This window comes from Podarcis raffonei, chromosome 6, assembly GCF_027172205.1.
Source record: "Podarcis raffonei isolate rPodRaf1 chromosome 6, rPodRaf1.pri, whole genome shotgun sequence".
In the NCBI taxonomy this organism is placed as follows: Eukaryota; Metazoa; Chordata; class Lepidosauria; order Squamata; family Lacertidae; genus Podarcis; species Podarcis raffonei.
The window spans coordinates 56,494,385-56,549,229 of record NC_070607.1 but is presented as its reverse complement, the minus strand read 5'-3'; the positions used below and the strand labels follow the sequence as shown (position 1 = coordinate 56,549,229).

General features: G+C 42.1%; 4 protein-coding genes across 4 annotated transcripts; all 4 read left to right on the top strand.

The window, feature by feature from the left end:
* The first annotated feature begins 344 nt into the window (after nt 1–344).
* On the top strand, nt 345–10,189 carry LOC128416053 (gastricsin-like). Its single transcript, XM_053393121.1, has 9 exons — nt 345–492; nt 2,961–3,111; nt 3,526–3,643; nt 4,188–4,306; nt 5,448–5,647; nt 7,125–7,244; nt 7,875–8,022; nt 8,703–8,801; nt 9,803–10,189. The coding sequence occupies exons 1-9, from the start codon at nt 434–436 to the stop codon at nt 9,956–9,958; spliced, it is 1,170 nt and encodes a 389-aa protein (XP_053249096.1). The 5' UTR covers nt 345–433; the 3' UTR covers nt 9,959–10,189.
* Nucleotides 10,190–16,270: 6,081 nt separating this feature from the next.
* LOC128416055 (pepsin B-like) lies at nt 16,271–24,996 on the top strand. Its single transcript, XM_053393123.1, has 9 exons — nt 16,271–16,369; nt 16,981–17,134; nt 18,537–18,654; nt 18,971–19,089; nt 19,705–19,904; nt 20,697–20,819; nt 22,285–22,429; nt 22,979–23,077; nt 24,297–24,996. Exons 1-9 carry the CDS (start codon nt 16,314–16,316, stop codon nt 24,447–24,449), a joined length of 1,167 nt encoding a protein of 388 aa, XP_053249098.1. The 5' UTR covers nt 16,271–16,313; the 3' UTR covers nt 24,450–24,996.
* Nucleotides 24,997–29,932: 4,936 nt separating this feature from the next.
* LOC128416057 (pepsin B-like) lies at nt 29,933–36,163 on the top strand. Its single transcript, XM_053393125.1, has 9 exons — nt 29,933–30,038; nt 30,357–30,510; nt 31,249–31,366; nt 32,556–32,674; nt 33,062–33,258; nt 33,695–33,817; nt 34,537–34,681; nt 34,893–34,991; nt 35,818–36,163. The coding sequence occupies exons 1-9, from the start codon at nt 29,983–29,985 to the stop codon at nt 35,968–35,970; spliced, it is 1,164 nt and encodes a 387-aa protein (XP_053249100.1). The 5' UTR covers nt 29,933–29,982; the 3' UTR covers nt 35,971–36,163.
* Nucleotides 36,164–43,001: 6,838 nt separating this feature from the next.
* On the top strand, nt 43,002–49,672 carry LOC128416054 (gastricsin-like). The gene is made up of 9 exons (XM_053393122.1): nt 43,002–43,129; nt 43,600–43,750; nt 44,573–44,690; nt 45,270–45,388; nt 46,088–46,287; nt 46,986–47,108; nt 48,598–48,745; nt 48,967–49,065; nt 49,266–49,672. The coding sequence occupies exons 1-9, from the start codon at nt 43,074–43,076 to the stop codon at nt 49,416–49,418; spliced, it is 1,167 nt and encodes a 388-aa protein (XP_053249097.1). The 5' UTR covers nt 43,002–43,073; the 3' UTR covers nt 49,419–49,672.
* The last annotated feature ends 5,173 nt before the right edge of the window (nt 49,673–54,845 follow it).

Below are 54,845 nucleotides of genomic sequence, written 5' to 3'. Positions count from 1 at the left end.
ATGCTAACACCCCCTTATGAAAACACACACTATAACTATCATATCTCATACAAGTAAAAGATAAAACAAGTGCTTGCTGGAGATGCAGTTTGCAAGGACCTTGTGTGTGTGTTTTAAAGAGAACTGAATATATGATGATAAGAACCAATGTCAACCTCTACTTCCAAAATATGAGCTTAGCACAAAACATCATTTGCTTTTCCGATCAAATAATAGCGATTGAGATAAAAGTTCTGCAATGCCTTTGAAAAATTGTTTGACCCATTGTTAAGATTCTGATATGTGACTTGGCTGCATGTTGGCGGTGAAAGCAGCACTGTTCAGGGTATATAAGAAGGGACCCTGCTGTGCCAACACTTACCCAGTGTCTTAAGACCAAGGTGCAGCAGTGAAAGAATACACTTTAGAAACTGCTCAGAAGAAAGAAGGCATCATGAAGTGGCTGATCCTTGCCCTGGTGTGCCTTCACCTCTGTGAGGGTGCTGTTGTCAAGTGAGTATGGAACAATGGCATGGTGCAGCCTCTCCAGGTGATTCTTGGCTTCAGTTGTGCTTGGTAGCCGGAAAAAAAGAGCAGCAATGAAGTATGAATGTTTAGCACGATGTGCCTGTAAAGTAATAATGTGCTGTTCATTACTTACTCCTATCTGGGAGTAAGCAATAAGCATTCGGGGCGAGCCTTAATCCCAGATAAACATGCCTAGGACTGCTGCCTAGGATCTTTAAAAACCTATGGACCAAGTTAGTCATAATGACTAGCCTGAGATCCATTGTTTTCTACTGGATTTCAGTAGCAAGCCTATGTCTACAGAACTATGTCCTGAATTCAGTCGTTCTGAGTATAGTAATGATTGTGACAGTTAGCTCATAAAATTTAGATAATGGGTGCCCTCCAGATGTTGTTGGACTTCAACTCCCATCAGTCCTAGCCAGCATGACCAATGGTCATAGATGATGGGACTTGTAGTCCAACAAAATATGGAAAGCACAATGTTGGCTATTCTTGATTTAGATAATAGCACCGATGCTCTTTTATCAAGTTGTTAAGTGAGAAATATAGCTGTAAAGTGCAACACAGAGCATTTTATCATTGAAACTTTATTTTTATAAAAGCCTTTAAAACCACAATATTCTATCCAAAGGCAGAGATTCTCAGTAAGCAACAGAGACCCAGTTTTTTTTTAAACTGAAACCCTTTTTGTTTTGAAATTTTCAAGACATTGGAATCAAATTGACATGACATTTCCTGCAAAGATGCATAGCATTTCCCAATAACTTCTGTGAGAACAAAATGTATATTAAAAAAAAAAAATACTCCTGTAAAACACTTACCTGAAAGTACCGTAAATGCTGCTGAACTCAGTGGGCCGAACTTCTCAGGAGATGTTCACAGGAAGGATTATACTGTTAATGTTCTTTCTTTCATTCATTTGTATTTCACTGCATTATTAGAACTGCATTTATGATGCAAAAAATGGAAGGAAATTAAAGGAAATTTAGAAAATTGGAGTAAATTGAAGCTGTCATTATGGGGCAGAATATCAATGATTAAAATGACAGTATTTACTTTGCAATAAAAATTAAATTAAAAAAGGGGGAAAAAGAATTGCATGTATGATGAATGTATGTTTCCTATGCAGGCCTTTTTCAGTCTCTATTCAATTCACTCCCTACATCAATTGTTTTAATGTATGAGACAAATTATTCATTTAGCTCAGCATTTTTTCTCAAAAGTAGCCAGGCAGATGTCCTTGGTAAGCTCAGGGGAGGCGTGATGGTGACAGCCATCATTTTTCTGTCCTCCTCAGCAAATCAGAGTTATGCTGTAAACACTGAAAAACAACAGAGGAGTTTTGTGGGATCTTAAACACTTTTCATTGTTTTTGCTGCAAGAAGCTAACACAACTACGGTACCTCTCTGGAAATTGTGAATATGGAGATTCCAATCTCAGTGATGCTAGTTAATAGCCATGGAATCTTACTACTCATAGTATGTACAGTATATGGGTAAAAAACTTATTTTCCTTAGAGCTAGGAAGGTCTGATGTATGTGTCTCCACAAGCAATTATTTGGTCCCGCAAGATCACTCTAATTCTGGTAGTGGTAGGAGAAATGTTTTTTAATTATTTAAGTACAGTATATACCGTAGGTATTGGGGTGAGCAGAGAGAGCCAACTAGAGCCTTAATTGCCATGTTAATTGATCCTTCCTTGATTGTCAGGTGTAACATTAATTGATGAACAGCTAGTGGGCAATAACACACACACACACACACACACACACACACACACACACACACACACTGCTCAGATGCTCAGCTGAAGAGGGAGCTGTGTGCTTCTGTGTGTATGTATGTGAGACTGTGAGATGGGCACACCCACTTTTGGCAGCACCCACTGCTGGCACGCAGTCCTAGAACGATGGCTAAGGATGAATGTGGCCTTTGAGCCCAAAACGTTCTGCCATCCCTGCAGTAGATATCATTACCTAAACAGACAAAGCTCAGGAAGGCAAGGGAATCACTGAGAAGGGCAAAGACAGGGTCCAAAATAGTTTAGCTAATACCTTTTTATTGAATCAGCAGCTGTAGGTATTGGTTAAATAACAAGTAAGATGAAAGATAGACAGAGCACTTTTGGGCAGGGAGGGAAGGAGAAATGTGCAATATCGCAGAAGAGAAGTCCAGTGGAAGAACCTGTACAAGTGTCCCTCTTGGCTTTCCATTCCTTGTTAACAACACAGTGCATGAGTTAGTGTGGCCTTTTAAGGTTAGGATGGTGGCAGGTTAGCTTGAACCCTGATGGAATTAGATGGAAGTTAGTGTGCTTGCCTTAGGTATTATATGGTTCAGACCAGAGAATTCCATCAATGGTCTGAAGATATTCCATTGAGCATACTTAATATGCAAAGAGTTTACAGCTGTCTTTTTGACTCTGCATCTAACTCTTCATCCCATACAGAGTTCCCCTGAAAAAGTTCAAGTCCATGCGGGAGGTGATGAAGGAGAAGGGTGTCCTTGAAAAGTTCCTGAAGGACAATCATTATGACCCTGCCAGCAAGTACTTCAACAACTATGCCAGTGGTTATGAACCCCTTGCTAACTACATGGACGTGAGTATACGGTTGGCTAAGAGAAGCTACCAAAATCATAGAAAGAGCAAAACTAGGAAAGAGTAAAGGCTAGGATTTCAACATGTGCTGGATGGAATAAGAAGTCCAGATTTAGCTGAATATCAGTGTTTGAGTCCTAATATGTGACTATTAAAAATCATGGGCATTTAAAGTTTTGTGTATGGAATTGTGGTTCTCTTTGTGCATCACTCTAAATTAAAATATATGGGAGAGCATGAAAAATCAAAAGAAGAAAAATATATAAGAGGAATGTTTTCGGATAGTTATAGTAACGGGTAGTTTTTGCTTCCTTTTGGGGCGGTTGTGCAAAATGTTCTATTGAATGTGCTGGGAATTTATGCAGATATCGATGTGGGGAGGCTATTGTTGATGGCAATGTACTCCTTTCTCTAGATGTCCTATTATGGAGAGATCAGCATTGGAACTCCACCCCAGAACTTCTTGGTTCTCTTTGACACTGGGTCATCCAACCTCTGGGTGCCATCAGTCTATTGCCAGAGTCAGGCTTGCAGTGAGTATCCAATGGTGGCCAAACTTGGCCCTCCAGCCGTTTGGGACTACAACCAGTGGTGGAGCTTCATGTTCTGGCACCGGGGGGGGCGGGGAGAGCAGGCGGGGGCGGGGCTGGCGTGCGTCCTGGAGGCGTGGCACACCGCCTGCAGGGGTGTGGCACCCAGTGGGGGGGCAGCTGCGATGGCACCCCACCAGGATTGCGCTGCTGGGGGCCATGCACTCCCCCCGCACTCCTCTTCCTCAGCCAGTGACGACAACTCCCATAATCCCTAGCTAACAGGACCAGTGGTCAGGGATGATGGGAATTGTAGTCCCAAAACAGCTGGAGGGCCAAAGTTGGCCACCACTGCTCTAAGCAAAACAAAGGTGAAGAATGATTTTTGGGTTTATATTTTGGTGCTGGAACTTTTCTCTCTCGCAGCTGCAGATTCAGGTTTAATGGTGGATGAGAAGAGAGAGTGACACACATGGTATTAAAACCTGGGTTTTGTTGTGATCCTAAAAGTGACACAAGTCTGTTTTTCTTCAATTTCTACCACTAGCAAACCACCCATTGTTCAACCCCAGCCAGTCTTCTACTTATTCCACCAACGACCAGACCTTCTCTTTGCAGTATGGAACTGGGAGCCTCACTGGGCTCTTTGGCTATGATACCGTAACGGTAAGCAGCAGTGCACCCTAAACTGGTTTCAATAGTAGCAACAACAACAACAACAACAACAACAACAACAACATCTGTATGCCACCCATCTGATTGTGTTGCCCCAGCCACTCTGGGTAGTTCCCAACAGAATATTAAAAACTGCTTCTTGCAACAGAAGCAGATAGATAATTTAGTAGCCAGGAAGGAATCCATTCTAACATTCCTAATGCAATGCACTTAGATCACACAGGTAACAAAGTATAGAGACCTTGAGCACAGCCAAAGCTGCAGATGCAGTGGAGGGTGGGTAGAGACCCTCTTGTACAAATATACTTGGAGATCTATTACAGCCAACCTCAACAATCGGTTCTTCAATAGCACTCTGTGAACTTAATGAAAGAGTGTCATTATCAAGAAAGCTGATCCACTGTGGCATCTGACCTATGCAAGGCAAGCCAGTTCAGGAATATGTGCATCCATTTCAGTACTGTTATGAAGTTGCTACTATGCACCAGGCAAGAGGATTTGTGCATAGCCACAGTGACCAGAAAGCAGTTATTCTCAAACCTGTTGTCACTTGTCCTCCCCATGTCCCCTTTCCCCCCAGTTGCATGGCACATAACAGCTTTGTGTGATGCCATTCTGCTATATTTCTTGATGGCACTTGTCCACTTTATAGTGGTGCCACTTTCTCTGTCACGCTGGTATGAGAACTGTTATTTCTACTTTGGAACAAGGAAGCTGGTAATGACATTGCACTAGCGCAGTAACTGCTATTATACTCCATGCATAATACTCATTAGCTCAAGGGATTTACTAGATTAGTCTACTATATTTGTGAAGGTGGTAAAAGAAGAGAGCTAACTGCATTTCTAGGTATTGTTATGAAGTCCCAATGAGCAGAAAATCAAGAGAGGAACGCTTGAAAGTTCAACCATCTCCTCATCTTGATAATGAGGTTTCATTTTCCCAGATATTTTGAGTGACCCAAGTCCATTTAGATCATTTGTTTCTCTGGATAAAAAGTGATTAGTGAATTGTCCTGTAATATCCCCATTGCATATGCTGTGCTTTTCTGGCAGGTTTATTTTTCTCCCATTTGTAATGTGCTTTTTCTGCTTTGTTGTGATGATGACTCTTTCCTACAATTCCCTTCTAGATCCAAGGCATTTCCATCACCAACCAGGAATTTGGCCTGAGCGAGACTGAGCCTGGCACAAACTTCGTCTATGCCCAGTTTGATGGCATCTTGGGCTTGGCTTACCCTGCCATTTCTTCTGGTGGTGCCACCACAGTCATGCAGGGGATGCTCCAGCAGAACCTTCTTGATGCTCCTGTGTTCGGCTTCTACCTGAGCGGGTATGGATGCAAAAAATTCTTTTCTTTTGCATTTGCCTCTATCCCTCTTCTAAGTTTCTCAGGGCACCTTTCAGTAGGGAAGGATGGCTTGGTCTTTTTCCAGTCCATATCACTTTCTTGCTTTGTTCATTCATAAGTACAAATTTTAAAAATCTGCATGAAGATTCATATTTCAATACTTCATATTTAAATACTTATTTTTGAATATATTTTTCCCAACATGCTTTTCTGCATATATTTTCTCACAAAATATGCACATTTGTTTTTTACAATGTGCACTTTAAAAAGCATTCTGATTTGCTTTTTTGTGTCAAAAACATTTATTTGCAAACTTCAGAGAAAGGTGAAATCTGAAGGATATCTTCATTCTGATCCACAGGCCAGTCTGGGAAGGGCAGATCATGTCAGGTCATATTGGAATTCACAACGCAAATTCCTCAGACATCCTTATCTTTCAGGAAAAGTCAATATAAACCAGAAGCTACTCTCCTATTTTGTTGCCATTGCTTTAACCTTGAAGTGTACCTTCCCCCATCAGTGATGGGCAAACTAGACAAAGGAAGAGAAACTCATGGGGAATTATTGACTCACTTCTATCATAAGTTCATTCATTCCTGTTCAACACTATCCAATGACAATCTCCCCTCAGTTGCCATGGTTGGTTCTCTTTGACTACAGCTTTCAGATTCAACAGACAGTTTACTGAGAACTAGTATGGTGTAGTGGCTTGAGTGTTAGACTTGTACCTGGGAAACCAGGGTTCAAATCCCCACTCAGCCATGACACTTACTAGATCACCTTGGGCCAGTCACTGCCTCTCAGCCTGACCTACCTTGTGGGGTTCTTGTGGGAGTTAAATGATGAAGGGGAGAACCATAAATGCCACTTTGAGCTCCTTGGAGAAAAAGGTAGAGTATAAATAAAAATAAATAACCATTTACAACAGTAATGGGATTTTTGAGGCATGTCAAATACAAAATAGTCCTTTGCTATTTTGTACAAATGCTAGGGCTGAGCAACTAGCTTGAGGGAGAATTACTAGCCCAAGGTCCAACACTCTCACTAATATATGCCATTGCCTCTGATGATGGACCTTGGTTGCAAGGTTATAAAGCCACATATCTATAATAGCATTCAATTCAAAGTAACTTAAACATAAAACAAAGGAGATGTTTGCTGCTCTGTGTAAAGCACCTTCCATTTTAGAGTCTCTCCAGGTTGGATCCAGGCTTACAGTTCAGTCCTGGCCATGCCTACTCAGAAGTCCTATTTAATTCTGTGGGGTTTACTCCCTTATAAGTGGGGTTATGACTGCAGCTTTAATCATGCTTAGAGTAGACCCACTTTAGTCTTGTCCCATAAATGGCGAAAGGTCTACTCTTAATTATGACTGATTCCAGATCCAGCTTCCTGTCTTTTTCAGTGAATGTATGTAAATAATGAAGTGTTTTACCTTCTTGTGCATTTGTCCTTCTAGGCAAGAGGGCAACCAGGGTGGTGAACTTGCTTTGGGAGGAGTTGATTCCAGCCTCTACTCTGGTCAGATTGTCTGGACTCCAGTCACCCAAGAAGCTTACTGGCAAATTGCAATCGAAAGGTGAGGCTATTCTCATAGATAATGTCTACTGGGAGCCTGATCAGGCTTCAGTGGAGGCTTGTGGTTGAAAACCTGAACAGTCCTTTGATTTGAGTTTTTGGGCTCTTTAAATCTATTTCCCTTGGACCAGCTGAGTAATTTCCCCCCCATCTTATTTTGCATACCATGAAACATGATCCAAAGAGTAATAATAATAATAATAATAATAATAATAATAATAATAATAATAATTTATTATTTATACCCCGCCCATCTGGCTGGATTTCCCCAGCCACTCTGGGCGGCTTCCAACAGAACACTAAAATACAAATATCCTTTGCTTATGCTGAAAATTATAGTTCAACAATCTGCAAGCATATCTTATTCCATTTATTTCTGGCTCTGGCTCTCTGCAACTTCCAGGACATGGAAAGAAGAGCTGTGATTATTATAGCCCAATTATAAAAACCTAAGACTGCAATCCTGCTTTTGGTTATTATGAAAAGCTCAAAACCATGGCAGCTTTGATGATGCCATGGAAACATCAAAAGGAAGCAAGGAAGCATGACATCCTATGGTCTTGCAGCTCCTCAATGCATCATCTTAATAGGAATATAACTGCTGACAACTTTTTAAACTCTTCCCCTCTAGCTTCTATATTGGCAACCAGATCAGCAACTGGTGCAGCCAGGGATGCCAGGCGATTGTGGATACTGGAACGTCCCTCCTCACTGCTCCACAGCAGGTCTTTGGAGAGCTGATGCAATACATTGGAGCCGAGCAGGACAGCAATGGCGAGGTAGGGGGGGACGCAGCTGTGGATTGGGGGCACGACCACTTAGCACCAGTAAAGATGCTCAGTATCAGCACCCATGAAACTTAGCATGTTCTTGTTTGACCCCACACAGTGGTTACAGTTCAAAGGATCATGCAAGGAGTGTAGACTCAGGGAAATATACTTCTCTTATTTGGCTGGTGGGGTGGGAGTGGGGACAGCGGCAGAGAAAGCCACTCAGGGCGAGGGCGAAGCGAGCTGCCCATAGGGACAGGGAGCACCACAGGGCCTCTGGAGTCTGCCTGCCTCCTCCTACTCAGCCGCCCTGGTGGACTGTTTGGGCAGCGCAGAGCCTGTGCATGCCCAAGCCACCGCATCTTTCCCAGGAGAGACGCATGGCTCGGGTGCGCTACAGGCCCCACAGTGAGTGACACCCGGGGCAGCCCACACCCACCACACCCCACTTCCTCCGCCCATGAGTGGGGAGTGTTACCAGCTGTCAGAAAACTCCTCCATCATCTTCCTGCCACAAACTCCCGCCTTGACTTTGAAGAAACCATTGAAGACCTGCATTTCAGTTTTAACCACCAGGGAAAGGGCGCCTAAGGATCCTCATTTTTTTAGTCAGTGGTGGTAATGTTTGAAGTGCAATAGTGATTGAAATATGCTGCTGCATAGCTCTTACCATACTTCTTCTCCCACAGTATGTGGTCAGCTGCAGCAACGTCCAGAGCATGCCCACCATTACTTTTGTCATCGGTGGAAGCAGTTTCCCTCTGAGCCCCTCAGCCTACGTCCTTCAGGTATGTGAAACCACTGAAAAGCTATTCCCCGTTAGTTAGTTATTTGTTTGTTTGCTTATTTAATAATCCACACCTTCACAAAAAATGTGTTATTTGTTTATTTATTTAATATTCCTAATCCACACCTTCACAAACAAATATCAAGGTGATATACAACATGTAAGAATAAAATCAGCGAAAAGCATTAATGGAAACATAATTAAAGACATCAGTTAATACTGATTGATGGCACCAGGCACTGGAAAAGGTTTCATCCCTTTGCTGGGGGTGTTTCAGTACTTAGGGCTGGTTGTCTCATCCGAAGACTTGCTTCTGGCTAAACTTCCTATGTTGTTTTTCATCTACCTAGGGGAATATGTGATGTAAAGCAGTCTTTAAAAATAACCACTAGGAAACGTGGTTAGTGTCTATGCCAATGTAGTAGGATGCAGGTGTAAAGTGCTTGTACCCTAGAGATGGAGAACATACCTGGACCATTCATTACTGGGATGCTGTTTGTACCCTTCTGACTGCAGAGCAGTGCTCTTGCACCTCTGTGTAGGGTCAGTGTGCAACAGTACTTTACACAGCTGCTAATGCAAGTTTGCACTCTTACAGATACCTTTTTTTAAAAAAAATTTTTTTTTATTAATTTTCCAATAAAAACAGCCAATTAACATATCCATCAAATCATAATCATAATCCGATTATAATCCAATTAAAAACAATAAACTAAAATAAAAAACAACCAAATTACAATCCAAATCATTAATCATTAATTTGTTCTGGGCTTCCCATAGTCTGGACGTCTGAAGTATATCTCCAATCTTACAGGTACCTTTTTAATAAAAGCCAAACATTGTCCAAGAAAATGGCAAAAATCTTGAAATTCAACACTGAGGTGCAAAGTTTGTGTGCTGAAATGTAGTGTTCTCTCATTACTCTGCAGTTTCTTATTTATGCCATGAAGTTGATGACAACTCCTAAGCCAAATAGATTTAACTGTGATTTTTCTTTCACAGAACAACAGCGGCTATTGCAGCATTGGCATCATGCCCACTTACCTGCCATCCCAGAATGGACAGCCTCTGTGGATCCTTGGTGATGTCTTCCTTAGGTCCTACTATTCCGTGTACGATCTGGGCAACAACCAGGTTGGATTTGCGCCAGCAGCATAAACACTCCCAGAAGTCTTTTGTGCTGCTCCAGGCCTTGTCCTGCTTCATTCCACTTGCTTATTCCTTCTGACACATGCTGTAATCCACCAGCCTTCCTTTCTAAGGACTTGGAGGTGTTTCCTCTGCAAAAATTTGAAACCTCTGCTGTGAAAATCCGCAACATGACTGTTGGGCTTCTCTCCAAAGTAATTGCAAGCAAATAAAAATATAATCTAATCATACAAATAACAATTTGAGTTGTATGAGTTCTTGCCTGACTTGCTTGGGGGGAAATGTTATTATTATTATTAAATATTTGAGTGTGTGTGTGTGTGTGTGTGTGTATGTGTGTGTGTGTGTGAGAGAGAGAGAGAGAGAGAGAGAGAGAGAGATTCACAGACACATCATAAACATAAGTAAGATACTTTTAAAAGGAGTAAAACAGTTGAAAATAGGTTTTAAAAATTGTACTGTATTAAACATAATACAAAATTAACACCAAAGGCAGAAACCTTTTCATCCATCTGGAAAAGTCTGGAAAAGCAAAAATGTCTTTAATTATTTCTGGAAAGTATAGCTAGTAGGTACCTATCATTTCTCAGTGGGAATGTTGTTCCAGAGAACAGGGGCAGCCACACTGAAAGCCCTGTTCCTTGTTGCTGGAGAGTGGCAGCATCAGATTTAGGGCAGTGTGGAAAGTCCCCCACATAGGGTGCTAAGCCGAGGGGGTGCAAAATGGAGAAGATCCAAAATTGAGAAGGTCTGTTTGGGGGCCCCCAAATTATTGCCTCACACAGGGCACCATATTACAAATGATTACCAAAGTCCGCCCCTGAGAGTGGGTTTCTGAAACTGCTGACGAAGCATGATGGGGAAAAATGTGACATCTCAATGTTTTCCCTAAAGCTGCAGAATTTTGCATTCCCCTAGGCCCTGAGGAGGGTTACCAAAAATCCTTTATATTTGCATATGTAAACTGCTTTGAGAGGTTGGGTTTTTTTTGGGTGGGGAGGGGGTTTAAATCAAATTTTATGAAATAAATAAATAATTTCACCATCACACTACCCCAGAATTATCCCTCCACTAGGGTCTCCCAGGACACAGAGACCAGCAAAACTGGTAGTGTAACAACAAACTGAGGAGCACTTTTGAAAAGTCCATTGTTAAAGTCAGAATGGAACTTCAGATACTTCCTTTAAAGTCGGTGGGAATAAAACCTTACCCATGTATGATTTTCCCCCCAATGAGCAGATCTGTAACCTGCAGGTAACCTCCTGAGCTAAGCAGAAGCACATCACACAAACCCTCCAAGTGCCCCTATTTTCTAGGGACAGTCCCGGATTTACAGAAGCCGTCCCAGTTTCTAATTTGAACTTGGAATGTCCTGCTTTTCCTTAGGACGTCCCTATTTTCATCGGATAACTGTTGGGGGGGGTATGGAGTTCTGTGACCCGCCAAGCCAAGGAGATAAGTAACTATACATCCTTTAGAAGACATTTCAAGGCAGCCCTGTAGAGGGAAGCTTTTTAATGTTTATTGTTTTGTTATGTTTTTTATATATGTTGGAAGCTGCCTAGAGTGGCTGGGGCAACCCAGTCAGATGGGTGAGGTATAAATAATAAAATTATTATTATTATAGAATAGGACGTTCTTACTTTCATCAAAGAAATGTTGGTGGGTATGCATCACAGGGAGAGTTAATGAGCTCTTCTGGCAAATGTATGGTTCTCCATATTATACTGTTTTGCTGATGACCCAATCTCTGAGCAGTGAAACATGTCAGGGATGCCAACCTTGGATTTGGTTTCCTTGAAATAAAAGTCATTGGAGATTTCGGAGATTTCTATGATATAAGATTTTCACCTAAGTACTGGCTGAGCCTAATAGGGAAGGTTTACAGCAGTAACACTCCAACAGATCCTGCTTGACATCACATTTATAGGGGTCCACTAAGTCTTTCTGCCTCTCTCAGCCCCATTTCCAATACTTCCTAGCTATTCCTACATCCTTTCTGGAATGCTTCTGGGTTTGGGGGCCACCAGGCGGTGCGTTGGAAGATGGCCGACAATAACATCTCTCTGACCCATACGAGGTAATTCAGGGGCTGCTATGGGAAGTAGACAGCCTTCCCTTCCCCACAGGAGGTGGGGGGACCCTGTCTTGCCAGCGGTGTTCACAATGCACCCCCTGATCCGAGAGATGGGGGTGCCGAACACTTGGCACGAGCCCTCGGTGAAGTCAGCTCTTCCTGACACCAATTCCAATCAGCGCGTGCTGGTTGCTTCAGCTCGGAATTATAATTGGAAACATATGATTGGAAATGAAGCTGAAGCACATATATCAAGTAAAGCTCGACGATAAGGCTGCTGAGTAATGGATCTCTGTGACCGGGAGCGATGGATGGATAAGTAAATCTTTTGATGTGTCACCACTAAGAGACTGTATGTTTGGAAGAAAGGGGTGGTGGTGGAGGAAAAACCCTTTCCCCCCCTTATATGATGTGATAAAATAACCCTCCACCCCAGAAAGAAACAAGATCATTGCGTTTTTTAAGAATCATAAGCAGGATTTTAAGAACTGTGTGGGGATGGATTACAACAGGAGAGAAGATTTGAACGGTGAGAAAGTGGAAATTTTTTATGACGCAGTTAAAAAATGGCGTCTCGCCAAGACAGGCTTGCCGGAGAAAGAAGGACGGGGGAGGAGAATCAGGAATGTTGGAAAGAGAAGGAGTGTCGGAATTGAAAGTTTGACCTGACAGAGCCCTCTGACCTATTTGATTTATTTGGCTAGCCTGGAAAAATAAAGGACAGACCGAAGATTAATCTTGTTTATGGAAGCGTTAAACAGAGGCTGTCCTGGACTGATTTAGCTTTTGAAGAGTACAAAACCCACACAGAGACGCCAGCTTTCAGTCTGCTTGTGAGAATCATCAGAGATTGCAAAGAAAGGAATATATGACTACAACAAGATGAGAAAGAAAGCAATAAAGGACTATCCAGATTGAACTGGATAGAACTGATTAATTAATGCAGTAAAATGAGTGATGTCTGGACTTATCCAGAATTTTGGACTCGTGTGGAGCTTGATATATGGGTACCCTCAAAAATTTAAAATTTGGCTGTATAATTCGGAACCAATGTGATTTGAATAATGTGATGTGATTGGCCTGTTAATAAAAATTATTTTTTTTAAAAAAGAGGAATGCTTCTGGGTTCAAAATCACAGTAACAGAAGCTCAGCTAGAAAGCTTATGCAGATTTGGGAAAGTACCACCAGGGCCAAGAGGATACCAACATGGTTAATGGACAGAGTCAATGAAGCTGTTAGAGACAGAAAGGCTTCTTGAGAAAAATGATAGTCTTGTAAGGGGAACAAAATGGAAGACAAACCTTGGCAAAAGAAATAGGAAGCCTATAAGAGATGGGAAAAAAGAGAGGAGCACATTGCTGAAAACATAAAGACCAACAACAAGCATTCTTTAAACACATTAGGAACAAGAAATACAATTAAGGAAATGTCAGACCTTTGGATGAGAAGGGAAAGAAAAGTGTGCTAAAGGAGGAAAATGACACTGCAGAAAGGCCAAATGAATTATTTGCATGTGTCTCCACAGGGAAGTTGTAGGGCAGATAGCCATGCCTGAACTTAGGAAGGGAGGAACTGAGGTAAATAGTGGTGACAACAGATGAAATCCTAGGCCTAATAGATAAATTAATAACTGCCAAGTCTGGATGGTATCCACTCAAGAGTTCCCAAAGAACTCAAGGCAAAATTTCTGAACTCCTTAACTTTTCCCTGACAGCAGTCTCATAGTTGAAGACAACAAAGCAGCCAAAATAACACCAAAAGTGCAAACCAAACCAGGTTCCAAAGCTCTTACTCCAGTAGTTCCCTCCATAGTCTTCCATGTGTATGAGGTAGTTGTCTCCTATATTCTTCTCTGTGCATATATGAAATAAATAGTTGCCAACCTGCATAAAAGGATAAAGGCATAAAGCAGCACATATTTGACAGGTCAGTTTTCCCACTAGGACAAGTGTCCAACTCAGGTATATCAAGAGTAAAGGATAAGTCCATCATCTGAGTGCCAGCACCTGCCAGTCTCCAAAGAGATCAACAGCTCTTCACAACACAGAGTTGTTGGTTAGAATCATTTATTGTCCCTAACAATGCTAGCAAAGGGGGCACTGTATATTAATTGTATATTAATTCTATTTCTGCAAAGACTCCAATACCCCAAGGTGTGCACGATATCACATTGCCACCATAAGTGCAGAAAAGTTAAATTCAACACAAACTGAATGGAACCTCTCTCCTATCCTAATAGAATCATAGAATTGTAGAGTTGGAAGGAACCCCAACTCTAGTCATCTAGTCCAACCCCCTGCAATGCAGGAATCTCAGCTAAAGCACCAATGACAGGTGGCCATTCAACCTCTGCTTAAAAAACTCCAATGGTTTGGATCTTTCTTACAAAATGACACTGCATGCAGGGATGTGCCCTCAATCCCATAAATCCTAGTAGCAAGAATGCAAGCATTTTTGTACTTAGTACAGTGGATATTGGGCTCAGGGAAAAAGTGTGTGTGGTTTGCATGGTGTGTATGTGTTGTGTGTGTGTGTGTGTGTGTGTGTGTGTGTGTGTGCAGCCAGTGAAACCCATATGAACCAGTCTATACTCTATGGTCAGAACAATTGGAGGGTATCTCCTACAGAATATCATGAACTAGATGGTTTCGGGTGTCTTCTATTGGCTGATTGAAAATGATGCGGAAGTAGAGTTTACTTCCTGCCTTTCCCATATGAAATTACCCTTAGGAAAATGTTTTAACTGCTGGAGATGATGACATGGGGCTTCAGGTGTGTAGTGCCTACTGCCTAGCTTCTTTAAATGGGAGCTGCCATAATGACCTGTTGCTGTCTGAAGGACAAGCTGCAGATGCATTCAAAACATGAGGCATCAAGGAGCTTCCCTGTATTAGCTGTTCTACGCTGTGGGTGGCCAGATGCCCTATTTTTAAAAGTTTATAATATTTTTTTTAAAAAATAAAACAAATAAATAGCTGAATCAAGGCAGTGTGCAACCCCCAGAGAACTTCATAAGTTGTTGTTGTTGTTTTAGAAAGAGTGTTTCCACATGGATTTGTAAGGATTTTCCATTTAAAATCCACCTGGAAATGGAATGAGATAGAATTAGCCCCACTCCCTAAGAAACTCGGATGGACCAGATTTTGATGGGCCCATCTATTCTTACCTGCTTCCCCCAAAAATTGAATCTTTTGGAGTTAAGAAAGTGATGGGAAACTGAAGTGGAAAGTGTGGGATATGGATAGCTTGGCACACTGTCCCATAGCCACCCCCCCCCCCAAAAAAATCAGAAAGTGTGTTCAATAAACAGCCAACATTGCCCACTTTTGCAAACAAATTAGCATGAATGCTCAATAAGCGGGTGATCTGTAATTGACGCTAATCTGGAATAGTTTCTCATACTATTCAAGCCATTCTTAAATTTTATCTGTGGGTGAAGAGTTCCCTGAATTCCCTGAATGTGCTGACAATCCCCCTTCAGACCTTCCCACTCAGTGTGGTGGAGAGGGTGGGACTGGCATGCACAGATCTTCCATAGAACAATTTAAAAATGCCTGAATTGAACCACATAAATACGCAAGGTGTGAAAATGTGTTCATGCAACAGAAAACAGCTATTTCAAAACCTCATTAAGTTCTATTAGGGAACTCGAGCTGTTGACAATTACGGTATTATCTTTGACATACTAATCAACTGAAAAACCTAGATATTAAATGTGAACTGATCACAGCTTAGACCCAAACATGACATTAAATATAATGTTAGCAAGCACAGCTTGTCAAAGGCATGGCTCAACATGGCCCAATACCTTAGTGAAGATAACCTGGAGTTACAATATTTGTTTGACTCAGTGTATAAAAACGAAACATATCTAGCCACACTTAAATACCCATCACAGCAGCTTTGATTATCAAATTGTCCTTTATTGTTTCTGAAAAGGGTAGGAACAGATTATAAGGAATTTGGCTTATTAATATCTTATCACTGATTTGTTTTCCGTATTAGCGAAAGTTCGTAGATAATCACTCAATTTTTATTTTTTTTTACAAAAAATGAAGGGCACAAGCTGCATTTAAAACCACTCTAACAAAGGACTTTCTATCACTCGTAAGCAATGGAAAGTGTAGATATTGGGAATGCATGGTACTGGAGGACATCAAGAGTAAACAGATAAGCCAGCAGAGGAGAGTAGCCCTGGGTATAAAAGTAGGGACACAACAGCTGTAACTGCGGAAGGGATTTCTAGATTCTCTAGAATATCACACTGGCCAAGACACAAAACATCATGAAGTGGCTGATCCTGGTACTGGTCTGTCTCCACCTGTCGGAGGGGCTGGAGAGGTGAGTGTCTCAATTAGGGTCTCATTCAGACTTTCTGTTGCACAGGTATGCACTTTAAAGATCCAGGCCTGAGCAGCTTTTTGTCCCTGTGCTTTCCTTATGTTTTATCATTGAAGTGAAGCAAATGGATATACATAGAGACCCAATTGCCATTTGCTCCAATTCAGCTGCAAAACTTGGGTTTCCCCAGAGAAAGTGCAGGGACCCAAAAGCTTGGAGACAGAGCTTTAAATCCCAGACCTGTGACACAAAAGGCAGTCTGGATGAGCCCTGTAGTAATGATCTACATGGAAATATTACTGGAAGCTAAAACAGATCACACATTTTCAGCCAATGACTACCCATGTTCTTATCTTTCCATAGAAAAGTTAAACCCTAGTTTTTCGGGCTTCAGGACTTATTCTTTCTGCCTTGTGCACTCCCTTGCTTTTATTTATTTAATAAAATTTAATACGTTGAATAAAATAAACGATAAAGTAGCACGATGGACTGTTAGCAGTTCCCAGTACCAAAATAGAGGAGGAAGCTGATGAAGAAAGAGGGCATTGGAGAGGTACAGAAGGACCAGCACTGTTGCTTTTGGCTTCCTGAGATCTTTGTGTCCTCTGCAGAGTCATTCTGAAGAAAGGGAAATCCATTCGGGAGAACATGAAGGAGAAAGGAGTGCTGGAGGAATTTCTGAAGAAAAATTACGTTGATCCTGCAGCAAAATACCACTTGAATGAATACAACATTGCTTACGAACCAATAACCAACTACTTGAATGTGAGTATTAAAATAATAAAATATGCATCTTTCTCTCTTCTTCTGCCCATCTTGCCCTTTCACTTTTCAGTCTGTCAAAGGTTATATGGCCTCATAATAGCAGCATAATTGCTCCTGTCAAGACCATTTTCACACCACTGTCTCTGTTCATGATGAATTTGGGGTTGAATAGTGAAAGTGCTTCTCCACTTTTGGAATGATGGAATAAGTGAGCTTGCCCACTTTGTCACCTAGCTGGAGGGTTAGAGGTAACGGAGTATACAACAAAAGCGTAATTCTAATCATGTCACTTGCTAGGGTAGTGTAATGGTTAGAGAGTTCGACTAGGACTCGGGAGACCAGGGTTCAAATCCCCACTCAGTCATGAAGCTTACTGTATGACATTGGGACAATTGCTTTATTTTTATTATGGTGAATGAAGTATGCTGCCTGAAACCCTCTGTCCACTTACCTGAGAATAAGTTGCATCAATCTCTTTCCTTAAAACCACCAGTGTGGTGTAGCGGTTCAGAGCAGTGGACTCGTAATCTGGTGAACTGGGTTCAATTCCCTGCTCCTCCACATGCAGCTGCTGGGTGACCTTGGGCAAGTCACACTTCTCTGAAGTCTCTCAGCCTCACTCACCTCACAGTGTGTTTGTTGTGGGGGAGGAAGGGAAAAGAGATTGTTAGCCGCTTTGAGACTCCTTAGGGTAGTGATAAAGTGGGATATCAAATCCAAACTCTTCTTCTTCTTCTTAACTGAACAGGAAAACAAGCTGCAGAGTGCTTATCTTTCTATGACAACCATTCGGTAGCTGGTGGTTTTCCTTTTTACTATTTTACAAGCTTGAGAGAGAGCCACTGAACAAAAATCTAAGCCTGCATACACCACTGATGAGATTTAACTTAGGTGCGGTTCCAAAATCAGCCCTATGCAGTGAGCAAGCATAGAACTAAAAGCTCCAAGGCACCCCACCAGGTCTAGGTTTCACCAGCCTCTACTGTCTACAAGATACACTAAGGGGGAATTACTGGGGTGAAAACAGCAATGGCTGTGTGTGTGTATCCCTTACTTGAATCTGACAATGTTGTGGTGGTTGGCATCTGTCTGTCTCAAGACGCAATGGGGTGTGCCAATAGGTGTGAAGTCTAACCAGCAATGGGCCTTGTAATTACAGAAGATGATTAAATGATGACATTTTGATTTTGTGTTCTTGCACTCAGCTTGCCACCAACGCACTGTATGATCTCGGACAGTACTATTGCTTACCTCCCATTGTGGGCTAGGATGCATTTTGAAAATGACCTGAGCTGCCATTTCTGCGTGGGAACAATAGTAGAAATGAAGGGGAAATGTTGAAGCTCAGTATTTAAAAATGTGACAAAATCTTTCTTCTTACCAAAATTTTCTCCTTGGACAGTCCTTCTACTTTGGACAGATCAGCATTGGGACTCCACCACAGGACTTCCTTGTTGTGATGGATACTGGCTCCTCCAATCTCTGGGTACCATCTGTGTACTGTAGTACAGCAGCCTGTGGTGAGTACTAACATCCAGCTGCAGAGAAATTTGTTTCTATGAACTTATTAGCCAATTTGGCTTGTTTTCTTTTTTTAAAAAGCCAAACTTATCTCTTGTACTATTTTTAATGGGAATGGAAAAACTGTATATTATAGTGATATTTTAGAGATGGCTGATCCTTCTTTTTCCTCCTTTAGTTCAAAATCTTTATAACTTTCAGCACTGACATTCTGACATAAAATAACAATAGAATGTGCCAATGTATTAAAGAACATGACTCAGTTAGGAAGTGTTCATGATATTGTGCTTTTGGTTTTGTTTTGCTTTACTCTAGAAAACCACAATAGATTTAATCCCAGTGCATCTTCTACATACTACAACAATGGACAGACCTATACTCTCTACTATGGGAGTGGTGACTTGACCGTCATGCTAGGCTATGATACTGTGCAGGTAAGTGACCATTGCATCACACATTCACCCACCTTAAACTTTGTGGCATTCTAGGAATCATCAAACATTGGTCAATCAAAGAAAAAGCGGTCTGTTCGGAACCCAGCATTGCAACCAGAATTTACTTCACAAGCTAAGAAAGAAGGGGACCAAGCAAAGCTTAAGATGGAAGCTTGTGGCCCAGATATTGCTGGCTGTGTGCCACTACTGCAATAGGCAGAAATGAGGGTTTGCTTGGTTGTTTTGCACACCACTTTCTACATAATGGGTACTTTGCTGTGGTGGACAAGTAGTTTGAACCTGATGACTGCCGAAGCTGTTTTAACATCTGTGGCAGAAAACTCAAAAGGTCATTTTATGATCCCACCCTTTTTATTCATTCCTTTACAAATTAACCAGGTCTAGTGTAAGGAGAACTTCATAAGCTTTCCCAGTGAGGCATTGCAAATTATGTTTGTTTAGCTCACAGTCTCATTGCCTCTTTGTTTTGCATTATTCCTAAAAATGGCATGTGTTACCTATTCTTACTATTGATAATTTGATTTATTCAAGCTCAAAATCATTGCTGTGCCTCCGATTGCGGATGAAACCCATTTTTCCTTCTGTTCCTCCCAGGTCCAGAATATTGTCATTCAAAACCAGGAGTTTGGCCTGAGTGAGAATGAACCTGCCACTCCCTTCTACTATGCCAATTTTGATGGGATTTTGGGCATGGCTTATCCTGCCTTAGCTGTAGGGGGGTCATACACAGCCATGCAGTCAATGATGAGGCAGGGGCAGCTCTCTGAACCCATCTTCAGCTTCTATTTCTCACGGTGAGATACAAAAATCTGTAAGTTTGTCAGGAGGCATTCAGAAGATCGATCTCATAGATGTTAATCTGGAATAACTAAATTACAACTCCCTGTAGTTTTCTTACTGCTCCTTAAAACCATGAATATCATTCAGAGTTGAGATGGATATCCCAGCCATTTAAAAATATTTCATTTGGGGAGGGTTGCAACACATGCTAAGGTTTAATTTCCTCACAAAGGAACATAGGAAGCTGTCTTAGTATAAGAGTCTGGCCTTTACTCCACCTGACGGTAGCTAGCCGGGATTTCAGACAGGGAGTCTTTCACAGCCCTACCTGAAGATGCTGGCTATTGAACTTGTGACCTTCTGTCCACAAAGCAGATGCTCTGGTAGTGAGTTATGGCCCTTCGCCATTAGCAGATCCTTCCTCAAAGACCCCTAGAAAGACAGATGCTCTACCAATAAGATGTAGCCTTTCTGCCTACAGTAAGAGTTTATGCATACGATCCCCAAATGACTATCAAGTCCCCTATTTGCCCTAACACACTTTAGCCATCCTTTTGGCTTAGAAAATGGAGCGGTGAAAGGATGGGTTTTCTCCCTCCTTTGAATGTATGCTTATCAATCAAGAGAGAATCTGATCTTGGGAGGGGTGAGAGGAACCCTGTGGTCATTCAGGATTTGTCAAACTGAAGTAGTGTGTGCCCAATTGTTTGTTCCCATGTTCCCTGCTTTTATGTATGCAAATATAGACCTTGAAGACATTCATAAAGCTAGCCTTGACTTGTTTTGTCCATTTCCCCACTCAACAGCCAACCAACTGTTCAGTATGGAGGTGAATTGATCTTAGGAGGTGTTGACACTCAACTGTACTCAGGAGAAATTGCCTGGGCACCCGTCACTCGTGAGCTTTACTGGCAGATTGGTATTGAGGAGTAAGTGATATTCATAATTCTCATTTCATCTATAGCTAATCATGGTTTTTTGCTTTGATTTCCCATTGCCATGTCTCTATCCAGATGATAACAAAAGGTCTCCAGCCTCTTTGAATGTGCAGCATTTCTACAAAGGGGAATAGTCTTATTCTTGTTTGCTACTTTAAAATGTGTGTGTGTGTGTGTGTCTGCATGCTAGTATGTCAAGAGGTGGGTGTGTTTGTGTGCTCCAGCACTGGAAATGAACCTTCAAAAACCAGGAGGATAGCGATCCATTCAAAGTTAGGCACTTTAAAGTTCTATTAATTTCAATGGGAGAGTTATGCAAAACAAAGAAAATAATTCTAAGAAGGAGCAATAGATAACAAAATGGTGTTCATTGCTGCAAGCATGAGGATATCCTTGCTGAAGTGTAGTAGTTTGTTTTTTTAGCAAACAAATGCTGCCTGAAAGCTGCTGACAGGTGTGCTTGAGAAGCTCTCTGTTTCTAAAAGACTGCCAAATGAAGGCAGCATGGGAAAATGAGATGAGTCACTCATCACTTGTCACCAGGGAATAGTGAGATTCGCACCACAATATTTTGTGCAGCACTTTCAGTCATAATGGATGGACCAGCTAATAAAAGGAAACAAGGTGCTCTTCCCAGCACCTTGAATGCTGCAAAAATACAGGATTCCAGCAACTTAGGTTGGCAAGCCTATGATGCTGCTTTACACTACGGCAGCTTCTTTGGTCCATTTTGTCTAGCGTTGCCTAAATCTGCCTTTGCCAGCCTGATGCTCTCCAGACGCTTTTGGTCTACAACTTCCATCAGCCACAGTGGCTGGGGCAAATAAGACTCATAGCCCAATACATCTGAAGAGCACCAGGTTGGCAAAGGCTGTTCTGCATGGATTAGTAGCAGCTCTCCAGCATCTCAGAGGTCTTTCCCATCACCTTTTTAACAGGACGTGTGTGGCAAATCCCTGGGTATTACCATTTTGTCTGCACCCCCCATATTACAAGTTTTTCCAACAGAAGCTTCTTCTTTTACTCAAAGCATAGTAGATTCCCAAATTTTGGGATGTCTCAGATTTGGTTTTCACATTTGAAAGTGGGAAACAGCATGGCGTTGAAAACTGCATTTTACTTTCCAGGAAAGATTGATCTGGAGTAAGTAAACCTCTTTGGGTTATAGTTTATGTGGCTATGTATGTGTTTCCATGGCCATAATAGCTGTCTTTGGGTTGTATCCAACTAAACTCTACTCAGAGAAAATCCATTTAAATTAATGGACCTACATTGGTCATGCTATTTTCAATAGGTCTGCTCTGAGTAGGACTAGCATTGGCCACAACCCTTTCTAGCTATAGATGAAGACTCCTCCATCTTAAATATGAGAAGGTCTTTGTGTTTCTCCTATTGCCTGCTTTGTTCTTTGTTGCTAACGTTGTCCTTGCAACATTCTTTGCTTTTATCTCTATAGGTTTGCCATCGGTGATGAGGCTACCGGCTGGTGCAGTGAAGGCTGCCAAGGAATTGTAGACACTGGCACTTGCCAGCTAACTATCCCTCAGCAGTACATTGGGACATTCCTGCAGGCTATAGGAGCTGAACAATACAATGGAGAGGTAGGTGGAGCAGGAAAATTCCTGCAGCTCACTCTTCATCACAGGGGAACAGGCTCCATCTGAAATCTTGCACCTAGGATGCTACAGCCAGGTTAAGTACAAGAGATGTGTGCTCCTAGATGAGAGATGTGTGCTCCTAGATGAACACAGAGGCATTGTCCTCACTGCTATGGTAAAGAGAATGCTGGATTAGAAGACGGGTCTCAGCCTGATCCAGCAGGATAATTCTGATGTTGCTTGTTTATTATGTATTTGGTATTTCCATTTGTATTTTATTTATGTTAGAATTTGTTGCCATACTGTTCTTGCTTAAAACAAAAACCCAAAAACCCTCACGGCAGCTTACATAAAAATAGTCAAGTTCAGATAAATTTTTTCAAAAAAGGCTTAAAAACAAGGGGACTCTAAAAGGTGTCTGTTCTCTGTATGTGACTGGAATAAATCAAGTTTATGTCATCTGTCAGTCTATTTTCTAGTGCGGATTGAGTCTGACCAATCTATGGCCTGGTGTGCTCACTGAGTAAACCTTCTGTTTGTCTTCTTTCACAGTATGTGGTGAACTGCAACAATGTCCAGAACATGCCCACCATCACCTTTGTCATTAACGGAGTCCAGTTCCCACTGCCTCCCTCTGCCTATATCTCTGAAGTAAGTGTACAACATTGCTTAATGGCACATACCGCATTTTTCACTCTATAGGACGCACCGGACCCTAGGAGGGGGAGAACGGGGGGGGGGGAATCTCCCCCTTTCTGAGCAGCGCCCCTTCAGTGAAGCGGTAGGAGAAACGGAGCCCCTTCCATTTCTCCTCCCGCTTCGCTGAAGGGGCACTGTGCAGAGAGGGAAAACTGCACAGCGCCTCTCCAGCGAAGCAAAGCCTGGAGAGCAAGAGTGATCGGTGTGCACCGACCCCTCTCGCTCTCCAGGCTTCAGACGGCTATCTGCAAGCCTTCGAAGCACGGCAGGAACTCCTGCTGCGCTCCGAAGGCTTGCAGATAGCTGCCTGAAGCCCCCGGAGCACAGTGGGAGTTCCCTGCACTCTGGGGGCTTCAGGCGGCTTCAGTGAAAGCAACACGAAGCCTCCGGAGCGCTGGGGGAGCTCTCCCTCTGCACTTCAGAGGCCTCGCGTTGCTATCGTTGAAGCCAAGGAGCCTGCATTCACCTCATAGGACGCATACACGTTTCCCCTTCATTTTTGGAGGGGGAAAAGTGCATCCTATAGAGCAAAAAATACGGTATTTTACACTAAGGCACTTAAGCGTTAGAGAGTATCTAGATATTGTACCAATGCTCTTGATAACACAGCCTTTGCTTTATGAAAAGATAGCATTGGTGGCATTTCACATCATTTTTTCTGATCCTTATTTTGGGGACCTTGCATGGGTCTCTCTTTGCCATCTTATTTGTTTCCCTACATTTGTAAATGCAAAGATCTTTTCATAGACTAGTCTGCTCTGGATTTTATCTCTAGAAGCAAGACTTGTTGTACCTACAAATGAGTGGTGGGGAATCCTTTAATTTTGTCACTTCTGCCAGAGTACGGATGGTGCTTGCTGCTTTGGCATCCCTATTGATCATGTGTGTATTACAGTCAGTTCTAAGCTTGCACATGTGGGTGGTCAGAGACTCAGAATTAGAGCACATGTATTATGGATCTAACTCTCATAGCTACCATATGAGCTATGCACTTGCAAACAATCTCTAGGAAGTATATTCACAACTATATAGTTATAGCAAGTGGATGAGCAGCCACATTTCTAACTTGCAATCTAATCTGGACATGATTTCGTACACCTTTTTCAAAGGCTTTATCACATTTTCTTCCAGCAGAGATGGAACTTATAACACATTTTCTTTTATTTCACAGAGCAATGGATACTGCATAGCTGGAATTGAGACCACATACTTGGCTTCCTCAAATGGGCAGCCCCTATGGATCCTCGGTGATGTCTTCCTTAAGGAATATTATTCTGTCTTTGACATGGCTAATAACAGGGTGGGCTTTGCACCATCGGCTTAGACAGCACAAAGGCCATTCCCTTTTTAGCCTACTGCTACTGTTCTCTTGGACTCAAAAGAAGCATATTAAATTATGTTTGAAGGAACATTGCGGTTTCTGGATTTTCTGTAGGCTGCCTGTCCCGGTTTGTATGTCATCAGTTCTCTTGGGAGCCATTGAAATGGGGAGATAAGCTCCAATTTGCCAGATTGTAGCCTCCTCCTCCCCAACACAACTGCACTCTGCCCTGGAAGAAGCATACAGTAGTAGCCCTCTGGCAGGCTGGAAGGAGCCAGGTTTGAATAGGGACGACCCTCCCTGTGCACTTTCCTTGCTATTGCAAGCACTGAGTGCTTGTGAGAAACTGAATTAGATCACCTAAGCAATCTTAAGCAAAAAGATACATTTTAAATACTTGATTGAATGTCAGAACGAAGGGGCCAAGCTGGAATGTTAACTGCAAGAGAGTTCCACTATTCCACCCCAAAGGCCCTGTCTTGTGTGCTCATCAACCTATCTGGTTTTCACAGGCAAGCACACAAACAGCAGATCTTATATTATGGGTTGGGACATAACTAACCAGACTCAAAACTATTTAGGCACTTTGAATTGGGCCAAGAAACATACTGGCAGCCAGTGTAATTGGCACATAATCAATGTCACATATTCACACCTTCAGGCTCCTGCTAGCATGCTGGAGGCCGAGAGGTTTTTTTAAAGGTAAAGGTAAAGGTACCCCTGCCCGTATGGGCCAGTCGTGTCCGACTCTAGGGTTGTGCGCCCATCTCACTCTATAGGCCGGGGGCCAGCGCTGTCCGGAGACACTTCCGGGTCACGTGGCCAGCGTGACATCGCTGTTCTGGTGAGCCAGAGCCGCACACGGAAACGCCGTTTACCTTCCCGCCAGTAAGCGGTCCCTATTTATCTACTTGCACCCGGGGGTGCTTTCGAACTGCTAGGTTGGCAGGCGCTGGGACCGAGCAACGGGAGCGCACCCCGCCGCGGGGATTCGAACCGCTGACCTTTCGATCGGCAAGCCCTAGGCGCTGAGGCTTTTACCCACAGCGCCACCCGCGTCTTTTTTACCAGCTGAAATTTCCGAACTGTCTCCAGAAGCAGCCCCATGTAAATAGCATAGTAGTAACCCAGCCTGAACTAACACATGGTGACCAAGGCCAGGTCATGTATCTCCAGAGTGGGCTGCAGCTGGTGTTCAAGACCGAAATGACAGAATGCACTGCAGAGAACTGCCACTACCGATGCCTCTACTGACAGTGGCAAGTCCAGGAGCACTCTCAAGCTGCAAACTCAAAACTTCAGAGGTGGTGGAATCCAGATCAGTGGGAAGAGAAAAAAGCCTCTGATCTGAATTGTCAGCTATTTGTGAAAGAAAAATACTAGGCTTAAGGACAAATGATGGGATCAACATTTAGCTTGGCCCTCAGATGGCTTTAAAAACGATTTGTTGTTGTTGTTGTTTAGTCGTTTAGTCGTGTCCGACTCTTTGTGACCCCATGGACCAGAGCACGCCAGGCACTTCTGTCTTCCACTGCCTCCCGCAGTTTGGTCAGACTCATGTTTGTAGCTTCGAAGACACTATCCAACCATCTCGTCCTCTGTCGTCCCCATCTCCTTGTGCCCTCCATCTTTCCCAACATCAGGCTCTTTTCCAGGGAGTCTTCTCTTCTCATGAGGTGGCCAAAGTATTGGAGTCTCAGCTTCAGGATCTGTCCTTCCAGTGAGCACTCAGGGCTGATTTCCTTTTAAAAACGATTAGTCAATCTCAATTATCAGTTTCACCACATATGATAATCTGACCCAGAACACTGAATATGTCTCCAATAAAGTTAGTTTATATATGTGGGTGACATTTTAAAGATGATGAATACCACCCATAAACGATTTAGATTGAATGTTTCCTCACCTTCCATGAAATTATCTTCAGCGTTTCCTCTTTCCAGACATTCCATTCTCTGAATGATATAAGGCATCTGCCTGATTTCCCCATGCTATTTCCTTCAGTTGAACCGCAAGAGATGTGGCTAAATGTTCTAAGTCTGTGCATACCATATTCTGTCCAGGGCTGGTCCAAGGCATTTTGCTGCCTGAGCTGAAGCAGGAAATTGTGCCCTCTGACTTAAGGTGCAGACTAGTCCCCAAAGCTGGTCAAGTAATTTCGGTACTTGAAGCAGAAAAGCCCACAAGCATCTTTCTACCTTCTTGGGAGGAAAAATGCAGCAATAATAAATTAAGTAGCTAATCACTTGCAGCCCTTTCATGGCACCCCAAAATTAACTGCCTGGGGCAACTGCTTCATTCTGCTTATTGGTAGGGCCAGTCCTGATTCCGTCCACTCTTCAAAACACTTGTATTATTGTGCATCAGTGAAAAGATGTCCTGTGAAGAGTACAAACTGAAACATTGGAGGAGCCCATTTTTCAATCCAAGATTTCCATCCAAGGAAAGCTGTCAATAACAACAGAAATGCTTTCTATGGTCAGTTCTGCTGTCCATCTGGAAGCTTCACTGAAGTCCAGAACTGAAAGATTTTGTCATGTGATATGTTCACAAGCTGTGTTGACTGAAAGCCATCACCTTGTGTCTTTCTTTTGTCGGTGTGTACATATGTATATGTGTATGTACATGTATATGTGAAAAATGTTAACAATAAAAATATAATTCGAATGACTGAACCAATTATAGATAGTCTATCAATAGCTAAAATGGTTATGAGACATAATACCAGATACTTGGGGCAAACAATAGATGGTTCTCTTCATTGTACCCTAGTTATGAGCTAATCAGGGGCACCTGATAGATGGCAAAATGGTGGCCTACATGGATCTTTGGTCTGATCCAAGAAGACCGTTCATATGCATCTGTTAATAATAACAATAAAAAGAAACCTGTTAAGCAAATTGCAGACCACTGCATTTTTTAAAGGACAAGCAGCATTTATGCCCTTTGATTTTTTCCAGCTATGTAGTCTAGCTGAGGTCACTGAGAAACACGAGTGATAAAGCATTATCAATCCATCATTCCTGACAGGTGACCATCCGGCCTCTGCTTACAAACCTCTAATGAAGAAGAATCCGCCATATTGCAAGGCAGCCTTTGAACAGTTTGCATCATTAGGAAGCTCTTCCTAATGTTTCGTGTAAATAATTGTTCTTGCAGTATGAACTCATTGGTCCAGATTCTATCCTTGTTGGCAACAGAAAGTAAATGTATTTGCTCCATCCTCTATGGAAGAACACAGAAAGTATTGGAAGATGACTGCCACAATACCTCTTAATCATCTCTTTTTAGGGCTAAACACACCAATTCCATCAACCTTTCATCACAGGACAAGATTTCCAGGACCCTAACCACTTTTGTTGTGCTCCTATGGACATGTTTCAGTCAGCAGTGTGATGTGGCAGCTGAAAAGGCAAATGTAATTCTAGGTTGCATTTTAGATGGTTTAGCCTAGACTAACAACATTCGACTTTTTAGCTGCTGCTTTGTATTGCTGGCTCATATTTAGCTTGTGATCTCCTAAAACTCTATCATGCTCTTTGGCTGTCACATTCAGCAGAGAGGCAGACTTAGAGAGAGTGGCAGTATCACCTGGAGCACCATCACCTCTTCCTTACAGACCACTCAGGCCATATGATGGGGCTTCAACAGAGTCCTCCAGCCTGGGGAACACCTGTCCAATTCATACCACTGCACAGCCATGCTGTAGGAGTCAGTGATTACAGATCAGTCCAAGCAAGCAAAGATTGTTATGAGCTCTCCAGGGTGCTGACAAGCTGCCTTTTGACCCTGCCTTGCCCCCTGCTACCCTGATTGGGATCTGGCAGTACCTACCATAATTGACTGGACTACCAGACCTGCCTTGCCAGGACCCTGCTCTTTGAGATGTGCCCTTAGTCCTATCGACCTGGCCTCCTCTAGAACATTAAGCCAGAAGCAGGCAGGACAGATCCTTAGATCCTTCCAATTCCCATTCATGTCTCTTTTAAACGTGTTCGCCAGAAAGCTCCCCATGCAGCCACCCTAGTTTGTTTAGTGGTCTCCAGTTTCCTTGCTCACCATTGAGTGGGTTGCAATTGTGCCTTAAATATCTCATGAAGGGGCTTGCATTGCAACTGCTGCTAAAATGGTTTCAGCGCAAATCCTGTCTTAAAAGATGTTTGAGGACAAACACCTTCTTGATCCTGGAGCAAATCTCTCTGGAGGTGCATTGTGAACACGTCTTCAAAGAGGCTCATTACCTGAAATCCTTGTGACAACAGATGAGTGATGCCACCCTCCTGCAAAATATGACATACAAGGGGTAAGGCAGAAACAGATCTTGCCTGCTGAGGGGGAATATGCTCCTCAGTCCTGGTACAGAGCCACCAAAAACCATGGATTACACTCCCCAAACACTCCCTTACTGCCCCCCCCTTATGTATTAGTGGTTACCCACTCTGGCTTAACTCACACTCCTGTTACCTGTACATGATTTTATACCATTTTCTAGCATTTAATTGCTCTGCTGTGCAGGATTCAGTTTAAAGTCCTCCTGATCAGTTTTGTGTGACTCCTGCCAAGCATATCCTTTAAAAAAAGAAAAGGAAAGCTACCGTACATACATTATACACCAAACTGCACATGGGATGAAGCAAGATCATTATGATCATTTGGCAAAATGTGCATCAATATTTGTGACGATACCAATGTACATATATTGTCAAAAGAATGGATCTTATATATGAACTTAGCAGCACAAACTGTAATTGCAACTCAGTGGGAAACAGTCCAAAATCTTACACTGGGCACTTGGTACCACTCACCCTGGAATAAGAGCTATAATGGAGGAAATCATGTTGTAATTGTTACCTCCATTTTATATGCATTATAAAATGAAATAATAAAAAACTTTACAAAAAATGATATGCATGCAACTTCTAGCTGGTGGGAGCTAAATACTATGTGATCAGAGTTTTGATTCAAAAACCTCATTGATAGTAGTGGTAGTATAACTTTATATGGTCGAGCATGGGCCAATACCTTAGTGAAGAGAAACCTGGAGTTACTCTTGATATTGGTTGGCATCAATTAAATCAATATTGAGCCTATCCAGCATTATGTAAGCACTTGTCAGAATAACTGTGATTATTAACTTGGCCTTTATAATTTCTGAAAAGAATATGACTAACTTTTAAAGGAAACTGATTATATTTCTTTAGATATCTTGTAGATATCTTATCACCATTTTTTTTTATTTGTCCCAATAGCACAGCTTTGCTCCAGATCCAGTTCTTATAACTAAATCTTTTTACAATCAAAAGCACAAATTGCTTTTTAAAACCTTTTAAACAAAAGAATTTGATTCCCTATCATTCATAAGAAAACAGAAAGTGTAGATATTGAGTGTACATAATGATATTGGAAATCTAGAGTAAACAGATAAGCCAGTAGAGGACAGTTGCTCTGAGTATAAAAGTAGGGACAAAGCAGCTGTAATTGTGGAAAGGATTTGTGGATTCTCTAGAAGATTGCATTGGTCAAGACACTGAGCACCATGAAGTGGCTGATCCTGGTATTGGCTTTTCTCCACCTGTCAGAGGGCCTGGAGAGGTGAGTGTCTCAACAATAGCAACAAATGAGCTGAATATATGACTGGAAATTAAATCAAGTCATACATTTTCAGCCAGTGTTCTTATGATGTTCCATAGCAAAATTAAACCTTCGCTTCTCAGGCTTTGAGAGTTTATGTCTCTCACACTCCCTTGCTTTTATTGAATGAATGGATGAATAATAAAGAAGCACAATGGGCTATTGGTAGCTCCCAATAACAAAGAATAGGAAAGCAGGTGAAGAAAGAGTGCATAGCAGAAGGACAGAAAGGCCACCCATGTTGCTTCTGGTCTCTTGAGATCTTTGTGTTTTATGCAGAGTCATTCTGAAGAAAGGGAAATCCATTCGGGAGAACATGAAGGAGAAAGGAGTGCTGGAGGAATTTCTGAAGAAACACCATGCTGATCCTGCATTGAAATACCACTGGAATGAATACAACATTGCTTATGAACCAATAACCAACAACTTGAATGTGAGTATTGGATCAATATGAATCTGTACCTTTCCCCTCCTCCCTCTCAGAGTGGTAGAGAAAATACATGAACTTGCACATTGAGCTCAGCAGTTGATAATGCTATCAAACAACCCATTCCCCCTACAATAAGAATGAACTGAACACTCAACCGTATGTGCTCAGAGGTATGAATTGGGCTCTCTGTTTTATGACAGCAAGACACAGATGTTTGTCCAGTAAATTATTTCAGCTTCTACTTTTAATTTTGGGGGTTATGGCTTCATGGTATCTTCTGTGCTTGCTGACTTGTCTGCTGAGCATTCCATGAGATACACTAAGGATTATGAGCCTGGGTAACAGATCCCAAAAGGACTTGAAGGTGGATGTTTTCACTACATAACTTTCCTCTACTGAAGATACAAAACATGAAAATGCAACTGCCTTTGTTGGGATGAACATGGCAAGCAAAGATGCATATATCTCTTCTCTGGATGTTGGTAGTTAGAGAAGAGGATTAGGGATTATAATTCTAGCATCTTGCATAACCCTCCTGTTTGCTTTGCTGTATGCTCCTGGAGTGTAGTGTAGTTTACCTTCTTTGTGGGATGCATTGCTAAACTGAAGTCTTCATGATCTAAATAGTCCCTTTGAGATCATTGGTAGCAAAGTACTAGCAAGGCGTTGAAATGATAAAAGCATTAAAAGGTGTGGTGAAATGTCTTTATTCCACCTTACTCAAGTTTTCTCCCTTGGCAGTCTTTCTACTTTGGAGAGATCAGTATTGGAACTCCACCCCAGAACTTCCTGGTTCTCATGGACACAGGTTCTTCCAATCTCTGGGTACCTTCTGTGTATTGTAATACTGCAGCCTGTGGTGAGTACTCTACACAGTTGCTGAAAGTGGCTGTTTGTCTTCAAGAAAGCACTTCATTTTGTTTAGAAATAATCTTACTGCAAACCTTATTTGCAGCTTTCAAACTTGGAATATCATAATAATATATTGACTGACAACCCTAAGATTCTCCTCCCTCCCCTGATTCTGGGCACAAACCCGTCTTTCTCTGAGTACAAATTCTTTATTTTTTCTCAACATATCATGAGATATAATACTAGAGCATTGTGTGTGCACGGTATGGGTTAGAAACAGCAAATGGTGTTGTGATGGCCAGATACTATGGTGCTACTCAGCTAAGAAGTGCAGGAGGAATAGTCAATGCAAGCAGATCTTATGAAAGCAATAGCATATTGCATTAATCAAGATGGACAAATCTGTCAGTTTCAGCTTTTCATTTTGTCCAGTCTTATGTTCAATTTGTCATATTACTGCATTGGTTTGCAAATCTTCTTTTAAAAAGTCCTCACAGAAATGCACATATATTTTAGTCACATTTCTCCCAATATACACATTTTTGTATGCCATTTTGTCTAATATACACATTTTCTGCAAGCAATTTCCCCTAATGTATACTAGCCACAACAGTTATTTTCTACCTTCTCTGTCAGAGTCAGCATGACTCAGAATAGTGGCTGCTGGGAATCACAGGTGAGAAGAGAAAACTGTTTGCACTCAGATCCTGCTTACTGGCTTCCAATAGGCATCTGATTGATCATCATGACAACAGAATTCTGACTTAGATGGGCCATTACCATGATCCAGCAGCTCTTCTTATGTTCTTATATAATGCATTTTAGTATATTATTTTCACTCATATCATACATTTTTATGTACAAATGTTCTTACGATGAAGATACATTATGAAGCTGTCCTCAAACCATGTTAAAATGGTGCAGGCCCTTCTTTTGACCAACAATGGGGACCTTCTGAGGTAAATGCAGTCACAATGCTTGTATATTTTTGTGAGAAGTGCCCCTTTCCTGTTGCCTCCTTTTTAGCCTCTTCACTATGTGTGCATATAAGAGTTCGTAGGTGGCAGGCTGGGTCTGTAGCAAAGTCAGACCTGTTGTAAACTGAATCTTGAGGAGAATGAACACTGCATGCTAATGGGCAGCTTTCACTGCCTCATAGAGATAGATTTGTACTCTGTGTTTCTTTTTTATTCTAGGGAACCACCATAGGTTCAACCCCAGTGCATCTTCCACTTACTCCAACAATGGACAGACATATACCCTATCCTATGGGAGTGGTAGCTTAACTGTCATGCTAGGCTATGATACAGTGCAGGTAAGTGAACTTTGCACTGTGAGTCACTCATCCTTAAGTGTGCCACATTCTGGGAATATTCAAACTAAGGTAAAGCTAATAATTCTGGGAATCCAGTTAACAATGCCAGGAGTCCTTTGCAGTTTAAGAAAGCATCCTGTTCTGAGCTCAGCATCGAAATCTGGATTTAACAAGTGCAAAAAACTAAGTTCCTAAGCCACAGCAGTGACTGGTGGTACTCACTGAGATCCAGTTTTGCTGAGACTGACACCAGACCACATTCTGAAGAATCCACTCCACTGGGTCTCATTGTCTCTCTGTGTAGAATTATTCCTAAACTGATGAGTATTGCCTGTCAGTTACCACGATTTACGTTGCAAGTGAACCCCATTGATTCCTTCTCCCCAGGTCCAGAATATTGTCGTTCAAAACCAGGAGTTTGGCTTGAGTCAAAATGAGCCTTCCAGTCCTTTCTACTATGCCAGTTTTGATGGGATTTTAGGCATGGGTTATCCCGGCTTAGCGGTAGCAGGTCCCACCATTATGCAGCAGATGCTAAGACAAGGGCAGCTTTCTGAACCCATCTTCAGCTTCTATTTCTCCCGGTAAGATCCAAAAGCTGATATTTTTGTCAGGGGCATGTGCAAGACCGGCAATCTAGGATAAATAAAGTACTCCTAAATGGTTCCATCCTTACAGTAACAAAAGACAGTTGAGAATGAGTGTACGAGCAATTGATGCAAATTAAGCTTTCTGTTAACTCTGTGACCCTTCTTAATCAACCTTCCCTTTTATTACCATCACTGGAGTGATGAAAGGATGGATTTTCACCAGTGGAGTAAGATTCTGATCCTTAATGTGGGACAATCTGTGCCCGATGTGTTCTTTCCCCCTTTGACCTGCCAACTGTTTATTACTCTCCATTTATGCTTTCTCTAATCTTCTCTAGGCTTATTTACCTGTGGACTTATAGAGCACCATCAAATTTATAGGTAGTTAGAACTAATCCTTGTCTGTTTTAAACCATTTTTGTTTTATCAGCCAACCAACTGCTCAGTATGGAGGGGAAATGGTTTTGGGAGGTGTAGACAATCGGTTGTACTCTGGACAAATTACCTGGACGCCTGTCACCCGTGAATATTACTGGCAGATTGGTATTCAGGAGTAAGTGGCACACATAATTTCCATTTTATCTATACCTAGCTGTGCTTTCCTGCTTTAAACATGTTCCTTTTCCAGATGACAAAAAAGGCTTTGCCTGCTCTATGGAGTGGCCGCCTTTCTGCAGAGTGGGGTACTTTTATTCCTCCTGCTTACTGCTTTAGAATATGTGTCTTGTGGGCTCGGGACTGGAATGAAACGATTGCATCAATGGATATTCCAGCTGGGTATAGCATTTACCTAAAAATAAAAATCCAAAAAAGTAACAATATTTTGCAGTATGACTACTGAGAAAATATAGATTTTCTGGAACTAAAATGTTGTTTTGAGGAAGACATATAATGTCTGCATCTTTATTGCGTGCACATACTTGAATGCGTGTAAAATCCAGAAAGGGCATTAACAACTCTGTCGTAGCCAACGATCACTCTTTTGTGCCAGCCTCAAGAGAAGCAATAGGGTTAATATCTTAGCATGAAAATGGATTGGATGGATCAGTGCATAATCTACTCCAATTAATATATGACAAGATGAATCCTATGGGGAAACTCTGTGAACGGGAGGAAGTGTAGGTGGGGAGAACTGAATCTCAACCAGTGAATTTTCTGTATAATATATGTGGAAGGAGGTGGCGCGTTTTGTCTCAATGTACAATGCATAGCTACAGAGGTGAGTCTCTGAGAACCCATTTGGGGCCTTAATATCATTTCTTTCCTCTGCAGGTTTGCTATTGGCAGCCAGGCTACTGGCTGGTGCAGCCAAGGCTGCCAGGCAATCGTGGACACTGGAACATTTCTACTTGCTGTCCCCCAACAGTACATGGGGAATTTCTTGCAAGCTGTAGGTGGTCAAGAATACAATGGTGAGGTGAGTAGATGAGGTAATTACAGAAAGACACACCTCAGGAGACAGTGAGCTGCTTGCAGGAAACACAATGTGCTCATATAACTTTGCTATATGCACCAAAAAGAAAGGAAAACATTTTGCTTGTTTTAGCCTGTTTTCTACAGGGGACATGACTCAACCAACCTAGCCTACTCAAATAGTTAACCTTCCCTCTTTATTTGTTCATTTTCAGTTTGTGGTGAACTGCAACTATGTCCAGAACATGCCCACCATCACCTTTATCATCAACGGATCCCAGTTTCCACTGCCTCCATCTGCCTATGTCACCAATGTACGTATATACCATATTGCTAAAAATAATTCCCCAGAACAGTATGCATTTTGAACCATGCTATGTTTATAATACCTGTCTCCTTGATCCTTGCCCACCCTGGCTTATTAAAGGGAGCTGGGAAGGGCTGGGCAATGGGCTCTGTGGGGTGGTGAATGCTTCCCTCTGTGAGGGAGCTTTCCCAGACCTGCTGAAAGAGGCAATTATAAATAATAAAATTATTATTATTATTATTATTATTACATCATTATCGTATTCTGTCATTAAACCTTATAATTACCTGATTTCTGTTTTAAAAACAGATTACGAGTCTGGTTTTTTATACTAAGGGGTGGCATTTTATTTACTCAGGAAAACTGTTGTAATGGTGCCTTATATTTTTTTCTCCTAACCCTTTTTGTGGGGTCATTTTAATTTTATTTTTTGAGATAATGGACCTGACATGGATCTATCATTGATGTTAGAATTCTTTTCTAGATTTATAGTTGCAGATTGTTCCTAAAGATATGTTTGCTCGGACTGTAATTGCCAAAAGCAAGAGTATGAGCAGTACTAGCACCTATAAAATAGTGAAAAAGAATCCCTCCATTTTGTCACTTCTCCCAGAGTGGAGATGATGCTCACTGGGCTGGCCTCACTATTGGCCCTGTCTGCATTGTGGCCAGCCCTGAATCTGGACATGTAGATGGTCAGAGACATACTGGAGCATATAAAATGTGGATCTCTAGTGTGTCTTTGCAAACAAGTCCTTATTCCAGACTTCCTTGAAATGCCGTCTTATTTATTTCCCCAGCACAGGGTTAACTTGTTTTCTTTTGTTCCACAGAATAATGGATATTGTACAATTGAGATTGAGGCTACGTACTTGCCTTCTCCAACTGGGGAGCCACTGTGGATCTTGGGTGATGTCTTCCTTAAGGAGTATTATTCTGTCTTTGATATGGCCAACAACAGGGTGGGCTTTGCACCTTCAGCCTAGATAAAGAAAAAAAAGCCCAATTCTTTTCTGGATCAATAGTGCTACTCTTTGGGAATTCAACAGAATCATTCTACATTGTTTGTAAAGGAAATTGCAGTATTCTTACCTTTCCACAATTCATCTGCTACTGCTTTTATACTATCAATTCTCTTGAGATCCATTGCTATGGAGAAATAAATACCAATATGCCAAATTTCTAGCTGTCTGTTTCAATACTGTATGTGTGGGTATCTGAGGTTCATTTTAGGAAACAATCTAGGTTGTTCCTTTTTTCTATGTCTTGTCTCTTCAGTAACTCCTCAGGTCTTAAAATCATGAGTTCTGAATCATGAACTAGGAGTCTATAATGAAATTTGAGGAACTCAAATTTGTACCCTCTATGGCATTGATTCCAGTTTTGGAAAACTGGATGGGATCAATTTCTCCCAAGGTGTAAAACCAACTTCAGCAATAAAATATCAGCTTTAAAATTTTGCAGGTTACCAAGAGAAACATAAAAAACAAGTACAACATGTGTCATAAATCTACATAAACACATTGATAGTCCAAAATTTCATTACTTTGGCAGTCATGATGTTTCATCTTTTTAGGACTGCCAGCGTCGATAATGGTAATCATCTAATAAATTTAGCCTAGAAAAATAAAAGCCTAAAAGAAGGCATGATATAATGAGCAGTGTCAAGAGAGTTACTAATTATTATCTCAAAATACCAGAAATTGATATAATTCAATGAAATTGATTGGCAGTAAGTTGAGGACAGCCAAACAGAAGCACTTCTGCACACAATGTGCAATTGACTTTTAGAATTCAGTATCACAAAAGTGTTGATAGCCGTTAGCCCTAGATGGATTTTAAAGAGGAACAGACATATTAATGAAGGATAATCTGCCAATGGTTATTAGCAATGATAGCTTAAATGGAGCTTCTCTTTTCAGAAACATTATTTCACTGATTGCCAGATTTGGGGGACAAACAGGAGATGAATATCTTCATCATGCCCCCACTCATGGCCCCGTTACAGATGATAGTATGCTATACTAGACGTACCTTTGGTCTGACCCAAGAAGACATGTATTTATCTACCTATTAAAAAAGAAGAAACCTGTTAAGGAAATTCTATTTCATATTAGGCTATTATTTTCTGACACAATGCAGAAAAGAATCATTAATAAAGATGACATACTCCGAGACCTAAGTCCATGGTGTGTTTTTGTTAGGATATTTTTGATGCACTGATACTTCTCCCAATGGATTGTCATGAGGCTTTCTTGGTTTCTACTTACCTCCCAGCTACCATCCGGTCCCCTTTTGTGTAGAAGTAATTGAGAGGGCATGCATATACTAAACCACTGCTATCTGTGCTTCCAATTGCACAAGTTCCAATGCTGAGCATTGGAAGTAATCAGCTAATACTTGAAAGCACTACTCAGCTCATGTGTGGGTGTGGAAATATGCAAGCATGGTGATGGTGATAACACCTGAAGCTGTACAGTGGAACCTCGGGTTACATACGCTTCAGGTTATACACTCCGCTAACCCAGAAATAGTGCTTCAGGTTAAGAACTTTGCTTCAGGATAGGAACAGAAATCGGGCTCCGGTAGTGCAGCGACAGCAGGAGGCCCTATTAGCTAAAGTGGTGCTTCAGGTTAAGAACAGTTTCAGGTTAAGAACGGACCTCCAGAACGAATTAAGTACTTAACCTGAGGTACCACTGTATATGCTTTAGTACTGAGGAGTATATGTACAGCTATCATATGCCAAGCATCAGAAAAAACAGGGGAATAAATAAATTATTGCAATCAATTAATACACAAGAGCTCAGTCATAAGGCTCACAGTGGCAAAAAGGTTTTCAAGAAATTGAGAGAATGGAGTAAGTTAGAGCCCTTTAAGACAAACAAGGTAAAGAACAAGGCTTTTGAAACTAAACAAGGTGGGTGGAAGGCAAGTAAGCTTTTGGCCAGCAAATTTGCTCAGAAAACTGGTATCGGAACATGAGAATACAGGAAACACATATATCACAGAAACTGGGATGCCTGTGACTGCCAGTTTATATTTGGAGTTATAGACCTCAGAAAGCCCAGCACCTGATAAAGTATGTGCACTTGTGAACTTGTATGTATATATATGTGAGGTCTTAATGGGGGAACATGCGCAATTCATTGAAAAGGAAATTACCTGCTCAGAGGTACTAGATTCAATTAATGTGCTGAGGAATTACAAGTCTGCAGTTTTCTGTGAAGCCTTTAAATATAGTTTGGTCTGGCAAAGTTTATTTTAAATCCTGCAGCCAAACCAGAGGGTTCAAACTCCTGCAGCATCATGGTATTAAAAGAGGTGGATCTGCCACAAATAGGAGGTCATCGGCAATTAATCCTATCTTGCTCGGCTCTTGTCCAATGGTGATTCCTTCCACATTGTCATTTTGTCTAATTAAGTTTTCAAAAATGTGGAATACCTGCAGAAATTATTTCCCTTTAAATGGGTCACCTCCTCACTGAAATACTTAGGATTAAATATTTCTATTCAGTTTTCACAGTTGTATCAAACCATCTTTGCAACGTTCTTGAACATGTCTGGAAAAATCCGGACATGTGGTAACCCTAGACTGTCATGTGGTCTTGGCGGCCACTCCCAGTCACCAGTCTAGCTGCCGCATTCTGGATTAGTCACCTTCAAAGGTAGCCCTACGTAGCAGTCCAAGTGGGAGATAACCAGAGCCTGCACAACTCTGGTGAGACAGTCTGCGGGCAGGTAGGGTCTCAACCTGCATACCAGATGGAGCTGGTAGACAGCTGCCCAGCTGTGAGTCCAAAATGACTCCCAGGCTGCACATCTGGTTACCACATTCAGGACCAGGGAGTCCCCCACACCTGCTCGCCCCCTGTCCCCCCAAAAGAGTACTTCTGTCTTGTCAGGATTCAACCTCAATCTGTTAGCCGCCATCCATCCTCCAACCACCTCCAGACACTCACAAAGGACATTCACTGCCTTCACTGGTTCAGATCTGAAGGAGAGGTAGAGCACCCAGCCCAAATGATACACCACATTTTCTGTGTTTGTTTCAAACACTCCAAGCTTACATCATGGAAGAACAATTGAGAATATGGCAGAATTATTTTTTAAGGCTTTATCTGGCATGGGAAAAGGCACTATTTAAGAAATTCAAACATTATAAGGAAAACCAAAAAGTGGGGGAGCAGCAGTGCCAAATCTCTTCTACTATTATATTGCTTTACAATTGGCACAAATGGTAAAATGGGGAAGGGCTTTTTTGATGTCAAGCTGAGCAACATGTGGCCATTTCTTATTCTCTGGAAGCTACTGCGGGATCTACAAAGTGAAGTAGAAGAGTGATTCTTAATAAAAACCTGGTTACAGCCAGTAAGCTATGGGACACATGATGTATGCATCTTTCTCCAGGGACATCACTGCTAAATTGTTTCTTATTGCATTCAGATGTTCATCAGAATATTTTTTTTCAACCAATCCTCATCCTAGGCTAAGGAGGATTTTAAAAACTTTATAGACCTAAACCATTATCCTAATTTGCTATGTTTGCACAGATTATGACAGTCTTTAAAAAAAATACAGAAGAACCAACAAATATTTTTATTCCCTGGTTTTCTGAACATTCAAATAACAAACATCAGCATAAAGCAGAAAGGCTACAACAATCTTCAACAGAAATTCCATTAACTTGATTGTTATACTTGCAATTCAAAGTCTTGTGCAGATAAAGGACTTACAAAGGTAACAAGTTACTAGGCCAGTAAGTTGATATGAATGTGGTGAACTCAGTCTACAGAGGAATGATCTCGTAAACAACTTCTATAAACAAATGGAAAAAAATTATATGAAAAGGAATTGCAGAAGGAGATTGAAGATGATACAGCAGAGCTGGCACATCCATGAGGTGGGATGAAGTGCCCACCTCAGGTGATGGAAGTGCAAGAGGTGGCACTTTGCCCACCCCAACACTTCTGCCATTGTCAAGAGAGAAGCATTTTGGTGTGTGGCATTGCTGTTCGTTCTCCCTGCCCGCAAGGGAGAAGCTGACTGGGAATGCTTGGAGAAGCGCTCCAGCTCCTGCCAAGTTTGTTGAGAGCCAAGGTGCAGCAGCAGTAGAAGTGGTGAGGTGGAAACAATTTCTGTTCCACCTCCGGTGGCGAAACAGAATGGGCCTTTCCTGCACAGATCACTTTGTGTAAATGTAAATGATCCTTTACATGCTGGAGGAGACTCTTGAGAATCCCATGGACTGCAAGAAGATCAAACCTATCCATTCTGAAGGAAATCAGCCCTGAGTGCTCACTGGAAGGACAGATCGTGAAGCTGAGGCTCCAATACTTTGGCCACCTCATGAGAAGAGAAGACTCCCTGGAAAAGGCCCTGATGTTAGGAAAGATGGAGGGCACAAGGAGAAGGGGACGATAGAGAACGAGATAGTTGGACAGTGTTCTCGAAGCTACCAGCATGAGTTTGACCAAACTGTGGGAGGCAGTGGAAGACAGGAGTGCCTGGCGTGCTCTGGTCCAGGGGGTCACAAAGACTAAATGACTAAACAACAACAAATGATGCTTTCTTTCTTTCTTTTTAAATGTGTTTATCAATTAAGTACAGCTATATGACTAAAAAATGGGCTTTCCTGGAGGAGATGCCTAGAACAAGTGGCACATGTTTATCATTGGAGGACATGGACTAAGATACTAAGATGCAGAAGTCTGGGAAATTGAGGCAAATTAATATTCACTGCATGGGTGACTTGTCCAAAGCACAAAGTGATTGCCATTATACACAAGGGTTTGAACCTTGGCTTCCCACATTTAAAACTAGCACAGTCCACTGGCTCCACAGTTGGGGAGGGAGTGAAATAAACAAGCATACTGAATACTCATTCAGTATCTTTGTTTTTTTTTCACTCCCTCCCCAACTGTGGAGCCAGTGGATGACCTTGAAGGAAACTGAACAGAAAATACACAAGTGAAACATTGCCTCATTCCTGTGCCCAAAGACGTGTAGTCTCAATGCTTTGGACTGACTACTTGGTAAAAACTCCACTGAATTGGAGGGTTTTTCTCTTCATTTGCCCTTAAGAGTCCACTTTACTTCTTTGAAAAGCCACAATGAGCCCTTTCAGCTGTTTATTCAGCTGATAACCGATAGCTTTCATTGCTCACTCTGATGGACAAATTTTATGTCACTTTACCCTGTGTTGGCTTTGGGATTGATAAGGATAGTTTCCCATGCTGATACGATAGAGCGGTATAAATGGTGCCTGTTAATCTAATGTCCATTAAGGTCTTTAGCAGTGATTCCTGCACTGTATGGTTCCATCAGTGGGAAGAAAGGACAACAGAATTAAAAGAACATGGAAAGAGCCATGCTGGGTCAAACCAAAGGCCCATCTAGTACAGCCAGTGAGCAGCCTGTAAGCAGGGCCTGTGTGCACAGGGCTGTCCCTACTTGCAATGGCCAGCAACTGATAGACAGCAGCATAACTGAGTATATGGGGGGGGGGGGGGCTCATTTAATTTCACTGCTCACAGATGGTGTAGTGACAATAAAAGTTTATTAGTATTTATTATTATTATAACGCCTCTGACATTAAAGGTAGAGCACAGTCATTTGATAGCCTTATATTTTATGAATTTGCCTAATTCTCTTTTAAAGCCATCCTGGTTGGTGGAATCACTAATTCTTATGGGATCACTTTGTGAAGTACCGTATTTTTTGCACCATAACACTCACTTTTTTCTTCCTACAAAGTAAGGGGAAATGTCTGTGCGTGTTATAGAGGGAATGCCTACGGGTGGCATGCCTACAGATTTTCCTCCTCTAAAAACTACGTGCGTGTTATGGTCGGGTGCGTGTTATAGAGCAAAAAATACAGTACTTTCTTTGGTCCATCCTGAATCTTCCAACATTGAGCTTCATTGGGGGGCCTAGGGTTCTAGTATTAGGAAAATGGAAGAAACAAACATCACTCTGTCTACTTCCTCTACACCACACAAAATCTTATACACCTCTATCATGTCCCCTCTTGCTCCTCTTTATATATATATATATAGAGAGAGAGAGAGAGAGCTGTAATTTTTTTTCACATAGATGAGTTGTCCCACTTTATACTGAATCTCATTTGTTGTGCATTGAGTCTTTTTTAGAATATCCTTCTGAAGCTCCCCATAGCTTGCTTAGAATGTCAGCATTGTGAATACTTGGGTTTATCCACAAGCTTGGCTACCCCACAATTCACCCTTGACTCCAGATCATTTATGAAGACATTGAATAGCATCAGCCTCAGTGTAAGTCCTTGGTGGACCCTACTTCTTACTTCCTTCATTTGTGGAGAAGGTTTATTTATTTATTTGAATGCAACATTTCCTGGCCTTTAATCAGTTACCAGTCCAGAAGAGGAACTGAATCATGAATATTTTTTTTTCTAGAATCCTTGATCTCAAAAGTCAGGCTGGATAAATCCCTACATTGATTAATCATTCAAATATTTATTATTTTAATTGTTACTAGGAAACAGGAATATTATGAAAAATCTGTGGCAGACATAACCCATTTGGTGAACTGTTAAATATTGCAGTGGATCTGTCTGTCTGTCTATCTGTCTATCATCTATCTATCTAATCTATCATCGTTATATGCAAGTATACATGTATACCCCCACATGCACAAACATTGAATCCCTTGATTTTTAGAAGAAACAATGGGATTGAGATGAAGTCAAATGGGGTGAAGAACAGTGATTGTTCCTTTCTCATTCTTGATAACCCCAATTTTTCTCTTGCTGTATCAGCACATGTATTGTTTCTTATCTAATCTTAATTGCTTTATATACACAATTATTACTTTTAATGGAAAGTCAATGAAAGGATAAAAAAACATTTCTTAGCATACTTGATTGTGTTGATAGTGGTTGGGTACTAGGCTACAAGGAATGGCAATGCAAGCCAATAAGGTGTTTTCATTTTTTTGGTTGGGGGGGCTCATCCGTGGTATAAAAGCAAGGGCTGAAAAGTGAGACTTCAGACCACTTTCTTCTGAGGTCTACTAAGCTCATCAGGTGTTGTCGTGGGAGAAACCAAGCATCATGAAGTGGGTGCTCCTGGTTCTGGCTTGCTTCCAGCTGTCAGATGGACTAGTCAAGTGAGTGTTCTTACTCAGTTAAATACTATATATTAAACAGAACAGCACAGAGACCAATAAGATGCAAAAATTGTTCACTTGCTAATCAGGTAGCATTAGAATTTTTGAACTTTCATGGTGTAAGTCAGGAGTAAGGTAAAATTATATAGCACAGAGAATTAGCTGAGTATACAGGGATGAGTGAAGATGTGAGAATATTTTTCTCCACGTGGTAAGGACCATGTATAAATGGTGTTTCATGCAATAATACTCACATATTCAGTGTAAACCTAATTTCTTCAGTTTGTTGAATGTGCGTCCTACCATCAAGGGCCGTAGAAAAACAACAAGTGGGCAAGAGGCAGTCTCAGTGCAGCAACAGGAACAAATATGGTGATGGTTCTTTGTCATCCAAGTTGTGTGGGGTCATTGAATGGCAAGTCTCGCTCTATTAATTATATATTTATGCTCTGCTTTTTAATTCCATATAGTGTCCTTCTGAAGAAGGGCAAGTCTATCCGAGAGGTGATGAAGGAGAAGGGTGTGCTGGAAGATTACCTGAAGAACCACAAACTTGACCCGGCCAAAAAGTACATCTTCAATGAGTACAATGTTGCTTATGAACCAATGGCGTACATGGATGTGAGTCTCCCGTCCTTTCTGAGTTAACTTGTCTTTGTATCTTTGATGTTCTCTTTAACAAGCCTATATTTTTCATCACTACAGCAGAATGCTATTAGGCTGAGAAACCACATGGAATGTAGCATTCTGTTTAAGGATGCATGAGTATTTCTAGGCTCAACCCTCATAACAGTTCAAGCCTTTTTGTGAGTGCTGGGCCTGAGTGCTCACAAAAGACTTATAAGCACTCAAAATGTGCACCACTGCCTCCCCCTACCCCAGTGTGTGTAACTTACCTTTGGACCAGGGGAAGAAGGCAGCAGCAGAAGAGTTGACAGTGGGCCCTGTGGAGACCCAGCAGCATGAGATTCCACAATGATATAAGGCTGGAGAACTACCTAAGCATAGAAAAGATGCTATTTGCACAATTTCTGCTGGGAAGAATCCCCACTGCATGATGGAGAAACCACTGGTTGCTGCTGTTGCTGATTATCTTCTTCCATCCATGGTCAAAAGCTCAATCCTTTAGAGAAGGGGGAAATGGCTGAGGTGGTGGTGAGGCTATCTGAGACTCCATTCACCCTGCATGTAGTAGGCTATGAGCAGTGTCTTTCTTTCCTCAGTCCTGTATGAGGGCATTCAAACCCCCCTATTTGAGTGATCACAACATCCCAATGTGTAATGCCAATGTGTGTGTGTCTTTTGAGAAATCCTAAGCCTTGGGAAATTGATCAGGTTGGGAGCTTTGAAAATTCACAGAATCACTCATTCCATGCAAATCACAGAGCTAAGTTCATGCCAGAATTCTTATGGAATTCACATTGTGAAATATTTTATCCCCAGGCTTCATACTATGGAGAAATCAGCATTGGAACACCACCTCAAAATTTCCTGGTGCTGTTTGACACTGGCTCTTCAAACTTGTGGGTGCCTTCGGTCTACTGCAACAGCCAGGCATGCAGTAAGTCACCAATCCCCAACTGTTCAAAAGCTAGCTTTATTCATAAAAGGTAAAGGTAAAGGTACCCCTGACCATTAGGTCCAGTCACGGATGGCTCTAGAGTTGTGGTGCTTATCTCGCTCTATAGGCCGAGGAGCTGGCGTTTGTCCGCAGACAGCTTCCAGGTCATGTGGCCAGCATGACTAAGCTGCTTCTGGCAAACCAGAGCAGCGCACAGAAACACCGTTTACCTTCCCACCGGAGTGGTACCTATTTATCTACTTGCACTTTGATGTGCTTTCGAACTGCTAGGTTGGCAGGAGCAAGGACCGAACAACCGCCAACCTTCTGATCGGCAAGCCGGTTTAGACCACAGGGCCATCTGCATCCAGCTTTATTCATAGCTACAGCTAAGCCAGCTGTGGTGTGATGGAATACAGACAGAGCTTCAACAGAGCCTCGCTGCCAAGAAACTGAATTTCTGTTATCCATGATGCCAAGCAAAAGCTTTTCTAACTGTACTACTTCTGCTGATGCTGTGCAACATTTAGGGTATATCCTAAGGAAGCGTTCAGCCTTTTATTATATTTCTCCCCATAGCCGGTCATTCAAGATTCAATCCCAGCCAGTCCTCCACCTACTCCACCAATGGACAGACCTTCTCCCTGCAGTATGGTAGCGGTAACCTTGATGGATTTTTTGGCTTTGACACCATGAGAGTAAGTGTCACTTGGTCTTTTGGGGGGAGGGTGAACTAGTCCAATGCTGCCAATGAATCACCGTCGAGTGAATCTGCTAATGCAGGGGTGGAGAACCATCCCTCTTAGCCATCATTGTCATTGTCACGGTCCGGTCTACGGGTGATTGAAGTCCCGGCTGAGGACGTCGGGACCAGGGGCAAGATGGCAGGGTGGGAGCAGGAACAAAGTCAAGGGTCTGAGGGTTGAGGAGCAAGGAGTCACAAAGTCAAGGGTCCGAGGATCAGGAAGCAAGAAGCCAAACGCAGCAAGGCAGGGAACGTGTTGCTGTGGCAAAGAGCCGAAGGGAAATGCCGACCTTATATCCCTTCCCGGCTCTTGCCACCAGGTGCAGCAAGTTACCAAGTGGCCTCACTTGTGCGGCCATGCCTTGCCTCTCCAGAACAAACTTAGGAAGGCCCCAGTCCTGCGAAGCCCTACTGGTCACAGGGCCTGGCTCCTGCATGCACTCCTGACAATCATAAGCTAAGGGATGATTCAGGGATGATGGGAATTGTGGTCCAACAATATCTGAAGGGCACCATGTTGGCTACCTCTGTTCTAGAAGCTCAAAAGCAGGGCACTAAGATGGTGGACACCTTCTTTTGACAATTTATAATTCTTTTCATTCCTATCCTATCTATTAATTTTACGGTGACACTTTCTCTTTGTCTCCTTTAGCTCCAGAACATTGTTGTCACTAAGCAAGAATTCGGCCTGAGTGAAAATGAACCTGGCTCCAACTTCGTTTATGCCCAGTTTGATGGCATCCTGGGGATGGCGTATCCTTCTCTTGCAGTTGGGGGTGCTACCACGGCCTTAGAGGGGATGTTGCAGCAAAACTTGCTTTCACAGCCAATCTTCAGCTTCTATCTGAGCTCGTAAGAAAGAGAAGCCATTTTCCCTTTAGCTTTAATATCCCACACTCCTTTGCTTTTCATACATCATAGCATAAATATAAATGGGGTGGATCTAGAATAAATTAATCATGCTTTACTGCCACAGAAATAGATGAGATTTCAGTTAATCATGAAGAGATGGAATTTTCTGAAAATCTCAGTATTAAGCTTCTCCACACATAATTTTTCTAACTTCCTTCTCACTCCCTGTGTGCTTCTGCTATAAATGCAAACACTTCTCAAATGTTATATGCATGTTTATACATGTTAATATTATGCATCGATCACTCCAGGTTTCTTAAAGTAACCAGCAAAAAAATCATATGTACAACAATGTACATGGTTGTAGAAAAATACATATATATTAATACTTATAAAATTATAGGGCAGAAACAACATATTGCATGGGACTTGACTCTCACACATATATGTATTTTGGGGTGTAATTTTGCATAAAATGTTGTATATAGTCAGCCATTTAAAAAACCCAACAATGCACAAGAAATTAATATGTACAGTACTGTACTCTCACTGCGTATATAACTCAGATCCTTAATTTTCCTTGAAGGGAATTTTGCATTTATACAACCCAAATGAGGGCCACCCCTTTACACAATGTTCTTTGCTTTAAACATTCCAGTACAAATTAAGAATGCCTACTCCTTTCTTTTTGTTTGTAGCCAACCAAGCTCTCAGTATGGCGGTGAGGTTGTCTTTGGAGGTGTAGACACTCGACTGTACTCTGGAGAGATCTATTGGGCTCCAGTCACCCAAGAACTTTATTGGCAGATTGGAATTCAAGAGTGAGTTGAAATTGTGAAAAAAAATAAAATCCAAGAGCATTGGAGAATTCCCATAAATATCTGTATAGTGCTGTGCTTTTGAACTCATGGCGACACCTTCTCGGATTTGAGCCAGACTCTTCTACAAGGAATGCAGATATAAACTGAAACTTATACATTGTTTCTCAAAGCATCATAGAGATTTCACCAAAGTAAAGGATTGCACTGTCACTTTATGTCCAATAATATTCAAACTCCAGTGGATTAAAATTGAAGTCAGATGTGGCTTTGCTCATGAGTCTACAGCTATGTATTATGATGTCATCTGTGTAGTCAGCATTTCCTCTTTGGGTTCTGCATGAACTGGCTACACATAGCTACAATCTAAAGTACACTGATGTCCCTAGGGAAGATTATTTCTTGAATATGTAAAATTGGACTGCATGCTAGATGTTTTGCATGCCACAAGCTTACTGTTTAAACTTAGGCTAGGAACTGAGCCTGAGCCCATACTCCATGGTTTCTTTATCTCATGGAGGTGTTGATTGGAGGATTAATAGGGCCAAGGTGGTGAACGGCATATAGCACTGGGTGGGAATTTATATTTATAACTTATATCCTCCCCTTCTATATCAAGAGGGCAGCTCACAAGGATTTAAGATATCTTACCATATTATAATAACCTAAGTGTTATCATGACGCTGCAATTCCCTCAGCTGCAGGTGGTGCTGTGAACTGCAGAATCATGAGAGGCAGTGGATGGGCAGCCCAGGCAAGCCATGGAGGGACAGCCTAAACAGGCCAGGGCAGCCCCTCAGCTGTTCTGTCTTCTCTGCCTGCCAGCATCCAGATCCCTAGACCAGCTGACACTGTTACTGCCCACCATCCTGCTTCAGGTTGGCCTTGGAATCTGCTGTTGCCATGGCTGATCCTCATGAAGAGTGGCAAAATGAGCAGCATAGGAAGGGAAAAGGTGGCTGGTTGGCACCATGAAGTGGAAAGGGAAGCAGTGGATGGCTTTGGCAAAGGTGGTTGGTGGAGGCTGGGTGAATGTAGGTGAGGTTGATAAGTGAAGTGAGCAGGTGTACAGCCCCTAGTAAAACATTGTTATGCAACTTCCATCATATTAGATTTCAGGACAATCCACACCATGTTATGGTATAGTTATGCATTGACTGAGTACTAATCTATAGGAAAGCTATGATACACAAATAACAAACTAGGAAGACTGCAGGTAAGACTGGCTTGTTAAGAGTCAGCATGAGGTTTGTATCAGTATCAGCAAGGAATCAATCCACTCTTTTTGGTGCATAGAGAAGCACATGGCACCTCCTGGTCCTCCCACATCAGAACAGAAGGCAGTGAAAGGGAGGCATGAGCTTCACAGTAATAAATCTTTTTAAAGAAATTTAGCAGCCAGCAAGGACTTCATACATTTTTTTGCAGAGGATATAGGCAAGACTGCACATGAGAGGTATGGTGGGATTTTCAATGTGTTCCCTGTTCTTAGGTTTTCTATTGGGGGAAGAGCTACTGGATGGTGCAGCCAAGGTTGCCAAGCTATTGTGGACACTGGGACATCCCTCCTCACCGTTCCTCAGCAGTACATAGCGAGTTTTGCGCAGGCTGTGGGTGCTCAGCAAAATCAGTACGGAGAGGTAGGTGAAATTACATATTTTGAAGAGCTGGAAGGGTAACACAGGATGCAGGGTGATGTGGGATATAGCTGGCATATGCGCAGTTTGTGTGGATGGCCTCAAAGTCACCAAGAATCCTGCCATTATAGAAGTAATTGATGCCTACGGAATGACGACATCTCAGTTCCATGCAGCTGTCCTCCTATAGGAGATTAACCAGTCATTGCATTCTTCCTTCACAGTATGCGGTTGCTTGCAGCAATGTTCAGAATTTGCCCACCATCTCCTTCAACATCAATGGGGTTTCCTTCCCTCTGTCCCCCAGTGCCTACATCCTCAATGTAAGTTTTAAAGATCTGGACATCATTAACTCATTTGTTTTCTTTTAGCATAAGAACCAATAGAAAGAATTAGAACTTAAGGTTCGGGACAGGAGAAGAAAGATAGGGCTTTCTCTTGAGTGCCATCTGTCTTTATAATAACTGGGCTAGCATCTTTATGGATCCTACTCACTTTCCCCTTTCTATTTATTGCTTTACAGAACAATGGCTACTGCACAGTTGGGATTGAGCCCACCTATCTGCCTTCCCAAAACGGACAGCCTCTCTGGATCCTGGGAGATGTCTTCCTCAGGAAGTACTATTCCGTCTATGACATGGGCAACAACAGGATTGGCTTTGCAGCTGCTGCCTAAGCTTCTTTGCTATTACACCTGAGTTGTATCTATTACAATGCCTTTCTTTTAAGATTCTTACTGAGATAAAAGGGGTAGTTTAAATGCTTGCCCTTATCTCCGTTACAATTTCTTTCTTTCCCTTTAAGCTTGTCTTGGACCATTCTCCTTGAACTATCTGCACTCTGGGGCCCTGGGTTTTTTTCTTTCTTGAATCACTGGCTGCTGTTATAATGATGTTTGTGGCAGATTGGATAATAAATGGTCAAACCTGAGATATTTGTGCTCAAGTCTGCTCAGCTACTGTTCTGCTATTTACAGAGGACATTAAAGAAGAGTGCTCTTAGCTGGAATCTGTATACCTGAAATAAATCTTAGGCTAAATAATGGTAGCTCCTTTAAATGACGCTGGCAGCCTCAGCTCACTGTTAATGTTTTGGAAAGGAGCAATGCCAAATGTTGCTCTTGTTATGGCAGCATTGCTCTTGGCTCCACAGATAAATGACACAGGGGATTGCTCAAGGCCATCCAGTCCACCCCACCAAAGACAGAGCCATCCATCCACCCACACCACCTCCATAGGTAAATAGATGCTCTTGAGAGACAAGACCACAGTGCTTCCCAAAAAGAAGTCAGGTACACAGCAGGAGATTCTTACCGACCAGTATGCATTCAGATTACCCATACACAGGACCCAAGCATGAACGTACACACACACAAACAAACAAACAAACACACCTGACCTGTTATATTGACTTCTTTCCCTGAGCCAAACTGTTCCTTATTCATGCACAAAACCTCTCTCGGGATTTGAAATAGTGTGCAATCCTTGTACACTCTACCCTGCCTTACTTCTGTGCAGTTCACACGTGTTTCTGAAGCAAGAGAACATAATGCAGTTTTCTAACCAAGAGTGGGAGGAGAAGTGGCAGAAGGCCAGGGACCCATTGACAAAGCCCCCTGGCACTGCCTCATAAATAAACAGGCTCAGGTGTAATGCCACCATGCTAGTGAGACATTACAATTTATCAATTCACAATGATATTACTACCTAGGGCATTTTCCCACCAGAGCAGCATTGCTGAACCCTATGTTTCAGCAACATGAATCGTTGCAAGCTATTTAACAGATAGCTCACATGTGAGTTCCCTGCTTCAAGCAATATCTATTTCCTCCCAGCGCTGGCCATGTTTTAATAACTGGTTTTTCTAAGTAGTAATTATGCTACCTACACATATTTCCTAATGAGCCCAATGGTGATTATTTCCTACTAAGCTTATGATTATAGCCTGATTCTTCCCATGTTTTACTCTGAAATAAGTTCCATTCACAGGACTCCTTCCCAAGTAGGTATAGAATTTCAGTTTCCCCTCTTCAGATAAAAAGTTCAACACACACAGCAATTGCTGGATTGGGAACTGTAGGTGTAAATACACATATGAGAATCAATACCCTGCAGCAGATTGCTTTCAATGCACACACTTCCCCATTCCTACATTAGATGGGGATCTCCATTCATATGCACGTCTGAATTTGCACCCTTTAAAAAGGAATGAACATCAACCCATTGCTTGGGTTCTCGGTCTCTAGCAAGTAATATGTGTGCAGAAATGTATTTAGCTTAGCAGATCCCCCTTGTTGGATTGGATTGGTAACTTGCAGACTCACTCAGCCCATACAGAAAGATACGTGAGGGTGCATTGCAATATTGCCACCTAGTGGGCCTTGATCTAGTTGACCAGAACATAAGGGCAGTGGCTCATCTAAGCCAGTGTATTCTTCTCACAGTGCCCAACCAGACACCCATGGGAAGATGCAAACAGGACCTGAGAATGACGCGATTCTCCCTTTAAGGGATATTCAGCAGCAAAGCAGAGCCATCCTGCCTAGTAGTCATTGTTAGTCCCATCCTCCATGAATTTGTCTAATCCTCTTTTAAAGCCATCCATGTTGGTGGCCATCACTGCCTCATGTGGGAGGGAGTTCCATAGTTTAACAATACACTGCATGAAGAAGTATTTTATTCTGTCTGTTCTGAATCTTCCAACATTCAGCTTCATTTTATGTCCCTGAGTTCTAGTGTTACAAGAGAGTGAGCTAAACTTTTCTCTAACCACTTTCTTCATACCACATATAATTTTATAAACTTTTATCATGTCACATCTTGCATGCCTTTTCCCTAACCTAAAAAGCCCCAAATGCTGTAGCTTTAAAGAGCGGGTTTTTGTGGGCAAAGCTCCAGGGCAAAAAAAGGAGAGCACTTAGCCACTGAGCTTTAAAGTGCGGACCCGTGTCTAGAAAGTGCAGGTCCAAATGTTAAGTGTCAATAAGCTCTTACATCTCACACCCCTTTTTTGGCATATATTTTGAATATGGTGTAGTAGATACTGCAACAACCAGTTGTTAATATTTCCTACCTGTTTCTTTGGGAACCATAGGCTAACCTGATACACATTTATTTTTTAAAAATGTATCCCACAAAACCAGCTAATTTAGGTTCTTGTGACAGCTGTCTCAGTGGTGGTGGTGTGTGATGGGCTACTGTGAGAACAGGATGCTGGACTTAATGGACCATTGGCCTGATCCAGCAGACACTTTGAAATATACTCGGAGCCGAGTATGAATTTCATGCTCTTTATTCAGCTCATAGTAGCAATGAATGAATCTTTCCCCAAAACGTCTAGCTATATATACCTTATTTACACAATGGGCCCCGCGTGACTGGCTAATTCTGGGCTGCTCCTGTAGGCCAATCAGGTTGCGGATTCACTTCATCCAGGGGCCTGATTGGCTGCTCCTGCATGTGCTGGGCCCGGGGGTAACCCGTGAAACACGGTCCAGAATCTGAAGGTTCCACTGGGAGTCAGTCCGACAGGGCCAAGGCAGAACACGAGGCAGGAAACCAGGCAAGGACAGGTGCAGGATCTCAGGCAGGATCTAGCATACAGCAATGTTGTTCCTGTAACCTGGGGTGGGGTCCGACAGCCTTTTATCTTTGTCGGGGTAGCGGCTGGTCCTGATCCCCCGGCGACTCACCTACCTGTTTCGCTGGAAGGCGAGCACTCCTCCTGTGAGTACTCAGGTCTCTCCTTCTCTCAGACCTGAGTCTCTGCAGCTTGACCGGTAGTGGAGCAGCTGTAAGTGATGGCCCAGCTGAAGGCAATGAGGTAATGCCCACATTTGGAACCAGGGCAGGCTCAGGCCTCTGACTCGGCCCAGCTGGTGTTTGTTGCAGGGGAACCTGTACAGACTGGGACTCTTCAGGATCAGGCCCCAGACTTGGTTCAGATGATGCCTGAGGCAAAGGATCCAATGCATACTGAGTCTCCTCTGGTTCCGAGTCCGAGCCTGAGCCCCAGGCCATCACACTGCAGGCCAATCAGGTCACTGATTCACTTCCACCTGGAGCTGGATTGGGTGGCTCCTGCGGACCAATCAGACTGCTGCATTCTGGATCCTATTGTTCTAGGATTCAGCTCAGTAAATAGCACACTTCTTATGTTATTATGGGGATGAGGGAAGCAACTGGCTAGTGTTACTACTAGGTGATGAGCAGGAAGGTATCATTCACATTTTGAGAGCCAGACTACCTCAGAGAGCCAGGCCACCATTGAATCCTAGAGGTCAAAATAGGCTCCAGGATTGAACCCTGATTCAGATTAAGCACAGATAACAACTGCTATTATTTAAGCAACTGATTCCCCATTAGGCACACACCACCTCTTTTCTTCCAACTTTTGGTGTATTATTATTTCCTACTATTAGCTGGTTGGCAATATAACTGTGACATCTCCCACAAAACTCTGGAATGTCTCCATCCCTCACTTGAGAGGCGAGCTACGGATTTAAACAACACTGAGTCACACTTTAGGGTTTCAAAGCTTCTCCAGGTGTCTCAGTTACTGGCACAGGTAGGCATTCATGTACCTCTGATGCTTTTGAAGTTTATCACAGGCCTATAGAGGTTGCCACTCCTGTTCATTAGTCCTTTCCTTCATCCATACATGTGAATGATGTCCACAACTTTATTGCAACACATATGTAACTCATGACAGGAGAATTTGTTGAAATGGGCTGTTAAAGAGGAGAGGATATGCTCCATAACACAGGAATTTACCACAGGGATGAGATATGCTTTCATACATCCACCTAATTGCTAGCATTGAATTGCTAGCTGATCTGAGATCCTTGCTTATAGGGACACAATGATAATTCTGTCTTTTTACTGAGATGCTGTGGCTGGACTATACAGTGGTACCTCTGGTTACGTACTTAATTAGTTCCGGAGGTCTGTTCTTAACCTGAAACTGTTCTTAACCTGAAGCACCACTTTAGCTAATGGGGCCTCCCGCTGCTGCCGCACAATTTCTGTTCTCATCCTGAAGCAAAGTTCTCAACCCGAGGTATTATTTCTGGGTTAGCGGAGTCTGTAACCTGAAGTGTATGTAACCTGAGGTACCACTGTATACAGCTGTCTACCATTGTTATGAGTGCTAAATCAATCTGTGAATGAATTTGAGTTGACTAAATCTCACATATAAATAAAAACGGTAGTTCTGAAGGTGTGTGTTTCCCGGGGGGGGGATACTTCCCTTGTTTTTAGATGATGTGAATATATGCTTCATATAGTGTGATGGAGAAGACAGAATGCATCTTCTATGGTGTCTTTAACCTACAGAGTGTGTGTGTGTGTCCATATATATATATATATATATATATATATATATATATATAGTTTTAAAATAACTTGCCATCCAATTAATACATGGCACTTTTAAAGCAGTTTAAATGCTTTAAATAGATTACTCTAACTGAAAGATTATATAATTCAGTCCTAATGGTTATACATTGTCATTCACTGTGCATCATTGTAATTAGAAGCACCACTTCTTATAATCAACGACTCAGTAACAATTTTGGAATGTTGATGCTGTAGTTACTCATTCATGATACTCGTCTTAAGGAAATTATCTTCCTGTCTTTTTTGGTTCCCACGAACAAGGCAAAATCACAACAATCTGCCCCTCTTAGTTGCTCCCAGTACCTCCTCTAGTGGTACAAATGCCATGCCAAGAGACTCGTGCTGTGCTGTGAGGCCCAGCTGGTCAGCTGATGATCCGGCATCATCATGATGTTGGGTGATTTGACAGGTGAGTAGCTATGCCCAGCTGTCAAATTGGGGGCTATAAAAGAGTTAAGGATCTGGCCTGTAACCAAATCAAGTCCCCCACCCTTGATCTAAACAACTGCCATTCTGTGGCCATGATTTTAGATAGAGTGTACTTGTAAATGCTCATAGGACTGGCACATTTGATCTCTTCCCAACTCTTAAAAGAACTTCTCAAGAGAAAATATTATAAAAATATATTATGTGAACAGTTTGCATTCTCACCTTTTCCTGTGCAATTTATATCAACTCATTCTGAACTCATGTATTTCATCCTCAAG

Excerpts from the sequence above, each read along its gene's own strand:
- LOC128416053 (XM_053393121.1), top strand. The coding sequence starts at position 434 with ATGAAGTGGCTGATCCTTGCCCTGGTGTGCCTTCACCTCTGTGAGGGT. Across the intron at positions 5,648-7,124 it reads TTCGGCTTCTACCTGAGCGG|GCAAGAGGGCAACCAGGGTG; the intron begins GTATGGATGCAA and ends TTGTCCTTCTAG. Across the intron at positions 8,802-9,802 it reads CCTCAGCCTACGTCCTTCAG|AACAACAGCGGCTATTGCAG; the intron begins GTATGTGAAACC and ends TTTCTTTCACAG.
- LOC128416055 (XM_053393123.1), top strand. The coding sequence starts at position 16,314 with ATGAAGTGGCTGATCCTGGTACTGGTCTGTCTCCACCTGTCGGAGGGG. Across the intron at positions 18,655-18,970 it reads CTGTAGTACAGCAGCCTGTG|AAAACCACAATAGATTTAAT; the intron begins GTGAGTACTAAC and ends GCTTTACTCTAG. Across the intron at positions 19,090-19,704 it reads TAGGCTATGATACTGTGCAG|GTCCAGAATATTGTCATTCA; the intron begins GTAAGTGACCAT and ends TGTTCCTCCCAG.
- LOC128416057 (XM_053393125.1), top strand. The coding sequence starts at position 29,983 with ATGAAGTGGCTGATCCTGGTATTGGCTTTTCTCCACCTGTCAGAGGGC. Across the intron at positions 30,511-31,248 it reads CAATAACCAACAACTTGAAT|TCTTTCTACTTTGGAGAGAT; the intron begins GTGAGTATTGGA and ends CTCCCTTGGCAG. Across the intron at positions 34,682-34,892 it reads GTCAAGAATACAATGGTGAG|TTTGTGGTGAACTGCAACTA; the intron begins GTGAGTAGATGA and ends GTTCATTTTCAG.
- LOC128416054 (XM_053393122.1), top strand. The coding sequence starts at position 43,074 with ATGAAGTGGGTGCTCCTGGTTCTGGCTTGCTTCCAGCTGTCAGATGGA. Across the intron at positions 44,691-45,269 it reads CTGCAACAGCCAGGCATGCA|CCGGTCATTCAAGATTCAAT; the intron begins GTAAGTCACCAA and ends TTCTCCCCATAG. Across the intron at positions 45,389-46,087 it reads TTGGCTTTGACACCATGAGA|CTCCAGAACATTGTTGTCAC; the intron begins GTAAGTGTCACT and ends TGTCTCCTTTAG.